The sequence below is a fragment of the Corapipo altera genome, unplaced genomic scaffold, assembly GCF_003945725.1.
Source record: "Corapipo altera isolate COAL_440 unplaced genomic scaffold, ASM394572v1 58, whole genome shotgun sequence".
Classification (NCBI taxonomy): domain Eukaryota; kingdom Metazoa; phylum Chordata; class Aves; order Passeriformes; family Pipridae; genus Corapipo; species Corapipo altera.
The window spans coordinates 3,264,242-3,332,385 of NW_020884898.1; the positions used below are offsets into that span (position 1 = coordinate 3,264,242).

General features: G+C 42.6%; 1 protein-coding gene across 2 annotated transcripts; it reads left to right on the plus strand.

The window, feature by feature from the left end:
* The first annotated feature begins 30,888 nt into the window (after window positions 1–30,888).
* On the plus strand, window positions 30,889–59,759 carry CD96 (CD96 molecule). 2 transcript variants are annotated; one of them, XM_027648819.1, is made up of 14 exons: window positions 30,889–31,106; window positions 34,056–34,481; window positions 37,989–38,098; window positions 39,555–39,777; window positions 43,861–43,916; window positions 46,171–46,261; window positions 46,618–46,794; window positions 48,003–48,056; window positions 49,843–49,887; window positions 50,769–50,843; window positions 53,529–53,606; window positions 56,474–56,563; window positions 57,641–57,764; window positions 58,817–59,759. In XM_027648819.1, the coding sequence occupies exons 1-14, from the start codon at window positions 31,049–31,051 to the stop codon at window positions 58,923–58,925; spliced, it is 1,716 nt and encodes a 571-aa protein (XP_027504620.1). In that variant the 5' UTR covers window positions 30,889–31,048; the 3' UTR covers window positions 58,926–59,759. The 2 variants fall into 2 exon arrangements, with proteins under 2 accessions (XP_027504620.1, XP_027504621.1); XM_027648820.1 differs by having other exon boundaries at window positions 53,532–53,606.
* The last annotated feature ends 8,385 nt before the right edge of the window (window positions 59,760–68,144 follow it).

A 68,144-nucleotide genomic window follows, 5' to 3' on the forward strand; every position in this document is an offset into this window, starting at 1 on the left:
TTGATGATTTTTCCTGATCCTGAAAGAAAGAGAGATTTTAGAGCTTTGTATTCCTTCTCTGCAAGGGCCAGAGCACAAAGTCTCTGGCACCACAGCATAAAGGACTAGACTTGCTTAAAATGTACTAACAAAGCAGGATTGCTTTCTAAGTAGCTGAATTCATTTTATCTATATTTTTATTGGAGGTGCTACAGGTCCCTCAACTATCACCAAAGGTCTACACTCTTCATAGTAACCAGGCTTGCATCTCTGTCTCTTTGGATCATGTTGCTCTCCCCTTCTCAGTCCACCCCAATATGACTCTGAGACTGTTTTACTGTCCATTGTCTTTACAAGAGCCCAGGTGAAGAGTGGTGAGGCTGGTAACTCACATAGCTTCTTTTTGGTTTTTTTTCTTCTTCAAGCATGCTGAGACTGAGGAAAATTAATATCACACTTCTTATAAACTTGTCCGTATGGCGGATGCAGACCCTTCTAAAAGCATGTCAAAACAACTTGTTTAAGTGTGGCAATTTGCTAAAATGTAATAGAATGGAAAACAGGACAAAATCATATGAAGGCTTGCAGGAAAGGAGCTTTGGCTATTTGCAGTCTCAAGACTTTAAATAGAATATCAGCTCAGAGGTGTGTGATAAGTTTTGATTGCAGAGAAAGCAAAGAGTGAGGTTTTAAGAATCAATCTCTGACGCATTTAAAAAATCCATCTGTGTAGTGTCTTTGCCTGTAAGAAACCTGCCTTCCATGTGATCCCTGCTATTCAAGAAAAGGTAGCAAGGATTGTTGACCTGGATGAAATAAATCACTGATCTTAATACAATATTGGAATGAAATATGCTCTAAAATTTAACCTGTATAGGCCTAAGACACTTGGCAGGTTTCACTTGTTCAAATGAGAAGCTACTGATTTGCTTGCTTATATTTCTGCTGTAATTATCCTTGTCTTTGTAAAAACACATCATTCCAGTTTTTACTCTGTAGGTTAAAGCCAGAATGGCTAATTTTAATAAATAAGGATTTTATCCTGATTATTAATCAGGGGGTTTTCTGTCTCATTGTGAAATGCTCATGGCTTCATTAGAAACAATGTGGTCTCTTTACACTCCTACTTGACTTAAGATGGATATGTAATCCAAAACAAGAACAGTGGGAAAGGCTCTCCCATTCTCACTTAATGTCTTTGATGAAAGGAAAACCCCTTCATTAAAGCACCTAATAATAAGTTTAGGTAAAAAAACAAAGGCTTAGAAAAAACAACTTTTTTTTTTTTCCATGGCTGCAAACTTTCTTGGGCCTATTGGCCAGCATTGGCAACCAGTTCTGTGTAATGTAACTCCTATTATGCAACACTTCAGTTCTGGCCTTAGAAATAAGTGGAAACATGTCCTCAATAACATTTAATCTAATTATTTGTTTTGTTAGGACTTAATCTATTTTATCTATTTTTCCGGTGGAGTCACTGCACTGCATGCTGGACCCAGATTTCCTGGTAGAAAGTGGCATTCTCCTGCAGTTTGGCACATGACTCCAACTCTATTTAAAAGCCTATGCTAACTGATGCAAACTTCAGTTCTTTGTCTCCACAACCATATCTAACCAAGGTGTGGGTGTTTGCAGTTAGTTATCTATAACAATGCAAAGACAAGAAATAAGTCCAAAATCTGAGGCATATGTGTATTTGCTATGTGGGTTTGCGGGGGGATTTTTGGGTCAGATTTCCCTTCCCTTCAGTGCTAGTAATTTAATTGCTGAACCTCTTAGTTCAGCCTTGCCAAACTGCTTGCTTCAGTGCATGATACTTGCTTGTTATAAGCATGGTTTGCACTTGTGTATCCCAAGTGCAACCATTCCAAAAGTGGAAATCTGATAAATAGAAAGTCAGAGAAAATTCAGGAATAAAGACCAAAAGAGTTTATTCAGAGGCACAGAGTCCCAGGGGAGCTTTTTAAGTATAGAACATAAATCTAGCAAGTTGTAGTTCTAGGACACATGGATGTCAAGGCTCAGGAGAAGTGTTTACCTAGACCATTAATAACATAAGCAAATTACACCCAGAAACAAAACTGCAAATAGAGTCAGAGTTCTTCCCTTAAAAAGGTTTTACATATTAGCACCATAACCTTGAAATTAATTTTTCCTCCTTTAGCATTCTCATTTCTGTTGCAAGTAAAGTTTCTATAATATCTGCTGAACTATCTTTCATGCCAGTGCTCTTTGGCAGCCATACTGTGAAGATGCTGATGAAAGAAGAGTTTATTTTACATGGAGCTGGTGTTCCGCACAAGTGTTGCTCTGATCATGTCCAAAGGCTTGATTTTATGGAAACTGCCAACAGACCTGATCGAAAAAATACAGTGTTCTGAAAAATAGCCCTGTCTTCCTCATGGTATGGCTAATTAAAAAGCTAATTGAAAATCATCTCAGTATGACTTTTCTCCCTGCAGACATGATCTTTACTCAGGCTTCAAGTGCTACTTTTGAAGCATCAGTATATGTTACAGTGGTCAGGGACTGAGACTCAGAACACACAGCACCCATGTGACGTTCCTATAGGACATACTTGAGAATGAAAGCCTGGACTAATTCAGCTTTTATTTGTCCTAAAGGCACCTAGGAAACGTAAAGCAGTTTATGGTTTTTCAATCACTAAGACAGATATGAGAGTCCTTGACATGGAAATGAAATTTCAGGTTACAATAATGAGAAATATGTCACGAGGACATGATAAGTACTCAGTAAAATGCATGAGCTTTTTAATGGGCCTCTGTAGGAAGGAAGTTGTCTTAGGCAAGCCATAAGGTCCTTAAGGCTCTGCACCAGTGAAGGTTCAGGTATCAGCCAGAGAAAGGCGAAATTGGATGGTAGAACCAACAAGTATTTTTATGATAAAAGAGTAACAGAAGAAAAGCAATAAGAGAAGCACAGTGTCACTGTTACTGTTGTTGCACAAATTCCCAAATGAATAACTGTGATGAAAACAACCCAAAATCATGTCAGACCACTTTCTGAAAATCTCCTCGGGTCAGCAGCCCGAAGCCTCCACTATTTCCTGTTAGCAAAGTACCTTTTCATTGCAAGCTGCACCTCCATGTGGGTGAAAGTCTGTTTCAGAGCTGTAAAAGGGGTTGGGTGAAGGGTGGTGTTGACCAAAACATCCTACTTTGTTAAAATGTGTTGCCTGTGCAGTAGGTCCATGTATTTTTTCTCCCTCATGTGTTATGGTCATGAATTCTTTTATTTTTACTAGCCCCAAAATGATGCTTCCATTGTTATAAATTTCCTGTTCCACTAAAGCCAACCCATTGTTTTCAGACCAGTTGTAGTGGTTTGAACCTTTTTTTCCCCCAGAGGCTAAAAAGTGGTAACCCCCAAGGGGTGGAAACCCCTGGAAGTTTTGCAGTCCTGTCCAATGGGCGCTCCTGCAGAAATGTAAACATATCACAAGCAACCAGAAGAGAAGAGTTGTAGTTTGGGTAGTAGTAGAAGTAGCCATGTTGTAGAGCCACGAGGAAAGGGGCCCGGAGTCCCTCAGGGCCTCTGGGGCCCCCCAGCCCCAGTTGGGGGCTACAGAGACTTGGAACAGTGTTAAGCTGGACTATGTGTCTGTAGCTGTGAGCCGGGAGATGTTTTCCACCGTGAGTGAGCAGAGACAGAGCAGAAGCGGCAGCAGCGTCCAGAGGTTATGGCTAAAATCCAACTGATAAGACCTGAACTGGAGTAGCAGCAGAAGCTAGCAGCAGAGTTACAGAGTTCTGGGGGTAAGAACTGATACCAGACCCCCCAAACTCCTTCGAGATGTCCTGGAGAGGAGGAAGATGATGGACTCTTACTTGAAAGAGCCTTGAAGTGCAACATGCACTGCAGAGAAGAGCTGAGAAGCTCAGAGCGTCCTGGGAAGCTGGACCGGGACGGAGAGGAATGCAGAGGGGGTGACCTTGGCTCCCCCCTCGCACTGCTGCCAAGGTGGCAGCCTGAGTCAGGGCACAGAGGCCCTGCAAGGAGCTTGAATCTCCTGGAGATACCAGACCGTCACGAAGACCCCCTGTGTCTTCGTGATATGACGTGGTGGAACGACCTTTGTCTGGGGTTACGAAGCCCACAGAAGACCCCTCGGTTGGTTGACAATGGGGCTGAGGGAGCTTGGATACCTCCCTCGTGAGTGCTGGCAGAGATCCAGCAACAGGTGCATGCATGAGAGAGAGAGATAGACTGCTTCTGCTACTCTGAAGAAGCTGCTGCCCTGAGAGACTGGAAGGGATCTGTCCTTCTTTCCCTCCTGGACTTTTATTTGGAGGGAAGAGGAGATCTGATCCATTGTAAATACTATATGTCATGGTAGAGATAGTTGTGATCGTGTGTATAATGTGTTATACTATTTATTTGTACAGCCATTGTAATATATATTCCCTTTCCCCCATTCTGAGTCTGGTTGTGTTTTGTCTGGAAAAAACCCATCTCACATTAGGTTGAGATGTGGGAGGGGGAATGGAGCTAGGGAATTGGATTTTGGGGCTATCTCAAACCATGACACCAGTCTGTGTCCCCAGATGTCAGACTTGGCCCGTGGCTCCTCTCACCTCTTCCCAGCCTAGTCTGACATATTCTTGATGACTTGGTTACACAGCAGCACTGCAGCCTCTACCTCAGGCTTTGAACCCTCTGTGCCAGACCCCACTTCAGGCAGCAGGCTGGACTGGAGACACCTGGGGTCACCTCTAGCCTGAATTATCCTGTGTCTCTGTCAGATCCCACAGGCATGATGCTGGCTTGAAGCTAGGATGGCTTTGAAATTGGCACTTTTGCTTGGTGTGACTTAAACATGCTGCCTCACTGGGATATCAATGACTGCGATAACCAGCTCTGCTAGGCTTGGTGGGTAGGATGGTGGGACCCTGTGCTGTAGGAAAATAGAGGAGAAAGAGGACTCAGATTTGCACATAGAGAGCTGAAGGACAAAGAGATGAAGCTGATTCCCCAGGCTTACAAAAGCTTGCAGAAGCTGAGAACAAAGCTGTGGTATTTGTAGCCTGAAGAGTATCTGTACGTTTCTTTTCATAGCTACATGGAAAACCAGATTTTTTTTAAGGAATAAGAGCTGTGCTGGCTTGCTTGTGGCAGGACAAACTGTTTTCTGAAGATAAGAACATGATTTGCAGCTGAACTTGGTAATGACTGAGCTTATTATTTGTTAGTTACTTTATTTAAAAATTTTTAGAAGCACTGTCGTAATGTCTATGGAGAGGATAGATGTATAACAGTCAATCTGATTTATGCAAATTAGAAGGGGGAAAATGGGCTTAGGTAATGGGGATGTCATAAATATCTCTGAGTTATGAAGTGATGTATTATCAGAAAGGTCAGGAACAGGACACAGTGATTGCTCACAACCTTGTATTCATCATGAGTCCCTTCACTAATCCCTCTGCCACTGGTCCTTTTGTACCTTTGAACAATACACTGATAAGCAGATAGCAGGAAATGGTGTCTAGAGAGGATCATACCACAAGTCAAATTAACTCTACCACAGGTGGATAATTCCACCTGCATTGGTGTTATGGTGTCAGATACAGTGTATATTCAAATGCATTTCTCCTAGGAGAAATGAGGCCCGTGAGTGATTGTTGTATCATATAATCAAATAATTGTTTTTTCAGCCTGCTATGGATTTCCAGGAGACACTCATGCAGAGAAAGCATCGGTGTGTGCATGAGAGCCACCACACAAGGCTGAGATCTTACCACAGAGGCAATAAGGGTGGGGGGCTGTATGAGCAGTCCCAGTAATAACTAAATGTTGTAGCTTGCTTTACTGGACTTTTGGGTTAGCTGTCCCGGGCTGCTGATCCGAGATTATGTTCTGCCTCTCTCAGGAAAGCCTGTGGTGATGGTTGTGTTCCCTTCACTTAGGGGCTGTGTGTTCAGGTTTGCTATTGTGAACTTGGCAAGGGTGATGTCTGCAAGGGGCCAGTTATTAAAGGAGGAACTCTCGCTTAGGTGTCTCTGAAAGGAAGGAGTTCAGACAGGGAAGGTAAAGAGCAGAGATTCTGGCTGCAGTTCACAAAAAGGAAGCTGGGTCAGCAGAGAGCATGGGTGTGTATGGATACACACATTCCTGTCTCAGGAACACATCTGGTGTGTAAGTGCATTAGATTTGGATACCCATATCACAGCTATCCAGTGATGGATGGCTATCAGGTATCTTAGAGTGACTATGCATCTCTAATGTTTATTGCACAGACTGCAGGACTGAAGAAAAAATGCAGTGATTACACACATCTAGAAATAGAAAAGGGGTATGATATTTAAGGGGCAATGTTTGGGTTTTTTTGCTGCAGAGTACAAATTAGTAGAATCTTTGTAAGTTTCTGGAAATCCTTAGATATAACAGTATCACTTCATTTTTTCTGATTTTTCCCTTTGGAGTCTGGATGGCAACAGGATTCTTCATTGTAAGAGCCTTTGTACCAGCACTGGATCCATGGTTATTGATTATCTAAACACAAAGCACCAGACTGTTCAAGAGATGGTGACCATTTCTGCACCTACAGGAAATATTTCTACTATTACCAAGAGTCTCACCTATGCAGAACTTGGTCAGTTATGTAGCAGGAGCTGTCTGGGGAGTCTGTGGGACAGCCAGATCCCCACCCAGGATGCTCATCAACACACCAAAGCATGGATATTGCTCTACCCATAGCAGGGATCTTCCTGGGGGAATCTAGCATTTTCCAAAGTTCCTTCCTGAATAGCTCCTGAGAGAGTTGTTCATGTGTGTTGCTGTGATGATAACTAGGAGGAGGTCAACACTGTACCTCATGTCCATTTTTGTCTTACTAGTCAACTGATTCTTCTGCAAAAACTACCCAGGAATCTGCTAAAATCCTGGAACCCAAGGAATTAAGTACATACAGACATTGAATGTACAAGCAGGCACGGACTTGATTACACCACAACAATAATTATAAAACAAACTTGAATTTCTTCCCACGATTCACAAATAAATTAAATGCAGTGGTTCTTGCATCATAATACACATAACAGTAATTTGCAAGGTGTGTTTTCATTCTTCCTGGTGCCCCAGGAAATGGTAGATGCTTGTCTTTAAGCTCACACATCAGGAACTCCTTCATTTCTGTCATCACTAGCTAAAATAAGTTGTTCATGTCACCAAACTGAGGCTCAGTATATCTGGATGCAAAATATTGTTGCCTGCTCAAAACACTGTTCTCATACCCTTTGTAAATTGAAACTACAGCTCCTTCTTAAGCTGTGGGTTGAATTTCAATATGAATTAAATAAAAGCAGCAACATTTTCGAGTTAAGCTTATAAAATTAATGCTAGCTACTTCACCTTTCATTTCTTGTTACTTGTGTCACTTAAACTTAGGTAACATTAGCACTTGTTTATAATGTTAACGTTGGTAAATGAAAACAAAATTAATAGGGCTGATAAGAAAATATCTGAAGAAATTATTGGAAATGTCTTGACAGCTAAAGAATCCAACCTAAGATGCTTCATAAAATGTTAGTAATCTTTCAGTACTTTTGATCTGCATCTTCATGTGGCAAAGGAGTAAAAAGCCAAGCCAATGTCAAGCAGCCTTTGGCAAACATAAATGAATGTATAGAAGCCACACAATTCAAATTGATAGTTTCTGCAAACAAAGGCAATTCTACACTGTTCAATAATTGAAAAATCCCTGTGGCATGAACATACATAATGATGGGCAGCAAAAATACTTCATCTTCCTTGCAGTGGTTGTTGTGGGTTTCATGACTGGAGCTTGTTGAATTATTCATTGGAAACAGTTAACAGTTCTTATTGAGGATGTGGCTCTTTTATGCATTCAGAAGTCAAGAGATGCTGTGGTGCAGCTAGAAGAGGCTGTGATAAGATACTTGCTGGGTCATTTCCAGTGGCCGGATCCATAGTGTTGAATGAGAGAATCAAGATGTCCTTTTGCAGAATCACAAATTCACAAATTAAAAATTCATTTTTCTCCCTAGTTGTATTTAGTCAGTAGTTTATCACACAATTAGGTGCAATACAACTTTCTTTTCATCCTCTATCCTGCACAGCTTCCTGTATGGACTTACTGCTCCCTAGATGTGCACCATATCTGGACACATATCTCTGTTCATGGATCTTCATGCATATTTAGTGATGTGAATACACAAAAAGGGCTGAAAGCAAGCTGTGAAGCTTTGCTGTCATGATGTTTTCCTAGACAGACTCCTAACCCATTCAAGACTTGCCTTGATAACCTGAAAGACAGACAAATATTTCTTTTAAGTGTATGTGAAACTTGATTTCAAGTAACAAGTCACTGTCATACCTGTTCAAACTGGTCATTGGGAGTTTTGTTTTAGCAGGCCACAAACAGTTTTGCTCAAGTCACCAGCTTTAGAATCATAACCTCATCACTAAGGTTAGAAAAGACCTCTAGGATCTTCTAGTCCAACCAGTAACCCAGCACCACTGTGTTCCCTACTAAACCATATCCTGTGTGCCACATCTAGATATTTTTTGAACACATTCAGGGATAGAAATTCCATCACATCCCTGAGCAGCCTATTCCAATGCCTGACCACAATTTCTGTGAAGAAATTTTTCCCAGTATCCAATCTAAACCTTCCTGGGTGCAACTTGAGGCCATTTACTCTTGTCCTGTCACTTGTTGCCTGGGATAACAGACCAACCCACCAACCCTCACCTGGCTACGACCTCCTTTCAGGTAGATATAGAGAGCAATAAGGTCACCCCTGAGCCTCCTCTTCTCCAGGCTGAACAACCCCAACTCCCTCAGCTGCTCCTCATAAAACTTGTGCTCTAGACCCTTCACCAGCTCCATTGCCCTTCTCTGGACACACTCCAGCACCTCAATGTCTTTCTTGTAATGAGAGGTCCAAACCTGAACACAGGATTCGAGGTGTGACCTCACCAGCACTGAGTACAGGGGAACGATCACTGCCCTGGCCCTGTTGGCCACATTATTCTTGATACAGGCCAGGATGCCATTGGCTTTCTTGGCCACCTGAGCACACTGCTGGCTCATGTACAGCCAGCTGTCGGCAGCACCCCCAGGTCTGCACTTTGGAGCAAAAGTTCCTAAAATGAACAAAGCAAGGCAAGGAAAAACTGTATATACTTCTTCAAAAAGTATTTTACTGGGCATCAGGCAAGCTACCTCCATCAATACTGCACAGTTAGTCTCCAAAGCAATGAGTCATCCAAAAGCCTTGTTCCTTGTGGCTGTCATCATCTTTGATGAAGTACAGCTACATTGTGATCATCTCATTTATGGACAGTACATATTGTCAGCGTTGTTGCAGGGAAGGAGAGGAAGGCTTGTGTATTTGATTGTGATGCCAGTAAAGAGGTTAAATATGTTCATCTCTTCCACTTTAATTTGTAAATAAATGGGCTACAAAGGCCAGATTCTTGCTTTCAGTAGGGTCTTATAAATCATAAGCAAAGCACTGATTCAAGAGGGCTTATCCAATGTTTTAATAGTTCTTGCGTGTAACTACTTTTTTTTCCTAGAAGAACATTTCTAAAAGGCCATAAAAGCTTCTGTCATGAAACTTCAGCGATCCCTCTCCGCAGCACGTCTTTTTTAAATTGAAAATGCTTGTCTATTTTCCCACATTATTGAAAGCAGGATATTTCTTTTAGTATGCGCTTGAGAATTACATCAATCTGTAATGTACCTGGATTTTCAGAAGACTTTTTATGTTATTCTCATGCAATGTCAATGATTGTTTTCAATTTTTTGGAGATGGGAAGGGAGAATTCTCTATTTTTCTCAGTATTTTTTTAGGATTTGGTAAGCCATTTGAGGATTGTTTAGTATTATAAGCCTCAAAATTTCATAGCTAAGAAGGGGAAGGAAAGGTCAACGCTAATAAATCATAAATCTACATGCTCTAAATTTGAATGACAATTATATAAAAAAAATTTTATTCTCTAGGGGTGGAGAAGAGCAAGTGCTAACAAAAAACCCCAAAACCTAAGGTATCTCTTTTTAAGCTCTAAACATTCAAACATGTTCCTTTTAAGGTTGTGTATTCATCACTGGTTGTCCTATAATTTTTTGTGCTCAGTTTTGTAGTCTCCTAAGTATGCTGTGTTGTACTATATATTCCTTGAGCCAAAAATCACAGGTAGCTGCTCAGGTACACATTTGTCAATGAAGCTGGCACATACCATGTGTAAGGACTAAAAAGAGAGAATCAAATAAAGGATAGAAAAGAAAAAGAGACTTCTAGCACTTGGGAAGTAAAAGAAGTTTGTTTTTTTTTAAATGTCATTAAATGTTAGCCAAAGATTCATGAGGAGTTTCAAATAAATGATTGAATACCCCAAGTAATTTAAAGATGACCAAAGTAATTGAGAAATCCAGCTTTTAGTTTAATCTGAGGAAGAAAAATATTTGTACAATTGAATGTTACTTTTCAATATGTGAAAAAGGAAATTACCATATAACACTTCAAGCTCCAGCTTCTTCTAATATTTAAAACCATCCTAAATGTAAAGTTTTGTTTACATGAAGCAAAATTAGTTCCTTTTTCCCCCTCCAATTTGTGGATGAGATGGATGAACAGGGGAATCGTTGTTTTCCAGACTTCACTAGCTAGCAAATAAATGGGCTATCCCAGCCTCAGTTCCGATACTTCATGGATCAAATCCAGCTGGAGCACAACTCCAGTCACAGCGGAGAAAACCTATATCTCCTCACTGGTGGTGGTGTCACCTTGTCACTGCGAGAGGAACCACCAGGGCACTGCTCTACCCCTGAAAAGCTGCTCCTTGCCATATTTTTTGTTTCCTCATCTCGCTGTCCCAGCAAGATCCCTCTGTTATAAACTCTGGGGTGTGGGGTGGCTCCTTGCTAGGGCTGTTTTCAAGAGGAGCTTAAGCTTGATGTTTTCTTGTCTCTGGAGTTTCTGCTTTTGGCATCCAGCTCTCAAATGCCTGGGATCCTTCCCTGTCTTGAGAGCATCACTGCTGGCATGCAGGGAGGTCGTGGGGCCAGCTTTCTGAAGTCAAATACCACAAAAAACCAAACAGGAAATCCCATGAGAGGGACTTGGTACCTGCAAACAGTGGTGTGGTACCCTGCTGTACCAACCAGTTCCCCACGTACCTCCTCAATCTTTTGTTCAGTGGCAAGAAATCAAAGGTAAATACCCAAGTAGCATAGTCAGTGTACACTTGTGAGCACAGCAGCTGAAGTTGCCTCATAGGGGACTGTAAATCCAACAGCCAGCTACATTTTAAAGAACAAAACTAGTAAGGTCCACTTGAAATAGCACGGTGTGCCAGTACCAATGACTCTATATATGTCAGGAATGGCATTTGAACACCATAAATCAGTCCTCTAGATTGTTAGAAGGAGAGGAGGTTTGGTCAGAAGATGTTGAAGATACCAAGCTGCAATAACTCACGAAGACACCTGCCTCAAATTCATAGGTGAAACATCTCCAGAGATAAATATCAGGATAACAGAGTCATTATCTAGGTTTTTTTGTGAAGAGGAAATCTTCAAAAACTGGTGTTAGTTGGTTGCTTGGTTTGCTTTTTTTGTTCGAGGTTTTTTTGTTTCAGTTCTTTTTTGGTTGTTTGGTTGGGGTTTTTTTGGGGGGATGTATGACTTTTGTGGGTTTTTTTTTTTTTGCTTGGTTGTTGGTTTTTTTGTCCCCAGAGCAATAAAAGAAGAAGTAGTAAAAGAGATATGCTGCCTCTAGTGCCACAGCCTGCTATAAAGGCAAATGTTTGCGTTCAATGCTTCAGTCAATGCTTTGAACAGTGAGTTTAGTTGCTACGGAAAGGAGAGTCTTCTCTCTCTTCACCACTGCCTCTCTTTTCCCCAGGAAATGAGGATAAGCAGTGAACAACAAGACTTTCTTCACCCTATTCTTGCAGTATGTTTCAGCACTGTTTTTAGGCACAAGAGGTATCAGTTCTCATTTTTGTCATCTATCAAAATGACACTGGAAGCTGTGGATGCAGATCCCAAGGTGAGGACACAGTGCAGGAGATTGTGAAGTCTAAATGCTGGCCCAAGATGCCTCTATAAGAGCTCCAGTAAAAGCCAAGGAACAAAATGCAATAAATTAGTTGACTTTTCCACCACAGAGTAAAACCTACTGAAATCTCCATGTGGTAAATCGAAGTTCTGGTGTAAAATGCCACATTTTTGAAAACAGGACTTCAAACATACTCAGTACAACCCAGAGCTAAATTAAAGTGATGACCTTTCCATGACTTAGATTTGGCTGGTATGAAATAAGCTTTTTTGGAGACGGGCACATCCCTTATAGAAAGGGACATGTTATTGAATTCTCATTGTACAGGAAATTCTATTGATCCTTTCAAGCACTCCCAGAGAGGTGTCATGAACTGGAGCAGACCCTCAAGACTGTATTTACTCTGAACAGTCTTCAGAAGTGGTTCATTCAGGGTTAGGATAAAGGCATGTTATTGCTTTTCTCCTGGTTTCTTGTAGGGTAAATAAAAATTTCTTTACTTCAAAGCTGTCAGTCTAATGACCCTCATCAGAATTAATACCACTTTTGTGGAAAATACGATTTTGTTTAACTACACCATGAGGAAAAGGGGACAGTTAAGAGGAAAACAGGATATAAAATGATGCCTTCAGAGATATAAATATAGCACATAGTGTTTCTAAAAAAAAAAAGGGGGAGGGAGGGAGGGAGAAGTGCATAAAATTTTTCCTGACTGTAGGATTAAGCCACCTGATTAAATTTATGCAAGAGACAGTTGTGATCTTTTTTTTTTTGATTGAGGCTTCAGTGTTTTCTTTAAACAAATGTTATTTAAAGAAAAAATCTTACAGCAAATGTCTCAGAAAAATGACATTTTGATTGTTTTTCCCCTAATTAGGGGAAAATTGAACTTCAGGAAAATGGTTGGAGCTGTAGCTTTCCTGCTGTGGGATAACACTACTTATTACTTTTTTTACGTTTATATCAGTATTAATTAAAGTCTTAAAAGTCTGACTTTTTGCCACAGCCATTTTTTTTTAATTATTAGTGCTTTATAAGGAGATATCAGTCTACTTTTAGGCTTTGAAACAGAAGGTGATTGGAATAAACAGGTTTTACATAGCTCTACAAATTTCATACATGTAAAGCATACATGGAACAAGATAATTAAGGTAACACATTTCTTTTCCCAGCACTACTGCAAATAAAATGACTGTTTATCAATAAATACATAATGCACTTTATGACTGCATTATAAACAGTGGGAGATGAATGAATTTCATTTACGCAGACCAACGATATTGTGCCAGTCATTATATAAATCAAACCTAGGCAGAGGTCTGTAAGCTTTTGCTGCTTCACTGATTTTTATTGCCATACAAAATGATAACTGGAAACTATATAGAACAAGGCAAATTAAGAATCTATTGGGGGGAAAATGCGATTGGAAATGAACATACTCCTGGAAGCTACATGCATGAGCCAAATGCCGTGTGAGATTTTTATCTTCCATGCACAATGTGATGATATTCCTCTGCATATATGGTTAAATTAAATTTCCCTTAGCAGCATAAAAATGTAGCTGGCCAAAATAGATTAGAACTGAATAATGTGTTGGATCACATTTTATTTAGATGGAGAAGAGGAAAATATTTAATTTCAGCCTGGAAAGATATTGAGCAGAATAAATGATTGAGTTCAAACAAAGAGATTGTGCTTCCTGGAGGTTTTTCTTTTGTTGCATGAATGAAATTATCTGTAAATTCATGACAAGATGATGATTTTCTCAGTTGCAGAGCAGTGACAAGAAAACAAAATTATTTCTCTGTGGTCAAACAGGAAATTCTCATTCTGTTGGAGTCCAGTCTCACTCTTTGAAGGATTATTTGGTTTCTTGGGGTTCAGCCAGTCAGTTTATGCAGTTTGAGGCTAAGGTGGGATGAAGTAGTTTGTGTCCTGCAGGATTTTTATTTAAATAAATTCATCTTCTAAACAACTGCAAAATGCTCCTGCCTGTTATTAAAACCCAGCTTGGTCCACAGCAAAGTGGTTGGCTTCAAACTAGCTCAGCCATTTGCTAGTAGGGTTACACCTGCCCTTTTTAGCAGTGTTTTCAGTTCACCTGTAACTACTCTGAGCAAGTGGAGTCAGGACCATCGGCCCAGGGCTGCCAGGTTTGTCCCTCTGCTAAACATATGCAGCAGCTCCTGGGGCCCTGCGGATGCTTTCCCCTGCACACAATCCCACATAAACTCATGGAATGGAAGTCCATGATTTTACAAGTTAGATAAAACAGTAGGAGAAGGGTGGTAGTTTTGCGGTTCGGGTTTTTGTGGTTGGTGGGTTTTTTGGTTTGGGTTGGGTTTTTTTTGTCTTTTTTTGTCTTTTTTTTCCTAATTCTACTCTTTTACTTCTGATATGGTTTGAAGCTGGCTCCTTGCCATGTAAGTGTTTCTTGAGGTTTGGCTGGTTTTTACTTCCCCTCCCCAACCAACATGCTGTGGAGAATTATTTGCCTTTCAGCTATTTTTTATAAAAACTTTTGAAGAAGATATCTAGTGCATGTCTTAGCTTAATGTTTCAATGACAAAACCCCCTTCAAACCCAACAGGCAAATATATGCAGTAGAAGATTTATTTTGATGGTTACTTCTAGTTTCAGGCATATAGATACATTTTAATCCAATATTCAGACATTATTGAATTGAACTGGTAATCATTTAACCGTAAGTTGAGATTTAAATGCTTTTTTTAAATGTAATTGCTTATTTTTGATGTTAGGCATTTCACTGCGCCTCTTCAGTATACCAGATTTCATTTGTACCTGTTTCTACTCAATCATTACGTAGACATTGTCTGCTGTACTAAACAATTTGGCCAATTTGCCCTTCTAATGGTAAGGACTCACTTCTCTCTATACCCTATGTGGTGGAAACATCCCAACATCAGGCTGCATTGAGTAGGTCCCTCAGAGGCTGATGGTACCCCTCTCATGTGCCTGAGCTTCCCACAGACCTGAATGGAAATCTCAGGAAGCTTGGGAGCCAATTTCTGCTCACAGCACCTCAGGAGGATGGAAAATAGCCTCTTCAAACTTCACTTAATAAGACAGGTTTATCCTGAAAATGCGCTGAACAACTCCCATGTTACTGTTCATTACTCAATAGTTCATGTAGTACTGTGGGTGAATGGAGCCTCCTGAAGAAATACGCAACCCACAATAAACACAATGGAAAAGAGATGCATTTCCTCTAGATGTTGCAATGTCATCTCCATGCAAGACCATCAAAGCAGAGGTAAGAAGTCTTCTTTGTCAGGAAAGGGCTGACCTTGTTGATGTGCAGGGAGATGGATGTTAAATGGCTTAACAAAGTGAAATGATTCCTTCAGAATGTGGGATTTTTCTGAAATCATAGAGGGAATAGATACCACTTCACTAGAAATCACTGGACTAGACTGTGTTTATTAAACAGCAGAACAATTTGACTTAATAAAACGTATAAGCTAAGAATAATGAAACTCTGGTTTGTCCATTGTAGTTTTGTTTGTACAAGTTTTGTGGATCTTAGATAAAACTGTTCATAGCTTCTTACACTCCACACCAGAAATCTCATGTGCCCAGCTGTGTGCCTGGTTGTTTGTAGTTTTTACTGTTTTATCAACTGGTTTTGTGAAAGATGTTCCCTTTCCTTGCAAATCTCACTTATATCTATGGACCACCGTGTTTCTAAGAAACAGGGGCACCTTCTTAATTCAGACAAATCCTATTTGGGCAACCAGACAAAATAAGAGACAATTTTGAAAAAAAACCCCAGTAAATAATGATAATTTGCTAGGTGTCTATCACCTGATTTTACCAGTAATAGCAATGTCTTTGGGTAAGTTTAGTGAGTTCAATCTGGTTGAAATAATTGTCAAAAGAATTTTTTTACATTTGAGTTCTTTGTGAAACAAATCAGATGTTTTAAGCAGTCAACAGCAGAATTTTAAATGTCAGTTTAAAATGCATAAACCCTTTATTTTAGGGAGGAGAAATAAGGAATAAAACTCTTCAAGGCAGCGAGGATCTAGTATATAAAAGTAGAGTTAATTTTAAAAATTATTTCTTGGAAAAAATCCCCACTGTTTCCCCTCTACCCCCTGGCCTACCCCCAAGTGGAAAGCGGAAGTGGCAGCTATTGTGGTAAAACATTCCTTGGTCTGTCTATGTTGGAGAAAATGAAAAACCATTAAACGGATAATAGAATAAAAGTGCAATGAGATGTTCAGAGAATCCATCAATAAAAGGATGGCAAGCAATTGCTAAAGACAGCCCTTTCTAAATGTAGCTTTATTGCCAGAGGATGGAAAATTGAGAGAGAATGTGCAAACAATTGAATTTATGGTAATGGCATATAAGCACATTGTACCACCAAAGCAAAGCTCAGAGCAAACATATAAGACAAAATACACCAATGTCCCATGGAAACCCTGTGTTTCACCCATTATCTCTTGGTACTGGAAACTGTAATATTCTGATATTAAAATCTAATTCATTGCAAAGTGCATTAAGAGGCAGTGAGGGTGATGTTCTGCACCGTGCCTGCTTTAAGGTGAATTGTTGGAGTAAAAGTGATTCGAGGCATGAGCAACGAGCAGCTTGCTTCTGTGTACTCCAGGCAGCTTTGTTTCCTATCTTCAGTGATACCTGGGCAGTCTGATGCTCTTACCTTGGCAGTTTATGGGTAAATTACCTCGAGATAATTAGAGTCAACTTGAATTTTAAGCCTGTTTGAAAATGCACTGTCTATTGAACCAGCAGAGGTGACTGCTAAATGTCAGGCAGGAAGAAAAAAATGAACTGATGGGCTCAGAGATGGAGCCTCCCAATAACCAAGTAAATTGGAAAGGGGAAAACCAACCTCTGCTGCAGGTTACAGATACTATTTCTGGACAAAACCACAGCCAAAGCCTTGACAGAGCTAAAACTCTGTGGCTGAAAAACCACAGACAACGGCAAACTTTAGCTTGGAGACAGGATGCACTCAGTCATCAGACCAGGGAGGGATGGGGAAGGATTTCCTGTAAGGTATCTTTTGATTTTTATGTGTAAAGAAATTGTGAGCAAATTCTTTTCAGAGAGGTTATTTATGTGTGGGTTTGGTTTGTTTTTTTTTTTTTACTCCATGTCCCCACCTCGTGGTGTCAGCAGCCTGTTTCAGGAGCCGTGCCTTCCCTGATGAACACGTGTCCCTGCATCTGCCCCATCCGCGTTGCTGCTCACATTTAACCAACCCTGCTACAGTGCTGCTGGCTGGACCAGGGAAGTGCCCCAGCCCTAAAGGAAGTCTGGGATTTATTTTTTTTTTTATGTGTAGATAACAGACATGATATGTTTGGGTGTACTGTGGATAGAGCAGTGGGCATCGATGGCATTACCTCTGTTGCTAACACTTGGTGTGTTGAGAGTCTAAAGGTAATTCTCTGCAAAGCACTGAGAGGATGGAGGGTTTGCTTGATTTGTCTGATGTGGATTTGGGGTTGAGGATAGCGCTTAGAAACAGAAAAATGGGAATAAAATATCCCATGTCTTTCAGGACACGTGCTCTCTCTGAGATGGGCATAGGCATTGCTGAGCCTAAATTCAGCTAAACTGTTTTTTCTGTAAGTCCTCTGCAAAGACCCAACCTTCAAACAAGCTTCCTTTACTAATAAGTCCTAGATTGGAGGAACAGAGCAAAACCATCTTTGAAAATAACAAAAAAACCCCAACCAACCAAAAAAAAAATAAATCTAGTTTCTAGGAGTTACTCCACAGACCTCAATAGCAAACAATCAGAATGGAAGATGAAGAGTTTTGAAAATGGTAGAAGGTTCCTATGAGGTAACTAGCAGTGAGATACCTGCTGGCTTTTAAAGCAGTAGGGGGAAGAGTCTAAAGATACTAATTGGAGAAATGAAAATATATAGCAGCAGCCTGTCTGAGCCCAGCCCCATGGAGAGCAGAGCGCGGAGAATGCTACTGAGTGTGAACAAAAACCTGAGAGTGTCCAGCTGATGGCCCTGCTGAGCTAGTGGGACAAGCTACCACCAGGTAAATAGCTCTTAAACAAGATTCTCTTTTAAAGATAAAGCCTTGACTATTAATGGCTTAGGCTGTGGCACAGCTTGTGTCTCTTTCTCTGAAAATTTACTAAAAATGTAATTAGTATGTGTTACAGTGTCACTACTATTAATGACTCTACCTTTCCCGAAGTAAAATATTTCTCATTTATGAGGTGGGTTAGGTTTTTTCTGTTGTTGTTTTACACAGTTTTTGCCTGAAGCATAACAATTGCTGTATCTCTGAAAAGCCCATAAATGACAGAGGCACGGCAATTTGAGTTCTGTTGAAAGATTTAGGCTATCGTTCCAAGAAGTGTAGTTGTCTTGGCAGCAAACAAGGATTTAAGTACCTTTGAGACATTTGCCTTTAATTGTCGAGGAATGGCATCACCAGCTGCAAAAATGTTTAACCTTCAGAAATGCTTGTCTTACTCATTAGGCTCTCGTTGGGGCACTGATTACAAATATGAGGGCTGCGAGAGGTATCTGTAACATGGCTTGGGGGGCAAGCAGAGCCGTGGGGGTTCAGCTGAGTCTGGCCCAAGAGATCTCTGGAAATAGCCTATTTCTTTGAGCAGCTAAAGGTCTGAGCATGGTAACATAATGTCACAGGCAGCAGCTCCCTGTACCTTTAGCTGGGAGGGGAAAAGTCACAAGTGATAAAACTGGGGAGCAACTACAGTGCTGTTGAGGGCTGAGATGAGGTCTGGCTGTGTCCCTTTATAGGGCACAATGATTGTGTCATGTTGTTTCCACCATTTTCATCTTAGGCATAGAGGAGTTTGATGCATCTTGTGTCTGAGAAGCAGCCCTGTAAATATGCCAGAGCAGATGGGCTATGGGGAAGAGGTATTTTAGCTTCAGTCAGAGAGCAGTTCAAGATCTGTACACTTTTTCTGTACTACCAGAACTCTTGTGATAAAAGGTATATACCTGGAAAATATTTTTTCTTTAAATTCCATTTTCCCCTATTATTTTTTTATGCTAAGAAAAAAATTCGGTAGCCCTGTCTACAGTTTTTTGAAAAGCAGCAACCAGAAATAAATATGGATAAAATCTTTACAACTGTGAAGCCTCTCTAATTATGAATGCTTCAAAACTTGTTTGTGAGGAAGCTGTGCTGGACTTTGCAAGCGCTGATAGGCAGCCACAGCTGCTGCTTTCTCCCCAGGAGCTGCCTCTCCCACGAGTCACCACCAGCACTGTGGCGGTTCAATGAGCTCTGCCAAGGCTGGCCGCATGAAATCACCAGCTAGTCATAATGAGGACTCAGCAGGCTGTCCTTGTGCCTTCTGCCCCCTCCAGTCCCTCAGCCAGCATTCCTAACTTACTCAGTTGTCTTTAAGCACAGGTCTGACTCAGTATTGTGCTTGTCCCTAACTTTCTTGATTCCAGTAGAGCGGCTGAAAAGTAGCAAACGCAGTACTGCACCTCCTGGTGTCCAACACGGTAGAAATGCCTGTCTAAAGGCTGGAGTTGGCCTTTCCTTTTACATAAATTAGATAAGCTTTTACAGAGAATCTTCTTCTTACAGAGAACCATGTGTTTCCTTGTCAGTCACTGATTTCTGCCAAGTGCTCAGTTTTCATTCTGGATCTGTTCACCATCAGCCCTATCTTCAATTTATTCCACATAAATTGAGATGCTGTAATTGAACTTCTCCAAGTCTGCACAGCCTCGTCTTAAAGTACGTCAAGTGTCTTATCCAGGCTTTGATTACTTCTCTGATGGACTACAGACATCCTGCTTGTTTGTTTATTAGGCAGCTCCTTATCTTGGTTGTAGACTTGGTTGAAAACTCCATCGTTTCAGTTGCACAAGTTCGGTAACTAGGCTTCCAGCTTTTCTGGCCTGACTGGTGCTACCTTAATCTGTATAAAGGGAGCAGAAGGAAGAGGTAGGAAAGAAAACGTTATCATGGATAACAGTCAACATTATAAGGAGAATCCTGGTCATATATATCCTATGCTGAATCCTGTAAAGCTGAGGTGTTGAGCAGTACGAAAAGATAATAAGAGAAGGCCAGAGACCAAAAAGATAAATGACGTGGATTACCATTCCACAAAAAAAAAAAAAAAAGGAGATAAATTAGAATAAAAGAATTTTTTTCAGAAATTTTTGCCTAGCAGGACAGGTTGAAGCAGTAGCAGAATGCGCCATCCCTGAAAAGTGGTCAGAGTCTGTTTGGATGGGGCTTTGAACAACCCGGCCTAGTAAAAAATATCCCTCCCCATAGCAGGAGATTGGACTAGATTATTTTTGAAAGTCCCTTGCAACCCAAACCGGTTCTGTGGTTGTATAAAAATTGCTTATTATCTTTTTCCACTGTCAACCCCTACCAATTAAATATTCACTGGAAGAAGAGCTTGTCTTGGGGTTGCAAATTTTTGTCTGAATCTTCAAATGGAAACATGCACCTAACAGGCTGCTAAAGCACAAATATTCTGATTTTTCACCTGCAATGATACCTGAACTTAAAAAAATAGGAAAGATTTATAAATGCCATCTATCCCCTGGAAAACAGAGCCTGACTTGAATGCGTTTGAAGGCACTGCAAATTAGAAATGTTTTAATCATGTATTCCCACTGGTAAGCACACATAACAGCAGCAAATACTTATCTAGATGGATGAATGCAAGAATCAGTTTTGGCCTTAAGTTGTCACTGCTCCTGGCCAGTCACATATGTCACTGGTGGGTCTTGCTGACATGTCATCTTTCCTTGCTGAGAGCATCCAGGTATCTTCAGCTGCTTGCCAGCCCTTCCCTTCCTTCACTGGGTTGCTCCCAGTCACTCTTCAGGCTGTGCCAAGTATATCAGCTGCTGGAGAAGGTCCATCTGCCAGCCTTTCACAGGGGAGCAATTTGGGGCTCTTCCTCTGGAGGTCAGCAGTACTGCCAGGATCCTGTACGATTTCAACAGACAAAAAGCCTGACAAAAAGGTTAATTCAGACAGTTGTCTGGCACAGTTTGAATTACTCTATAGGACAGTGCAAGGTACTGCCTGCCAGTGCTGCTGCTCATTTAGCTGCCCTTAAATGTTGTTCACGCAGCAAGGAGTTCTAATAAATTATTGTTGAGCAAGGAGCATGGATATAGTGCTGTATCATAGAACAGGACATCTTTAAACTAATTTCAGTCTTTCTAGGTCACAGTTCAGCTTCTTTCCTTTGAACTTCTGAAGGGGAATTCAATCTATGCTCGGTGTTAAGGTGGGGTTTCTGTGCCCTTTTGGCAGAGCCATGAATGCCTTAGTTTTTCACATAGAGAGCCTGATGCTGTAACTCAAATGAGGAAGCCTCTTAAGCCTCGCACAAATCAGCAGGGGAAACTGGCCTTTATGTGCAGGATCTGGGACCCAAAACAAGTGACTTCCACATGTAGCTTCCACCCTCCTGAAGGTATCTGCTTTCTGTAGTAAGATAAACTGTAGCAGACATCATTTTAAGGCGAAATCCTGAAAAAGTCTGGAAGACGACAGATGAAGTTCTATTGTTAAAAATGCAGTGGGATATTACAGAAGGGAATTCTGAGGATGATGATCATATTGGCAGCAAAACTGCATCAGGGCTAAGTTGTCAGAGCAACTTCAGCACAAGTTTTTGGTGCCTGCTTTCAGCAGCAAAAAAATGCCTGTGTTCTGGCAAGCTTTTTCAGGCCCAGAAAACTGGGTGCTTAAAACTGACCAAGAGTTGTGTAGTTATGAATTAAACTACACAGGCAGATTTCCTTTAACTGATTCTCCATGCAAAGGGTAGGGACCACGGATGCCCGTTGAGTTTTCTCACTAGGGAGTTGCAGGAGACTGCCAGCAAAAGGTGAAGCCAGAGATGCCACCACAGCAAGGGTGTGAGCCTTGGCCTATGAACTAGTAGCTTTAAAAAGCCCCCACAACATCAGCCGCATAATTCAGAGGTCTCTCCATTGATGATGACTCTGTAAAGCACCTCAGAAAAGGCAGGCAGGGCGCAGAGTCCCAGATGCCTGGAAACCAAGGAGATTGGGAAGAGCCCCGGCATTGCTGACCAGAGGGTATGGCTGTTTGCATGTGGCAGTGGCCAAACATGCTCCATGGAGCAGGCAGGGCAGTGGCCCTGCTCCTTAGCCTTGCTCTGGGTTTACTGTTTTGCACATGAAATTAATAAGACTTGTCATAAAAAAAAAAAAGCACATTGGCCATCCGTGTTAATAATTGACTTAACGAGGATCTGACTGCCTCTAGCCCATCCCAGAGAAGTTAATTGAGAGGATTGTGTTTATAATCTGGTTTGAGAGTCCTAATCTCCTGTTCTGATGCTGCCAAGGCACGGATTGATTGATTGATTTTGGTCTCTTGGAGCAAAATAACAACCTCTTGAGACAGACTTTGGCAGTTTCCCAAAGAGAAAGTACACAGCATGGGGAACCAGGAAAAAAAATATAGGCTTTTCTACAGTGTTTAAAAGTGGATTGCTAAAGCCTGCTTCCTAGAAAATGTGAACAGGTGAATGTCAAGCTCTTAGGTTAGCTTCGGGTCCTATGAAAAAGTTTATTGTTAGCAAGAAAGTTGTGTTGTTTTGTACAGACAATGGATGGTGAAGTTTCTTCTGAGAATTGGTGCAAGGGGTTTAAATAATAAAACAAAACTGGTAATCCCTGCCTTCTGAGGGGAGGTGGGTGAGGCCTTGCAGAGGTAACCTTCCCTTAGGTCTGGGGACCTCCTCTCCAGAGGACCTACCTGACTGCTTGAACTATTCTATAATGGAGTAGGTCAGGGGGAGGCAAAACATGATTCTGGTGAGAAAAGGAAAGGTCACCCATAGAGAAAGACTGTTGAAAACTGCAACTGAAAAATGGACATGCTAGAGAGCCTGTCAGGAGATCTAATTCTTCATTTTTTGCCAAAGTCAAACTAACTGAACCTAACGTATTTTTTGGTTAATATTTTTTATGGATAATAATTCTAATAATAAGATAGATAATATACTTGCTCTGTTCAATATTTTATCCATTTTGAAACAGCTGATTACTTCCCTGAAAAAATCCTAGTTCTTTCCTGTGGGCAACCAGCATATGATGCAGGTGCCAAACCCATAAAGCTGTGCTTTTTTTTTTCAGGAAAAGTGAGCAATCTTCTCTAGGATTCCAAGGAATACACTTGTTGCACCCAGCGTTTTCAGACCTGGGCAGCATCCACATTGGTATAATAAGACTTATCTTCTGGGTGAATATACCACATCTGCTTCTTTCCCTTTTTGTTTCATATGTGGGTTGTTAGAGGCTTATACTGTTCAAATCACTGAACTATATATGAATTTTCTTTGAACTTACATTTCTTACATTTCTTTCATTATCCAATTTGCTCTCTTCAGCTTCTTGGGAATGAGAGCCAGTGTAAAGCAGTAAGCCTGACAGGGAAGTCCAATATCTGAGGGTGTTATGAGATTACAGCCCCAATCTAATAAGGATAGATTAGTTTTATTTCCAATTTAGCCATGAGCATTGCTGGTTGAACCAGATATTAAATCAGACTTCTAAAATTGTACCTGTACTCTGAGCAGCTGGTCAGCTGTACTGATCTCCAGGCTCAGTACTTTCTCTTGCATCGTGAAAGACCACAGCCAAGACTTGGCAGAAGCACTGCAAGTCAAATGTATCTCTGGTGTATTCAGCTAAATCACTAAAATTAGCCTGAAGTGATTTTGATCCAGCCTCCTGCAAACAGATCTATGGTGCTTCTAAACTTGTGTTTTTCATGCAATTCTGTAGTGGGCGTTTTTTTTTCCTCCTTGACAAGCTTTTTGCTGCACAGCAGCCCCTGTTAGAGAAATACACCATGTGAATCAGTGCCACTTTAAAGGGAGAAAGTATGACCAGTAATGACCATGGCTGCTGTAGTTTGCATGATGTTTGGTGCTTCAGTGACCATGCAGCTGAGCAAGGCGTAGGGAGGGAAGGGTCCTCTGGAGAGTCTGATTCACATCAAGCCGACTTTGTTCAGTTCCGTAATGAGAGATATTTTTCCTTATTTTCAATTAAAATGTCAAATACACTATTTGATTTGGGTTCAGTCACAGTGCAATTCTCCAGCTTACTGACTTTCAGAAGGCTTGCAATATGCTTATTTTTTTAAAGAATCCAATTACAGTACCAGACTGAAATTAATTTACTGAATCATTGATTTTCCAAGGGACAGAAAGTGGCTTCAGCCTTTTGGGGAAACAAGACTTGGGTAACATGAGTGGCTTCCCTTGTTTACAGAGTGGTACTCTTTTTGGGACACAGTCTGGAAGCATCCAGGAGCCACCCATCGGCTTGTGCAGTTAAACACATCCAGACAATGTATATTCATTTTGAAAATGGAGGCAATCATGCAAAATAGAAGTTAACTGCTCTGCTAGAGGTCTCAAATGATTTCATTGCCGTTAGCAGCATTGCTAAGCTTAATCAGCTGTGGAGAATTTAAAGCATAACCTCATTTCAGGCTGAGGAAGAGCCTGTGTTCAGTCGAGTGGTGCCTGTGTGTCAGTGGGTCACAAGCAGGCTCCTGGGAATGGCCAGGTAACACATCAGTGACTGGGATGGAAATAGTATTGAGGACAAAGGGGCAGACTGGGAGGAGGGCTAGAGGAGATGACTACTAACCTACTTTTTGTTCACAACTAAAACTCCAGTTCAGGTAACTACTCAGGGATGCTTTTTATAACTTGATTGTCCCTCTTCCATTTTAAACAAAAAAATGTGTGAATGATGACTCTTTTAAATCCCCATTAGCTAGGATATGAAGTGTCACTGAAACAGAAAACAGCAGTGCAGGGTTTTCCTGTTTGTTCTAGGAGGTGACAGACTCATCTGGAAACTGAATATCTATTTCACACGGGCAGTGACCCTTACAAACCAACCGAAAACTGGAAGTCTTTCTTAATTTTGGTGGTTGCTGAAACTTTAGGAAGTCATACTGAATGTTGAAAGAGGTGTTTTCTGTTAAAAAGTATCTTAATTCCCCATCCCTTTCTTCAGCTACTTGCCCAGTAGCTCTCTGGAAGGAGATATGTTTTCAGTGCACATTGCAGCACTAAAAACTCCTTGCGGGCTCCTTAGGGTAGGTTCACGTTATGCCTTCAAGCACAGAGTGAACCAAAAGGTTTCACATCTGAAGTAGCTACATGTTACTCTGCTTATGGAGTGGAAAAATAACATTATGCAGAAATATCCAAGAAGTTTCTACTCTTACCTCCGACCTACTCCTGTGCTGTATTTAACTTCTAACTCTGTTGAGATACCCAGATTTAGGAAAGCACTTGTCCTCTACTGTGCTCATCTGAGGTGCACTCAGCTTTGTGTTGCCTTCTGGAGATGACTTCCCCTCTTTCCAGGACTTGGGGGAGGTGTCCTGCTCTGCAAGGCCCCAGGCTAAAGCACCTCAAGACTCCAAACTGGCCCCCCTGAGATACACTTTCTTCTCTGCAGAATCAGGCTCAACATGAGAAACCATCTCTGCTTTGCTTTTCTCATTTAAACTTCACCACCTTTTCTAAAGAGACAGGGTGTAACGGACAAGTTAATAGATGGGGGAAATATCTCACTTTCCCATGGTTGCATCAAAGGTATTTATAGGGCTACAAAGATACTGCATGCAAACAAATTTATCTGATGCTTTCAAAATATTCTGCACAAAAAAAAAAAAAAAAAAAAGGCAAAAAACCAAACCAACAAACAAAAAAAAAAGAAAATATCCAAGTTATGGTTTTCAATGTCACTGTATCTGAAGTTAACTTTCACACATTTAATCCTTTCTATTTGATGTATTTCTTTAGCGGTGAATTCTAATCAGTCTGCTGTGTTGAGCTCTGGACAGACATCTGTGTCTTCGAGAAGGTACTTGCACACAATAGTATGGAGGAATTTAAATTAATCGGGGAACCAAATCCATTGGAGATAGTCTGTACAGTAAAATGAGCTGTACAACCCATCTAGGTTTATATCACTTTGGATGTGAACTTAAGCTTTTCAGTTCTGACCAAGTAGTCTGTTGCTTGTCTTGATAACTCCCTCTGTCATGCAGACCTCAAGATGAAGCCCCCCAAGCTGTGTCTACAAAAAGGCCTTTCACAAGCAGACTCCTGTTCTCTCTTGCTGGCATGATCCACAAAAGCTGCTCCAAGCATTGTCTCTGAAAACACTGCCAAAGTGACCAGGGGATGACATGGCCCTTCTGGGAAGCTTCAGCAGAAACCTTAACCTTGTAGTCTAACATGAGGAGGTGTTTCCCAGCACTAGCAGCAGGTAACTCTTTTTTCAAAGCTATGGGTGCCATTACATTTTGTTACACAGTTTTGAACCCACCTCGAAACATTTCATCACAGAACATGGAAAATGAGATGTGCAAGTGAAAAGCCTTTAGCTGATGTTGTGCAAAACGGGGGGGAAAGCACAGCTTGTGCTGTATCTGGAAAAGAGAAAGAGACCAAAGAAAGCAGGGCTGGTCTCACATGAGCCTTCCAGTTAATTTTGAAAATAATGGCTCTGTAGTCTTTCATTTTGTTGGAAATGGCTGGCTGGCTTTCACACAGTGGTTTTGCATTGGTGGGTAGTTGCTGGGTCAATGTGCTTTATATTTCTTTTGTTTTGTTCATTGGTTGCACTTTTTATATTCTGCTTTTTCAGTAACTTGCACTTTGCACCATGAAATGCTCAACAGCTTTCATATGGTCCCTGATGGACAGTCGTTGATCAGAAATGGGATTAAATGGGAGCAGAGGACCACAGGGACCTGTGGCTGGAATGGCAGAAAAAATGAGGGAGCTCATTTATGCTCTCTTTCTCTGAAACATGACCTGTAAGTTAGGCCTTCTAATTAGAAAAACTAATTAGAAGGTGGAGCAGGGAGGCATCCAAGGCTGAGCTGTTCTTGGTTTTCTCCCATACTCTGAGCTGTCAGTGAAGAAGTAGGGAACAAAAGTCCACTCAGATCTTTTAACATCTCTCAAATTGCTGTTGAGCGGGAAGTGTGTGTGTCTCGCTGTGCTGCTTCAACAGCCCGGCTGGAACCAGGGCTGCACTGTGTCAAACACAGTGTGTAGGTGTGCAGCCATGAGGCAGGAGGAGTACGAGGAGAATGCAGAGTGAGAAACCCTCTTCCCTCTCCTCCCCCACACAGAAGAGGCAGTCCTGCAAGCTGGAGAGAGGCACCAGAGCTAAGGGTGGGAAGGGGAGACTGAGGAAGCAGGGGGTCACTGGAAAAGACCAGTGGATATCCCGCTGCAACCTCAGTGCCCTGTCCCCCGAAATGCTGCGCCCACACACCCTCCCATCCCATGCCACCCACTCATCCAACCCCCTGCGAGGTGCTGTGGTCAAAGGTGCCTGCCAGCTACAGAGTCATTAGTGCGAGTTTCAAAGAGGTTCAAAACCAAAACACAGTGATGAAGTGGGAGTTTCTGTGCCAAGTACCAAGTGAACCTGAAAGGTTAGTTTACTCTTTAATGAAATTCCTGCTTCAAAGTCTCCATCTCTTTTTCGCCAGGGACCAGCACTTTCTTTAAGCGATGTTTAGAGGACACTAGTCTGCAAGGGTAATCATCCTCGCCTCTGGCAGGAAGAGCTCGTGCACTAGCATTTCTGAAAAGGCTCTCTTTGTGAGTAATTGAATTTGTCTCTGGAGTTCAAGATTTCTTTTTCTGTGGGACTGACTGCAGCTTTGCTTCTTCCTTAGTTGCTGCTTACTGTAATTGAGGCAGAAAAATTGTATTGCAGTGGCAGGTTTTGTGAGCATGATGCATAATACAGTGATTGCCGTGGAAAGAGTCATTTGTAGTGTTCCAAATGCCTCCTCCAGTAGTGAACAGATCTGCAGAAAATAATTAGAGGATCCCCCACTGCCACCCCCTACTCCTACACAAGGGGAAAAAAATTAATGCTGCATGAAGTGTCCCTGTGCAGCGGGCAGAGGCCCGTGCTGCAGTGCACTGCTGGGCACCCATCCTGGGTCATACTCAGAGCCCATCGGTTCATGCCACTGCCTGGGACACAGGGGACTAACATCCAGGCTTGTCCAGCCCAAAAGAAAATGCTGTGGTTCACATATCCACCGATAAGGTATGTCACTTGCTTGGGCACAGCTTCTTTTCCTCTAAAACCTCCCAGCCTCGCAGTGATTTCTGGGTTTCTCTGGAACAGCAGGAAAAATCTGCACATCCCAATGCTGAGACACTCATCCCTGTAGCTGCCCCACCAAGGAAAAGCCAAATACAGAGAGATATACTTCTTCCAGCTACCAACAAAGTCTGCTGTCCCTGGGCATGTTTCAGTACCACCTCTCATCCCTGCCATCCATAACCTGGTGTGTGACATCCAGCTGTGGCATCTACAAAGCTGCCTGTGAGTAACTTTTCAGGAAAGTGGTAGTGGGGGAAGAAGCTCTTATAATAACTTGCCCTGCTGTGAGCAGGACCTCAAGTCTTGCTCCAGGGAAGAGATGTCTCCCTGCCAGCAGGCTGAGATAAGTGGTGTGTCTCAGAAGTGGTTTTTGATGTCATAGGCAGAGGCAGGGCTTAGCTCTTCATGCACATGAATGTCAGTAGCAGGGTGAATGCCTGTTTCAGAATCTGGGCTTAAGGTAGGAATTGGGGCAAAACTCAGCTCTGAACTGAACAAAAATCCATTGAGCAGAGAGGTTTCTTTCTTGTCTGTCTTTCATCACCAAGCACAGCAACGGCACTGGGTGGCTGCATTCAGCCAACACAATGTAACGCGGCAGCAGTATATTTTTAGAATATTATTGTAGGGGGTGAAAAAATTCCAAGGGCAACATACAGGGATATAGTAACTTGAAAAGGCTGCTCACGGATTTCTGTGGCTATTGAATATGCCACACAGCACTTGGGCTGTCTTGTCAAATTGGGATGCATATTTCAGATCAATAAAAAGGCTCATTTAAGGCTGTTTTTCTCTGTGTTACACAAAATATATTCTCTCATGGTACAAAGGTTACGTGACCTGATCAGCAGGAGAAGTAAAGGTAACTTCAATCATGAATGAAAGCCCAAGTTTTAGATTAAAGTCCAGTTTTCTTGGACTCCAGTATTTGCAGGAAATCTCTGGGTTCTTTGTGGTCTCTGCTCTGAACTGGAAACCAGAACATATCTCTTTAATATTTTTACTCCCTGCTGTGGCTGTCAATTGAAATGGTTTGACTATTCAGTTCATCCTCAGCTTCAGGACTTGTTAAATCCTCTGGGACAGATCCTTCTCAGGTTTCTGAATGACAAGTAGAGATTTCCTCCCTGGGGACAATTCCTTAGCAGTAACCAGGGCACCCAGTGCATTTCCTACAATTGCTTTTAGTGCATTTCCTCAGATAGAGGAAGCAAAACAAGAAACTGTGCAGAAGCATTTATCCTCCAAGAAGTGTGGAGCCCTGACTGCAGCCTCTCCAGCACTATTATCTGTTCCAGCTGGAGCTGGAAGGATAAGCCTTTCTAGCTTTATCCCATCTGAACATGCAACCAAAACGTTGTGTGTGCACAACTTAGGGAAGCGGTATTGATGTTGTTTACATCTGGTAGTGCACAAAATAGGGAAATGACTAGTGAGGACTTTCTTTTTCACTTTGTACCTTGCATCCTGGAGCAATGGGGAGCTCCATAGTGAGCAAATGTTGACAGTCAGGAAAAGACATGTCAGGACCCAGACGACTTAGGGATGGACCAGCCACCCAAGAGAGGGCACTGCTTGTAGAGAGAATAGCCTCTTTTAAGGGACTGTGACACTTGTCTTCTCTGCCCTGGTGGATGGACTGTAATCGTCTCTCTCCCAAAATCCCAAGGATGGGTTGTCCTTGGGCCCCCAAGAATGAAGCTATCAGGGGCAACAAGCCTCCTACCTGGCTATCCTGCCAAACACCCATCCCACCTCGGGAGGAGCCAGCAAATAACATATGTCTACGCTGTGTATATGAGGTGTCCTGCCCTTCTCTTTTTGGTTTTGGGGAAACCAGTACGATAAGCAGGAACTCAAACCTGTTTCTTTCTGAAAAGCTGCCAGCAGCAGATCCAGTTTGCATAAGACTTGCCTGCAATGAGGCACTTTGCTGGCAGGTGTGTGCCCAGCTCATGGAAATGCAGCGTGCTTCGAGGACAGCTCAGAAGGATGTACAGGTGACCTGCAATAAAGACAGGTGACAGGACTGGCAGGAACCGTGCTCTTCTGCCTGAGGGTGCTGCCGTTACCAAAGCTGACAGCTGAAGGACGGTGCAGGGGTTAACCACACCAAGGGATGTTGTCGTGTGTGATGCTGTAATTCTTCATCTTGCAGAAAATAATTAATGGGCTTCTCAGGAATGAAAAGGAAAAAAATGTGAATGTAGAACTCAATTCACTCTATAATAGTTTGGGGGGATTGGTTTTGTTATTTTGCTGGGGTTTTTAAAGATAGTGAGTATAAAGAGTCTAGAAATAATATATTTGAAATATTCTGGACTAACACGTGAAGAAAATGAAGCTGGGGAAAAAAAGCTTTTTTTTTTCTTTGTATGCCAGCTACCATGTAGTACACAGAAAACACAGAATCATCAACGTTGGAAGAGACCTTCAAGTCCAATCACTGACCTAGCACCATCATAGTTACCCCTAAATCATATCTCAAAGAAATTATTTATTCAACCTTAGACACTTGGCATGTTTTTGAGAGCATGTAAACCACTAAACTGCTTATTCTGAGTTTATCTGAAAAGACAAAGAGAAAAAAATTGGTCTACAACATGGGCTTGCAATGTAGACAATATTTTCAGCTTAAAGGTTTCACAAGATGTACTAATTTTATCACAGTGACAGGAAACTGAGGCTTTCACATTTAATGAAGCATTTCTTTGAAGTCATGCTAAGTGACTGCACGGGGCAGACCATTTCAACTTCCTTTTCTGAGTCCCTGACAGGAGCACCAAGAGAGATACATATTTACCAGAACTTCATCAAGTGAAGATGGAAAAAAGGTGGCTCTTCTGTCTCTTTTGTTTCCTCTGGGTGCCCAGCATCACAGGTAGGAGTATCCATGGGACACCTTGATTCATTTTATGATGGAGGGTGGGGAGGAGCAGGCTGGGCTTAGTGTGTCTCACTAGTGTGTCTCATAGCTACTGGCAATGATTTGCTGTTTCCTGACAACTTTGTAATCACCCTAGTTATAATGTGCAACTAGTAAGGAGTAAATGGCTTGTGCTGACTAGCAGATCACTTCATTCAAATTGCCTAACCTGCCAGAATAGTAAATGAGATCAGCTCATGTGGGCAACGTGTGCTCATCTCAAATGGGCCAAAAGGAAAACTGCTTCCACTGAGGAAAAAAAAAACAACCAACACCTTTCTCTCACAGACACACTTGGGTATGCAGAGAGAGGAAGAACTGAAACACTGCAAGGCAAGGGTACAGCTGCAAACCTTTAAATAGATTCTTCCCTTCTCCTTCCTCTCCCAGCTCTATGTGCTGTGTTAAAGGCTTGAGAAACAAGTTTGTCATCAGAGCAAAACTTTCAGAAAAGTAGAGTAAGGAGGGCTGCATCCCTGTCAGAGGGAGTTTAAACCAAAAACAATCAAAGGAAAACCAAGAAAAAGACTGATGTTCTCAACACCCTCCACCTACAACCCCCAAAAGTCTGATCATGCACAATGCAGGAATATTTATTATCAGCTAGGAAGAACAATTTTGTAGGATACACATTTTTCCAGTTAATAAAGGAAAAACTGCATGTATCTGACTGGCATGGTAAAATGCATCTCAGAATCTGACACAGCCTGTTCCTATTTTCTTCATCACTGAGGCAAACTGGATTTAAAAGAAAGGAAAAATAATTCATAGGTGTATTCATAGAAAATAGAAATTCTCAAATGCAAAGAAAGAAATAGAAACCTCAAGACATACACATGTAGGAGAGCAATACTAATTAGAGAAAAATAGGACTTGGGGTTTTTTCCCCCTAAGGATGAAATCCTCACTGAAGTCACTCTAAGGTGAAAGTGGACACCACCATGCCCTTTGTAGAGGTCGGACACCTAAATGTCTGTGAGTTACTCCAAGAGGTTTCAACTGGAGTACAAATATGAGCTAATGGACAGTATTTGATTTGGAAAATCAAAGTTGACATAAAATGAGAGTGCTTATATTGAAATGCTAACAAAAAGTTAAGAACACTTTTGCATGAAAGGGTTTCAGTTAGATTAACCTAACATGCTAGGCTACTAGAAATTAAAATGTTGTTTCTACTTTTTCATCTTAATATAAACTACTCAAGTGATTATTCATAGGCATTCTTTACATGATCCTTTGACCTCACACAGCACCAGCATGAATATGAGAGTAAGCTTGTTATGTGTCTTTTGCCTGGTAGTCTGATCATAAGACTGCTAATTGCTTTTTTCCTTAACTTCTACTGGTGCAAAACTTGCAGTGAAATCAGTGAGCATTTCCTAGAATAATCTCCTTGGACTGACAAAAATAGTTTTCAGTAATTTTTCTCACAACACTTGTCATTCAAGCTAGTTTTTATTTACCCTCTTACATTATCCCATCTCTTTGAACACAATTAAAAGATGAACAGAGTAAGTGCAGCAATGAAACAACAGAGATTAATGTTGGCCATGTCCATTCAGTAGCTTTGTTCTCCCCACACCTAGACTCTACATGTCCATGTCACACTTCAGTGGATAGGTACCAAATCTCAGCCACCTCTGTGGGGATGTGGCACCCTGCCCTTGTTCCTTTTCCCTGTCCAGTCAGAGCTGATGGGTCCCTGTATTGCTCCTGGCTGAGCTGGCAGGGTGTGGAGCACACCGCAGGCACCGTCAAGGTTGCCTGACCTCTGACAGGGCATGCCCTGGCTTACATGCCCCAGAGCCCTGCACCACATGGCAGAGCACATGTCAAAGCAAAGAAACAGGTACACACTTTTTTCAGGTGAAGGAGGCGCGCAGTGGGCACTTCCTGCTGTGGGGAGCCAGCAGTGTGCCTGGTGGGACTGCAGGGCAAATTCCCAAAGCAAATATACGTTGATATTATGATACACAGGGAGGATAAAATCCAATGTAGAAGGGGGGTGACAAGTCTATATCTAAGAGCAATTGTACAGTTCATTTTTTCTGTGGACCTGCATGCCTTTTTGGAAAAGGGACTTTCTGTATATGGCTCTGTGGGTGTGATTTATTACTTGTCTCGCTACGACTCCCCCCATCCATAAATTCTTCATCTCCTTGAGTTTGTCAGTATCCTGCATACAGGGGTTTGGGGACTGCAAGACTCTCACTCATAGGAGGGAGAAAGGGAGATAAATCAATTTTATTACAGCAGCAGCTAAACCAAGTAGTACAGGCTCCTGCTGAAAGCCCCTTCACTTCATTGATCCATTACTCCTTTATATGGCACACTAAGGACTGCCACCCGCTTTATGAAATTAATTGAGGAAGAAACCATACATACCAGGGCAACTCACTCTGACACTGAGACAGGCACTCGTTTAGGGCATGCAGGACATGTTTAATAACATGGAGGTAAAGGAACAGCTTTCTCTGCCAAAGCAGCAAAGGCAAAGGCAATGGACAGGAGAGCCGGTGTGGGGCAGAATTAGCCAGCAGGGATAACTCATTTGTTCTTGCAAAAAGAGCTGGGGGAATAACTGGGCCCAGCTTCTGCTTTATTTATATTACTTGAAAGATTTCTATTTTCACAGAGGCCCTCAGAGCTCCCATTTCTCTCCCACAAGTGTGACAAGAGCTCTCTGCCCTTTTCTAGACACACACGCATTTGCTTCCCCAGTTCTCTCTCTGCAGTCCGTACTGGTGGAAATTTGCTGTAAAACTCCTCCCTGGAAAGCCTGTGGTTACAGTTGTAGGATCTTCACAGTTGTCTGTGTCTAAGGCACCAAATCATGTCGAAGATGGCTTAGGGAAAGCTTTGTTTAAACATTACTCACTGAAAATGATCCTGTTTGTTTTTAAGGCCAGTCTAGAGACGTCATTACCCAAACAGAAGTGGTCTGCGCTCTGCCAGGTACTGATGTGACCCTGGTGTGCCTCTTCCCAAAATCACACACCACCCACATAATACAGACACAGTGGTCCAAGACTGAAGACACCCATTCTGCCAAAATAGCTGTTTATCATCCCACTTATGGCACTCATTACTTCAAATTTTCTGAGGCTTCTTACAATTTTTCGGTGTCCTTCAGCACAAGGAAGTGCTGCAGCCAGGATGTCACAGAATCTTTGTGTTCCACCAATCCAAACACCACATCTGAATGCAATCAATGGGCTCTGCATCTGAAAAACGTTACCGTCGCCCTTAGCGGGCAGTACCAGTGCAGTTTTGCTACTTACCCATATGGGACGAAGGCTGCAAAAATTCAACTTATTGTCAAGGCAGAAGGTAAGTGATGAATGAGATGTTGCTTTATCCTAACAGGGGTGGGGGAGAGTATCAGGATAGACAAACATTTCTTGTTCGGTGATAGTGACCTGTTTGGAGTTTGCAGTGGTGCCACTGAATGTCACTGCTACAGTTTCCTGTTTACCAGGTCCTCTTTAGTTGTTGTTATCCAGCTTGTGATTAGGAAATCTTATTTGTTTGGAGGAATATGAAGTCAAGCCAAAAAGGTATTGAGATGGGAAGTTTCCGCATTTTTATTTTGGAGAAACGTGCTGTGGAGAACACTGGATGAGCAGCTCAGGATATGGCGGGACCAAGGATGGTGCATCTCCAAACCATGCTGTGCTGCTGCTATGGGCGTGCAGCGTTGGGCACCAGAAAGAGAAAACACCATTATTCGGTTGAGACTGAGGGCTGACCTCTGCAGGGCATGCTGGATGTTAGCTCAATGTCCCTACTGTCAAAAACACACTGGAGCAAAACAGGGGATTGCTTAGGACAATCACAGGAACAGAGATTTGGCTGCTTCTGTCAGCCAAAAGAAAGCTGTAAAGCAGCATGACTGTTCTCAGTAAGTAAGCCTCAGGGGAGTGTGTGAACTCTAGGGAGGATATTTAAATTATCTCAGCAAAGGAGCAAATTGATTTAAATAGGTGGTAATGGATTTGACTGCAAATTAAACAACAGTGGCAATTGTTAGTGCAGCAACATTGGGAACAGCTATTTAGTGTCAGCAGTGAGGGCAAAAGTCCAAATTGCTGTGAAGATGGAACTGGGCAGGGACACTGAACAAGCCTGCTGTTGTGCACATGGGGGACTGGATTTGATGACCCCAGAAACCTCTCCCTGATCCAGGTTGTTAGGTTTCTGCTAACAACCCAAGCAGGATTAAAGTAAATGCAACAAACCCAGCACGGTTTCAGTTCAGAGCTGTAAGGCCAACATACTCACTCTGCTTTTGCCCAGGGCTGTAGGTGTAGCAAACATTCAAGGGTTAGGAGCAGGGTGGGTGCAGGTTATTTCAAAGGGCAGCTTCTGCTCCTCCCTTTTACCTTCATGATGAGGCCAGACTGGTGGCAGGAGGGACATTGGTTCCCATGCTGGATCACACTGGTGCTGCAGCAGGAGGAGGTTCTGTGCAAGACTCCTATACAGGAATGTTTAACCCTCACTCCCTGATGGCCCCTGCATGGCAGTGGCTCCAAGCATTTTGGTGCTGTTATCTTGGAGACACACCTCGGGCAACCCTGCAAAACCTTCCTGCCCTGATGAACTCACAGGGGCAAAATGAGAGCCAGCACCTCTGTGCAAGCCACAGAGGATGGGTGTGTTTAAACAGTACACACTGGATAACTGTGCCAAAGATAAATCTGCTGCTCCACCCGCTGTACAGGGGTGCATTATGGTAGGTTCCTCCTGGGGAATTTTCCCGTGCTTCACAGGGCAGAGTGATTGGATCAAGGGGAGTGCAGTGAGGTACAAACAGTGCTGGTAACTCTGTGAAACCCTCCTGTGTTTCTGTTCCTCACACCATGTGTTCTCCGTCTCTTTCTTAACACAATAACAGTGCTAATCGGGCATTGCTCCTTTTCTCTTGCTGGTGCCCTTGGTTGATATGGGCATGTTCAACACTGTTATTGCTATCTGTGCGTTAAGCGTGGGCAGCTCTCGTTCATATCAGCATCGTTGTGGCTTTTCTCGGTAGCTACCTGAGGTAGCAAGCTATGATACCGATAGCTGCTTGCTAGAGAGAACTAAAAAATTCAGTTTCCTACCTCTTGAAGGGTTGTATTTTAAGGTAACCAGATCTTTTGCAATGAACCACTTCCACACAAAAGAAGGCAAAACCCCCTTAATCCAGTCTAGGAGTGGAGTGGATAAGGGTGCCAGTCATTGATGAAGTAGTTTCCAACTACGTCAAACTGAAGTGAATCCAGATGGATTCAGCTTGTAGATACTGCTAAAAGCCTGCAGAGCAGCAGGCCTGCATAGGACATACAAACACAGAGGACTTAGCCAACAGGCTGTTAATGGAGATGGGAACAGAAATGGGGGAGTGGGAAACAAGCAGGTAGGATGTGACTGTGAGAACAGGCGGAAACTGTTTGCAGGCTGAACTTCTGGGGTGACTACTCATCTCTGTACTTGTTGTATGCTTCACAGCACTTTTACATGGTAAATTGTCCCAGCAAAGTCTCCTGTGCAACTTTCTTCCTGGACAAGCTATAGATTTGCTTCTTTTGTCCTTTTTATCCTTTCTGCATTATCCAGTCCCTTAGGGCTTCTGCACTCTGTGTCCTGCTGTGAGAGCTGGCTCCGCAGCTGCTTCACTCTGGTAGACTGTGCAGGAAAGCTGCTTCTGCCATTGGGTTTCCTGGTCTCAACTCTGGGCACTGCCTTTCTTCACATCCCTGTGACACAGGCTGTGCTGGCATCATCGCTCTGTGCTTGCGTGCCAGATGCAAAGGAATTTACAGTCACCGCGAAGTCCCCACTGACAAATAACGTGACAGTCTGGGACAGGTAGATATTCTCACTCCCCTCGAGATAAAAAAATAAAAGAAATACATATCTACTCCATCTCAACCTGCAAACCAGAGCTACCAGGGGAGCAAAGCTGAAGAGTTTCCCTGTGGTGTGCTCTGGTGCCTGCCTGAAGGGAAGAGGGAAGGCAGGTCACAGCAGGCAGGTAGGATGGCACAGCAGGCGGTGGCAAGGAGGATGGCACAGCAGGCTGCACCACAGTATCATCCACTGCATGGCTGGGGGTCAGAGAGCTACAGTGCTGACCACACCACTCGTGGCACCTCCAGCCCATCACCACTGCTCTTCCTGTTTGAATGCACACATACACCCCACTTCTTAGCCACAGCTGTGCTCTTTCCAGTGCACCACTCCGCCCTCCCACAGCTGGGCTGGAGCCCTGGGCTGGGAACGGGTAGGATAGGAAATGCTGAAATGCCTTTTCAAATGGATAAGAAAGAGTAACAAGTTTTCTGGTTCTGGAAGTGGGCAGATTGGAGAATAACAGGAGCAGTTAAAAAAGGGGTTACTCTTAACCTGACTGACATGCTGAATACCCTGCTTAGTGAAAAGAAGGTCTGTAGATACCTTCAGAGAAAATGAAATATGGGTGCACAAAATTGATGTGAAGGTTTATTGCCACAGGAAAAAAAATTGTTAGAGAAAAATTGAAGCTTCAAATTATTCTCAGCTCGAAAAGGAGACATCTTGATCCTGCAGTTAAGAAAAGCTTTTATAAGAATTGCCAAAAAATTCAGGTAAAACTGTGAATTGAGTCATGAAACTACATCTAGAATCAGATGTAGGGCTTTCACTTAGCAAATGTGTCTATTGGTAATGGTTGAAAATTACAGTTCCATTCTAATCAAAAAAGTGTCTGTTCATTGAACAGAAGACTAGTCAGTGTTGGTTTTCAAAGCACAATGAAAATCATGTTTCTGATTTACCTTCTTGGGCTTTTTGTTGTTGTTACAATGATAAAAGAGGAGCAGCACTACCTGAAGAAAGTGTGGTTAAACCAGACTTTAGAAATTCCATGCCTTGAGGACACGACCTCAGAAAATTTGTCCACTTATCCTTTGAAATGGCTAGTGGTAAGTATTTTTCATCTCAGGTATAAAGTTCAGAAAGGACTACAGGGTATTTCTGCAGACTGAAACAGAAATGTTCTACTCTAGTGTGTCCTGAAGAACCTGCTAAACAAAGCATATCAGTCACGTTGGACTGTGATAAAAAAAGGGAAAAAATATAAACACGGGTTTGCCACATCCACACCATAATAGCTGTTAAAGAAACAAGGAGGGAAATATTTTTTTTTATTTTATTATTTTATTTTTTTTTATTTTTCAGGACCACACACAGAGCAGGGCCACGGACAGTGGCAAATATAACAGAAGTAAAATATTTCTTGTGTTGGATTTCTCAGGGTTTTTTTCTCTAGTGAGGCTTTAGTATCTGAAAAATACATGGGTACTGTGTAGGGTAGTGAGATATCAAGCTGCTTTGAGACAAAAAAAGGTACTGACTAATATTTTTGGTTCTGTTAACCTCTGTGTCACAGATGCCCACTGAAGACACGCAAACCTAGTTGTCAAGCTAACCACATGAAAAACTACTTTAAAGCAATTTGCTGTGAGATGTAAAGCTTGCTATATTTTTGTACTTTATCTCACTCTCTGGATAAATATTTATAAGCATGTTTTAATGTAACCTTTTAACATTCATTTCAGCATATAAAGATAAGTATCAGCAAGCAGTTCCTTAAGCTTTGCCTGTTCATTTATATCCATTGTCACTGAGGAGCTGTAACTGTTGAGGGTTTTCTTAAAGGTGATTTTCAAATATTTTGGGTTTTTTAACCTTTTGTCCTGGTTCATTATCTATTTAGATCTCCCCTGTGCAGGTCATTCTTAATATTAAAATTTTAAGGGAACATCCTTGTCCTTACTAATTTTTAGTTTTGCTAGTTCACTCTACAAAGTAGCAGAAGAAAGGAGAAAAAAACCCCAAAGGTCAGCACAATGACATATGTGGATTGCCATGTGTCATGCAGAGTAAAGCTGGCAAATATGTACTGGCACATAGGTACCTCTGTCTGTAGGCTATACCTATATCTAAGGGTGGCTGCCACATAGATAATAAGAGGAGTTGACTTTTGGTTAGTATTATCAGATTCTAGCTATTTAAAATTCTAAAAGAGCAAAGTTTTCCTGAAATTTCAGTTGTATTTAATATGTATGGGATGTTCAGCATAACTTAAAGACTGGTGCAGTGAGAAAGCAGCTCTGTTGTCCTCTCTGCAGGATACAGAGATCAGGATTCATCAGACACAGCTATTTACTTCATATTTTATTGGTAAGAAGATGACCGCTCTCAGTGTTGAAATTCTGGGAGAGAATGCATTCAGGAAAAAAATAAATGTTGCAAATGTCCACACAATGCTAAGGGTGAGAGGGAAGATTTTTATAGTGGGAATAGAGTTGGCCTACAAAAATATTTTTCTCTCTGGGTGTCCAGTCTTCACAATATGATGGGTTTTTCTTTTCACAGGGTGACAATGGCAGGAAAGAGGAACTTGTGACCAAGGAGCCCTCCTGTCCTGCCGTGTACAGGAACAGCAACGCAGTGCACGGGCAAAGAGTCCGCCTGGGTTTGAATAACACTTTACAGATTTTCCCCACCAAAATCACTGATGATGGCAGGGTCTTTTCCTGCCACGTGGTGTATCACCCAGAGAGAGTCCGGAAGAGCAGCACCACTGTGAGAGTATATGGTAAGGGGCTTATGCCAACTGCCTGCTTCCTCGCACTTTGAAGGGTAATGCTCCTGTCTGGTTCTGAAGCCAGTAACTTGAAACACACCATTTGTTGGGTTTTTTTTAATATAAACATATTTACACTGTAATTTTTTCACTTGCAATGAGGTAAAATGTTAGAAAATAACCCTTTAGTTCTTAGAAGAATTTGAGGCCATTCCTTCAAGTCCTTCAGTTTCTGGCATTAAAAAATAGTAGATTCGTTGCATATATATCACCCCCACTGGCAGGCACACGGCCAGTATCTTCCCCTGATGTGTAGGTTTATGTTTGCAGGCTATGGGTCATCAAGATCTCTGTGCCCCAAATGACCATGCTGCCTGTGTTTAGGAAATCATGGCCAAAAATTAGTAAGCAGTTTGGAACTACTGTTGTTGCAAAGTCACATCCTCACATGTATGTGATATTCAACTGCTGCCAAACACTCTGGCTCTGGAAATGAGGGTCCTGGCTGGGGAGTCTCCAACTGGTCAGGAGTGGTGTAGCCTCTGTACTGCAAACATGTGGGCTGCCATTTCATGCTGGAAGCCTTCCCCATCTTTAGTTACTTGCTGTGTTCCCTTTCTAGTGGCTTAGAAACTCTACAATTGCTGAGGTACAATTGAACCAGAAAAATGCTGCCCATTTGAAAAACAGGCTTTGTTTTCTGTTTATAAATCAGTTGGTCTGGAAAACATATTTCCAAAGCTTCTAAAATGAATGGGTGTTAAACAGTGGGTCTGTCAACAGTCCCTTGACTGCAGCTAATTGTCCAAGGAAGCCCACACCTTGAGGATGGCATAGCCATGCGAGGCTGATGCTCTGAATACAAAGGAAGGTTCAACAGGGAGCAGCAAAAAAAAAAGAAAAATGTGTCTGGGGGCTGTTAGTCACTGATGTAAAAGAAATAAAAATAGAAGTTAATGATCTGAAATCTCCTCTTGCGTTTGCATGATTCAGACACGGGTCTTATTTTAAAATATTGACATTTGTCAAATAGCGACAGTGTTACCTGGGTAATTGTTCAAGTATACTAACATACTTGAACTCTCCCTCCCCTCCATCACTGCTGATGCTCTCACCTTGATTTCTGTGTCTGTTAGCCTAAGAGGTTGCTTTATTTGGATTTTCCCAGAATTACTGTGAGGTGTGTGCTTGTCTGTGCATGCTCCCACATCAGCATATTAGCACAAAGGGTAGAGAGACAAACGAGAGAAGGCAACTGTGGCCCTTGGTGGTGAACAGTCCATGTATTTCCCAGTAAGTGCTGGCTGGCTTTGAGGGTGCTGTGCTGTCAGCCTCTCCTACAGGGATCCTGAGGGCAGGGTTAGGTGCAGGGGCTCCCTGAGAGCCCTGAGGTTTGTGGTGGGCGCTAAAGGAAAGTCTCTCAGACTTCAAGCAAATAGAGTCCACATCTTGGAGGAAGTGTGTTTTTGTGCTCCAAGCCCTTCTACATCTGATATTTTGCAGGTAAAATAACTATTTTGCATCCAGTCTCACTCTTTTCTGTTACTGTTCCCTGAAGTCACACTGCTTATAATTTCATCATACCAGCCTTTCTCCATTTACCTCTTTTGTCCTGCAGCAGGATGTGAGGCCAAGAGCAGAGGGTTTAGAGCCTCCCCTGCACCATCACACATACCTGTGCACCACTGGTAGGGCAGAATAGGCAGAGACAGTGGCCAGAATAATCCAGCACTCTCGTGGTGACATCTGGGGACAAAGAGCCTTTTCAGATGAGAACACCTCTCTTGTTCCTTGTGCTTACCAGGGAATGAAGAAATGAACTTTTATGTCCTAGCGGTTAGATCCATCCTCAAATGGCTGGGACAGAATCTAGATATAGTATGTGTGTACAACATCAACAGCACATTATATTGGTTATATCTGTTGTCTTGGCCATTAGCAAGGATACAGCTAGAGAGCAAAGCCCAACTGAAACCTGGGGAGATTTTCCCATTTTGGCAATCCCCTTGTCACCCAAACACTCCTGAAATTGAACCCCACGGGCTGGGTGTTATGAAACAGGGGAGAGGGCAGGTGATGTTGCCTGCAGAAAGCTCCTTGTGCAGGATCACTCTGACAAATGCTTCAGGCAGGGTTAAACACAACAGAGATAGACCAAGTCTGAGGGGCAGTGAAGTGACACTTCCTCACAGTTAAGAGTTGGGCAGGAGAGGATGGGGAAGGCCTGAAACAGTCTCTCAATGAAGTTGAGAGTCTTCGTAAGTTGAGTAATGACAGATATTTGAACAAGAGAGCTTTTTTTAAGGGGGTACTTTTGGACTGAAATACTTTAAAATATTTCTTTTCTAAACAGAGTTCTTTTAGATACAAGTTTCTCAGAAAACATACGGCCTTTTCAAGTCTAACTTCACCAAATATTGGTTTTCCCTTTTTGTAACAGTAAAAGCTCAGCCGCAGAAACTACTGAACTAAATATTGAATTTCCACTAGATACAAAACATTGGTAAATATCCTAGCAAGACAAGTGAATGTCAAAATGTTAACAGAGGCTGAGACGTTAATTGGAAAAGATCTATTAGATTATTCAGAGCTATGCATGAGAGCTATGCATGAGAGTTACCCAGCAAATATGTCTTCTGAAAAAGCAGAAGGCAGCATCCAATACAGATGTGGAAAAGTGTGCCTGTTCTCAGCAAAAAACAAAGAGAAGAGCAGGCACTAGACTAGACGTCATTTAGTCTCCAAGGCAAATTTTTTCTGAGATTAGAAGATCCAGTTTATCAGGTTTTTTCTTACATCTGAAAAAGTATGCTTGTCTTCTGCCAGCTCCACTACCATCTGTACAGTTTTGGCAAGGCAGAAACAAGAAGGAAATCTTAATACATTCATTTTCTGATTGGAAGAATCTACCAACCTACTTCCCAAAACAAAACAAAACAAATGAGTAAAGAGCAAAACCAAGAAGGAAAAAATATGAAAAAAAAACAAAAAACAACCTTCATCCAAAAGTACCCTGAGTCCAGAAAACCATAAGCCCACAATAATTAAATACAGGTCATGACCAGGCATAATCTGTCAGTAACATTAAGCAGAAAAGTGGAAATTAAAAAAAAAAAAAAAAAGATGTCAGGAGAGTCTTTAGAGGATTAGCTATATAATACAAGAGGGAAAGTTGAGCAGTTCAGCTCAGAGGGGAATGTAAGGGAATATAACAAGGTAAGAAAAAAGAGAAAACTATCTTAATGGTAGAGAATAAGGTGAGATTTAAGTTGGAAAGAGAAAGAATTACAGATCTCCTAACTAATCCAGGGGCAGCACTTGTTTCCAGTCCAGTTTCAAGGCTCAGAAAAGGCCAGAAGTACAATTTACCTGAGGCTTTTGAGAGTTTTTTATATTTTAACACAGTTTCAACAGTCCTTACTTAACAAATCAGTTAATATTACTCCAAAGCAGGGATTCCAATGGCTACTTTAGAAATACTGACTTAGAAAGGCTTACAGTACCTGATAGCTTTAATTTGTACAGTCAACTTCACCCAGAACCAACATGCTGCAGAAACAAAAGAAAACACTTTTTCCATTTCACGTGGATGTGGTCATCCACAGCCTGCTGCTCTGAGTGAAGGTTAGCTCTGGGCTTCCTGGCAAGGCAGGAAGCATCTGTGGTGTGACACTGTCACACATCTGTCCAGGTGACAGCACGCGGGTGGCTGGTACCCAAAACCAATCAATGTTTTTGGGGATGGCTGAAGCCTTTGGAGATGACTCATCAGGCCCAGGAAGGGTGGCTCTGCTGCCGGAGCTGTGACTACAGGACGCTTTCATCTTGTTTCCCCAGCAAAGCCACCCTAGAGTAGTTTAGACAGACAGTGAAATACATCATGAATCCTGTGGCAGTAGCTGCTGCTCTGTGCTTGTAAACCACTTCCTTGACCTCAAATCGCACCTGTGTAAGCTTTTATCTTGCTACTTGTGTGGGTGGAGTTAGGATTTAATTTCAACTCTTTTTATGAAACAAGGCTGTTAAGTCTTCCTAGAAGCTGTTACTGTGATCTTCAGTGTCCATTTCACTAATACATATATGTTTGCTTTCCAGCTTACCCTGAGATCTCCGTTAGCCTTCAGGAGGGCTCAGCTGGCACCTCGCAGAAGGTGAGTAATTTTGGACCAAAGAGTGCCTGCCACCATGCCACTCCAGAAAAGCCAGGCAAGCTGAGCTGAATCAGACATGGGTGGGACATCAAAACTGACAAAGCTCACAGGGCCATGGGCACAGCAAGGAGTGAGTTAGTGTCAGCTGTTCATGCCCTTTCCTCCGAGCAATTTCCATCCTCACAGCAGTGAACTTCTTCGGTGAACACAAACTTGACCAAGCTAAGGGCTTCTCTGATGTGTGGGCAAAATCTGGTTTTATGTTAGCCCTGGAGAAGACTCCAGGACAGATCAGGAGGCTATGTGGTTTGCAGGGGGCTGCAATTCTCCCTTTCCCTCCCCATCTGCTGGCTACTACCCAACAATCTCAAGCTGCCCTCTCCACACTCCATAAAATCCCTCTCTGAAAAAGGTCACCTGCTACGCAGGATGCTGCTCCAGGGGGTCAGGCAGAGGTAGCCTCTACCTTCCCCACAGCCCCCCTTAGGACAGGGAGGAGCAGGTGCTGTGGGAGCAATGCTTGGAGCACGGACATGGCCTAACATGCTGATGAAAAGGTGGTGATTGTATTGGGCGTAATGTATCACACTGCAAGCCTATCTCATCTGGGGCAGTCAGATGCCAGTAGAGCAACTAGATCTAGGTCTGAGAGTCCCTATTTAGAGATGAGCAGTTACCCATGTGTTTTGGGGCCTCTGTTTTCTCATATGCTTGGTAATGGCAAAACCTAAAGGTCTGCAGATCTGCAGCAGCCATACCTGGCATAAAACATATTTGTGGCCCATATGACTGACTAGCAAGCCACTCTGGCTACTAGCTAGGCTGCTTTGCTTCCTGTTCCATCTCTTCATGTTGAAGCTTTTGATCTGTGAGCATCCCAAATTAAGGTTTTCCTTGGAAGCAGAGCTTGTGGGCAGGCAGAACCTTGCACTAGTCATATCCAGCTGCTTCAGACAAGCCATGAGTCAGTCGGTTCTGCAAAACTGATTGGTATAATTTTCCTGATGACCTATTTCCATGTGTAGTGTTGCATATTGCAGGCTTTTGTCTGCACTGTCCTGTTGAACAGAGCAGGGGTGCTACCATCATGGGACTGGACAATAGAAATTCCTCTGTCGGTTCTTTATCTCCAAACAAACACCAACTCCTTTATTTCTCTTTTCTTCTTTTTCTTGCAGGGCTTAAATCTAGTAAGGATATCGGATTTGTATTTCTTCATAAGGAAGCATTTATAAAAATATTATGACCTAAAAGTGCCTGAAAAATAAGGCAATAATGAAGAGAAAATAGGGGAAGGCAATACAAGTTTAGATGCTATTTACCATGGCAGGGAAAGAGTTTCAGCTGGGTAGTTTCAGTCTTTGTACTGAATGATTGACTTCTCCTGGCTGTAATACGTCAAGCTTGCTTTCATCTAAATGTGGGAGCCACTTTCTTTGAAAGTGGGAGCAAGTGGGCCTTGTGCTGCATGAGTAGCACACGCTTTTTTCTTTTTTTCTGTTTAAAAGGACAAGGCAATTTCTCTTATAACAGTGTTTAGTACTTAGCAGTGTCATAACCTGCTAAATAAATGTAATTAGGAACATCCAGGCAGTATGAGGATGAGACCTCCCACCTTGCTAGTGCCCAACCCTTCATCTAGCCTTGATTTTGAGGTTCTTCCCATCTATTGCTTGATGAGAAATTAAATGGAGCACAAAAAGAGATTTTTGGAGCAATTGGCATAGAGCCAGGACTACTGCATCTAAAGCATCAATTTCTGGAAACCTCTTGCATATTGTGCCTGCTACAAAGGTATCTAATTTTGTATATTCAATAGGCTAGGCAGTCTTTTTTGTGGGATTTGTCTCTCCATCTGCCTAATGAAGGAAGGATTCACGTGGTGATCAGAAGGTGTCTTATTCTCCATACACACACTGCCCATTACCAATATCAGTGTTTTTCCATGTGGATGTTCGTCACTGGAGGTAGGAGTGGTGAGGGTCACCCTACATCTTTCCAGCCACAGCCAGGGCTAGAGAGGGTTGGAACCTTTTCATCCGGAGCAGTGGTGTGTCCCTGGACTCTCATTCAACAGTGCCCACAACCAGAAAAATGAAGGGAGTGGGCAAGAAATACAATAAAGAGGAAGGAAGTGTATCCTTTACAGCAGGATTGTGAGTTAAAAAGCACTGTCCATAAGGGAATCTGGAAGCTGGCAGCAGGGGGAGGATGTTGGAGACTAACCTAATAACTTCCTTTTCCTGCCCTGTAGCCCAGTGTGAGCTGTGTCGTGAGGAAGGCATTTCCCAAGCCAAGCCTTGTGTGGTACGTGGACAGAGCGAACCTGTCGGAGCAGCCTGGAGGTAAAGCAACCTGTCAATAGGACAATGGCACAGCTGTAGAAGTGGTTCCCAAGAGAAGTGATGGTTGCTCATCCATTCCTGCCACAGGGAGCCTGCAGGAGTCTGTCTGGGTGAAAGGGAGAGTGTCAGACCTCCTCAAAGGGAACAGATGGCAAATGGCTGTGACCACAGATCCCTCCAATTGCTAGAGATGGGAACCATGGTTTGGTATAACCACACTGTTCTTGACAGATCTTTGGTACTGTCTCAGCAAAGAAACCTGCATCTATATGAGCCTGTTTTCAGTACCAATATTATGCACAGTTTTGATTTGTGGTCTGGAGTGAACAAGAGGGCCTTTTTCTTTTTTCCCCAAGAAATTCCTGTTGTACAAGAAGATTTGCAAGACAGTGAAGGTTTCTATCAGATGAGATCAACACTGATGCTGCAACAGACCCAAGAGACACATAAGACATTTTCATGTGCATGTCTGTTTCCTTCCCTCGGGAGTGAAACATGGAATATTTCATCGGAAGAAATATTTGTTTCATTTGGTAGGTTTTTCATAGATGAAACACATCTGAGATCTTAAGAACGCCAATCACATGTATTCACTGTTATTTAAAATACTGAAGAAAAACCAAGAGTATGGAAGCTTTATTGTACAAGTTCATCTTACAGCTTGAACTTTCTGGCAGGTTTTTTAGCTCAAGTCTTTGCTTAAGCCTCTAAATGAGCTAAGAAACTCCTGCACAAACAGAAGATGCTTGTTGTTTGTTTAGGCAGTGTCTTGCTGTACTTCCCATACCCAAAAATAGATTACCATAGCCACATGGACTAGTGAGCTATTATAATCATGTGTTTCCCACTGAGCATTTGTAGCAAAAAGTCTGCATGTGTGCAGTGCAGCTCCCTGGAAATCCAAACCCTCAGATCAGGACTGTGTTATACATCTTCTGTGAAATTTGCAAAAGGTTGATGCATTTTGGATGATGGAGAAACTTCCCTATAATCTGTACCATAAGGATAAACTACATGGTTAGGGAAGTGGGTATAAATACTGTCCTGCTTTTTTGGTGAAAGCGGGAGGCTCAACATTACAGAGGGTTTTGGCACTTCTGAGAATACAGGGGGGCTGGTGAGAAGATCTGACAGATTTCCTTTAGCACCCTCTTGTTCATGTCTCCTCTTCAGGTGCAAATGCATAGTGACACTTTTTTATTATTTTTATTATTATTATTATTATGATCCTTGCTGCACAGATAACAGGACTGAGCTGCTGACCCCTTAGCAGCATCTGCTGGTACATCATGTATCTTGGCAACTGCTTGTATCTCAGCTGTGTTCACTTGTGGCTGTGGATATGCTTATTGGTATGTTTTTCCACAAAGTAAGACTGCATCAAAAGCCAGAGCTGACTCCTCTGGAAATACAGCTTCAGAGGGAAGGGAGATAAATCATCATTTTCTCCAAAATTACTCATTTCACCCAATTTGTAGTTTTGTAGAAATATCTTCAAATTGGAGAGCTGTCAATTAAAGCAGTCTAAGTTCTTGCCTGCAGGTTATGCTAATGCTAAGATAGATCCACTCTGTATAAAAACATTAATGTATTTAGATATGACAGAAAGGAAAGAATCACACTAATTCTCAGCCATGCCTTCTGTGAAGGTGCACAGTATGACACAAGCCCAAACTAAATTTTCAGCCTTTATAACTACTTTAAAGAACTGGTTTCATCTTTCTCTTTTTTTTCTTCACAGACAATAAGTCTAATGAAGCTTCATCTGGAGCTTTTCCCACCATGGTTTCAGAAGGTAGGATAAATTAAGAATAAAATAACTGGGTTATGTTAGAGGAATCTATAAATTCCTGAAGTTGTTGTAACACTTACTACAGCAAGAAACCCCTTCCTGCAGCTATGACTTCAGAGAAAATACAATAAACAGATATTTTGGTGATGTAATCTATCATAATTAAGAACAAGCATAATTAAACTCCAGCCTTGAGGGGCACATAATGTTATTTCTGATGCTTCAGCTGGCATTTGAATAAAGCTCTTTCAGCACTGAACAAATAATTAAAAATAACAGCCCTGTTAACGGTTCTACCTTCTGCTTAAGTACCCAGCCAAGATCCTCAACACTTTTGCCTAATTAAAGAACTGATAGAATGTTTCTTAATTTGTGTAAATGTGGTAAATCTGTGCTCTGCCCCTGCAAGTTTGTCTTATTATCAGCTTATTGCAGACAGATAAATGTTCTGTCCACACCTCAGCTGAAGCCCTTTGGAGACATCTGTCCTGGAGCAGTTCTGCTCCTCGTGGGAGGCAGCTGCACTTTAGCAGTGGGTTACGTGAGTGTGTCAGAGAAATGTTGTAGACAGATGGCATGAAAAGAAGTTTCACAGTGTGGGTTTCTGTGTAAAAACTTCTTCAAGTGCAGGTTGTGGCAAGCTCTGGGGGTTCAGCTAATACCCCACTGCACACCAGAAAGTCATCCCAGTCACTGGGGGTCCCTGAGAGAGAGACTTTGTTTTCCACTGGCCTCTGCAAGGTGATCTCTCACAGGAACCCCAGCAGCTCGCATCAGGTCACCAGTTCTGCTTCATCTTGCATACTCTGCATAAAGTCACTGGGAGCTGGGCACACCTCAAGATGCCCACTGCCCTGGTTTTCAGACCTGCTGCACCTTTGCTAAGGAGTCCTTTATGTCAGCCAGCTACTGCAAAATCCCTGCTAGTGCAGGCGAGGCTAAGATGAAATGCAAATGCAAAAGCAACAGCCAAAGGAGGTACAAGTGCTTGCACAGAAAAGCAGCAGGAGAGTTGATAGTTACCTACTTACGCAAAGACCTGATCTGCAGAGGGTTGCCTGACCACACAGAGGTAGGTACCTCTGGTTGCCTTCCCATATGTGTTTTTCTAATGGGGTGTGTGAGCTTCCATAGATTATGTCCTTCATGGAGCCCTTTGGGGAGACATAATCCATCCTCCTAACCTACTCAGGGAGTACTTTGCCTCTTCTCCTGGGGGAAAAAAAATACTGAAAAAAATGAGAGATCTCTTACTTAGGACATAAATGCTGCTTGGGCAGGATGGTGTCTCTGCTACACTTGTCTGGGTGGTTAATAGTTCTTTAATTACAAGGAATAACTCCCCCTCCTCTTCTCTGAGGACTCAGTGAGCACTTTTCAGTGCAAAGGGTCTCTGAAATTTCCTGTCAGAGTTACAGCCTCCAAAGTGCCTCGTGAATGGAGCTGTGCAGGTGCCACCACCGGGTCATATTTGTTATTTCAACATCTGTGCTAATAAGGTGCATCTCTTTGAATGGAATAAACCCATGTGATTCACTTGTGCTTTTTAAGTTGAGGTGCCAGGGGCTCCAAAATTTTTCCCCAAAAACCTTTGTTTCCCTAGGGATTTCACAGCACAGTTACTCAGATGCTTCATATTTCTCTCCATACCACTTAGCTGAGTTGTGCATTGAAAGATTATTTGGAAATTAAGTGTGATGTACTTTCTCACTCTTGAACCTTTGAATCACTCACTCTCCTAAAGCAGAATAAACACCTTCCTTATGCTGTTTGCTTTGATTTGTTATAGACCTTGGTAATTCAGCACTTACATCAGCTGTCATGACTGCCTCAGGTAAGGAGGATAAAATAGAAGCCTTCATTATACAATATATGTATATTGACCACTGCTTAAATGTCATGTACACAGAGCCAGAGATGTGCCAGGGAAAGGTCAGTGTGCTCTGCTACTGACAGTACCTGTGTCCTGCTGGATGGGAATTTGTGAGCTGTGAAGTCACTCAAGCAGAGATCCAACAGAAATCTTGCTAAAACTGTCACATTAGGACAGCGTGTAAAATGGCATCCTGAATATTACATGTTATTCTTATGAATTTTTATAAAATTGAATATTATGCCTATAGAACTGTAAATAAATTTGTCCTATTATGACAGAGAGATGCATGTGATAGAAAAGTTAAAGCCACCACTTTCCCTTGACCCAAGAGTAGCACATCATTCCCCTTCATTAGTTATGTAAGATAGCTAACTCTCTTTTACCAGAGCATGCACATGGGTAACTACATAAAACTCTCTTCAACAACCGAGAGGAAAACCTGCAGGTGATCTCGGCTTATGTGGCAGTGGCATCTTGTCATGGACCATTTCTGGAAAGTCCCTGGATAAATGGGGGAGCACCACCATCAAGCGTATGATCCACCCCACAGCAGTTAAACTGTACCCTGTGTATAAAAACATAAATAAGTTATGTCCTCAGCCAGCCCACGGGAAAGGGCCAGTATTAATAACATCAGCCATCTGTGAATGCCCCCTGAATTTGTGGGATGTGTTTTGAGTATTTAGCCTTAAGTCTGACAGCAGGATTTCTGCTGCAGAGTCTGCATTTACCCAACAGCTGCCGCAAACTTTGATCTAGGCTGTTTTATGATTTATTAATATTATTTTCTAAAGAACCTATCAGCTAAATGTGATACCATGTAATCTGTTTGTCTTTAGAGCCCCAGTCGACATCTTTGGCCTCTCTGGATTTCACAAGTCAAGCAAACTTGGCTCCTGCTTCCATAACACAAGGTAATCAATTAAGCCAAAATGTTTTCTCTATTGCTTCAACAATGTAGGAAAAAAATACATAAACACAATAACCATCTTGGTTTTTTTGTAGCAAACAATTTACTGTCTCCTGAAACCCTTTTCCTAGTGCATTATACACTAGGAAGTACACTAACCACAGTCAGTATAACCACAGTTCAAAAGTAAATATATGAGAAAATGCTTTAGTGATTTTATCTTTTTTAATGTTCCATTTAGGATATATGCACTAAATTTGGCAACTGAACTGACATTGAGTATATATTAATTAGTGTTATTATATTATATTGTTTACAAAGAATACCTACTCTCTTTAATTAAATATCATACCAAAATAGAATTACATTAGAGCTAGAAAAAGTGCAACCCAAACATCGGAGCACAGAAGTCCAAATACAAAGCAACAATAAACAAAATGTTTACTACAGGTAACTCAGTAATTTCTTCTTTAGGCTGGCAACACCAAGGCCAGTGGAGGGCAGAGTAACGCTAGGAAGGGTTTAACCTCTCTTCCCCAGGGAGAGGTTAAACCAGTGGGCTGGACAGTGCAGCAGCAGCCTGAATCAAGAGCAGGTGAAGCTGAGAACCTCCTACCTTCTGATCTCAAAATACAGCGTTAATGCCCACCAGCCACAGCAGAGTGCATTTTCTTACAGCACAGCCTGTCTGCAAGCACTCTTTTCTTTAAAGTCTCTTTTGAAGCCCAGCTGTTGATCCCTGTAGGACTGGCTGGTTTTAAGCAGCAGATAGAAGGGTGCTGGGGCAGCCCTCACTGGCAGCAGAGGTGTGCTCACTGCCACAGCTTCTAACTAAACACACACATGGCACACACTCTTCATTTTAGACAAAGAAGCACATGCAAAACGGCAGTGCAGGCAGCACAAGGAGGAGGCAAAATGGCAAGTTGTTGTTCCTCTCCTTAACAGCACCATAGCTTTGGCTCAGGAATGATGCACCGCCGAGGTAGCCACCAGCAAGAGTATTTCAGAAGCCTTGTTCTCCCAGACAAAAAAAATTTGATTGCAACAGACTTTTATGAGCCTGTGGGGCATTGACTATTCTCCTTGGGCTGTGTAAATTCAGTCCTGCAACCCTCTCTTAAAGTAACCTTAAACCTTAAAGTTACTCTCTAGCAGAGATAAGAGAGCAATGTGAAGGGCAGCAGTTGGGGGTAACACTGGATGAAGACACCAAACCCAAGGCTTCCTTGCAGGAGTTGAATCACAACATAAAGCCTGGGGGCACAAAGAGGCTAGATGAGATATGCCAAGGCAGGAACACAGACTGCAGTGGCACTGAAATGAAGGTTTGCTGCTTCTCATGCTGCTGTTCCCATCCCCAAACCAGAGACACTTGCCCGGCTGAGAGCAGAACAGCAAAGTTGCTTGTCCAAGTGGACTGAAAGCCCTTCTGTGTCAACAAAAAATGTAATGACAAAGGCTATAAATATACATTGTGAATAGAGAAGACTCTCCTTCCTGAATTACACATCTTCACTGGCTGAGGAGGTATGAGGTAAAAGTCATAATATAAGGTGGAGCTGAGCCATTTGTCTTCTGTAAGTAGCCCAGGAAACAACTGTCTTTTAGTGAATGCTCCCAACATGTGGCAGTTGCAGTATGCCAACCTTGGATTGGTGCTTCTCCTCTCTGGCTCACTGCTGGTTCTCACACTGGTGCCACCATCAGCTGCTTAAGCAAATCCTCTGGGCTGCAGCTGAGTCAGGATGCCAAGTCCAGGCCTGCCGTTTTAGTCCACTGGTTTGGTTCAGTTCCTGCTATTTTGCAAGTTTTTAACGAAAATCTAAGAGACAGCTGGGAACGGATTCAAGGGAAGAGTGGACATAGAGAGGCAGGAGCAGGGAAAACAAAACCAAGGCTGTTAAAACTGCAGCCTGGACTTTGCTCAGCTTCCACAATAGCTCTATGTCTGAGCACAGAGAAGCTCAGGCTTCGAGTGATGGGTTACAGCTGCATTTCACCTTCTTGGGTTTGTTTAGATGGCTTAATGATATTTTTTTTCCAAAAATGAGACAGTTGTTAAGGAAGTTGAACTCTTTTTAGTAAATGTAAAAGAGTCCTTTTGGGAAAATAGAGGTCTATTGCTAGCCACCATCTGTGTTTAAATGTCAGATAAATAGCTAGCTGAGCTCTAGAAATCTTAGCACTTAAAAAAAAAACTTAAAGGAAAATGTTAAAGAAATTGGCTTTTGGCATCAGACATTGCAGGTTTGACTCCTGTACATTAACTTCTTCAAAACTTCCCTTTGGTAGTTGGGAAAACAGTTTTGTTTCCCTGGAGCTGGTGACATCCTGTCTAGGTTCTGATTTATGTATGTTTGTTCGTCGCTGCTCTGGCTTCAGGACGAAACAAGCCAGTGCACTCCAAGCTATAGAGCTTCATCTGAAACTAAGCTGAAATACAAAAATGCTCCAAATGTTTTGTCAAAGTTTATTCATCTATCTCAGTCAAGGTTCTAGCTTGTGATAGGCTTTCAAAGAAGACGTGGAGTTGTGTAGTGCTTGTGTGAGGCAAGCCAGAATCTCAAGTAGTGGGCTACAACTGTTTGACCTTATTAGTCAGGAAACAGTGAAGAAAGACAGGGAAAATGAAAAACAAGCATTATGGTTCCCTACGGCAATTTTTACAAGCTTGTGTGTTTTTCAGCAGGAGCACTGGCTTCTAACACAGAGACAAAAAGCTACACCAGCGCCACAGCATTAAGTGAGAGTCTGACAGCAGCACGTGAGTAGATGATGTGTCTCCTTTTCTTCGTAGGACTGTAACAGGGGAGTTATGAAGCCAACTATGGGGGCTGCAAAGTGAAAAGGTGGCACTACCTTAGCGAGCGTTGGGTTGCAAGTCCACAGTAGCCTGGAGCATCTTGCAAAAAGTAGAGCAGCAGGTACTCAGGTCCTCAGGTCGAGATACCTTTCCCGAGAGCATTAGCTCTGTGGGGCTTATTTTCAGCTGCTGGTTGATAGTCACCACATTGCCATGCAAACATTATTACTAAACATGGAGAAATTGTGTCTGAGCAGAGGCCAAAAGTCACGTGGAGTCATCTGTACCAGCTTTTCAATACTTCACAGAAACAATTTCCCTGTTGAATTCCGTTGAGTTAGAAGATAAAAGCCCGAGTTTCCAAGCTGTCAAGGATTTGCAGTGGCAAAAGAGGAATGAAAAAACGTTTGAGTATCCTGGTTTCAATAGACATATTTATTTTAACAATATTACAATTGAGAGAGTTGCTAGGCAAATGTAGTAAGTACTGAAGGTAGTTTATAGATGAAATAAATTGCCAGAGAAGCTAAATAAAATCGCAGAGTAGCAATGAAATAATGAGATAATGTGGAGCAATAAAGGCTGCCTAATAGAACATTGAAAGGCAGCCTCATTAAAGATCAATAAATCAATTAAAAAAAAAACCCTAAGGTGAACATTTTTTCAGAAGTCTTTCCCTTTAGAAAATCTCTGCTCAGCAGCAAGAAGCCCAAAGTGACTTTCTTTTTTAAAATCTTGGTTTGTCCTTGTGCTTTTGGAGCAGGCAGGAACTGTCAGTGAGCTTTTGCATTTGCATGGGAGTCGTCTTTTGGCTGAAGTGCAAATGTAGCAGCCGCTTTCCATTTTCTGAATATATTTTTGGTAACACTCCAGTGCTTATTTACCCACGTACAACCCACAACCACACATTTAGACCACAACCTCATGACAACTTCTAATGCTTCACAATTCCGTTCTTGCACAGCTTGCTGGTGGCAATCTTTGCTAAAAGCATGCTGAATTACACTAATATTTGCAGGATATACTGTGCATTGCACCAGTCATCCCCACATTGCTTCCCTACATCTGTGCCTGCCTGACCACTGGCTAAGAGATAATGGCCTTGAAGGGTCCTCAGTCCTGCAGCTGTAATTGAGGGTAATTTCAGAGCACACAGGCAACAGCAAGCCTGCTTAGGCATACCAACATGTATCCCTGTGCCCTCCCAGGGCCACTGGGCTCCTACAACAGCAATTACCATTATCATTTCAGTCCTCTGAGGCTCTAACACAAGCCATTATGTAAATAAGAATAACTAGTGCTCATCAGTGTGCTGCACAGAGCACAGTGCTAAGGAATCTCTAAGTGCATGTCTTTTTTGTTTTTAATATATATAACTTTATAAAATGCCAGAACTGTCATGCTTATTCTCATAAAATTAAACACCTAATAAGCAAGAAGAAAAGAATTGAATTAATATCCAAAAGTCTCAGTGACTTTTTAGAGTTCCCTAAATTTGGACAGATTTTCATAGGGCTTTTTACTGCATACATGCATACATACCTACATATATATATACACTACATATATATATATATATTTATATATACACATACACTTCAGTGTTCAATTTCAATCGAAGCCAGCATCTAATAAGAAAAAGATTCTCCTGGTTCTATCTAGTGTTTCATTCATATCATTTAAACAGTGTTTTGGTTTTTTTCTTGGATTTGTAAATCAGCAATTATACCAGAGACTTTCAGGTTCCTCTGTTATTTCATTTGTTGTTTGCATCAGAGAAAGGCTAAGAGTACAAAATAGCCACAGCTGAGCTAATGAAGCAGTCATAGGTGCAGGCTTAGAAGATAATTGAAGGACATTATTTTTTTTGTACAGATTTGAATGATTCCACTACAGAGTCTCCACAAAGCCTCAGGAATGCCACACACTCCTCTGAGAATACAACCCTGGCACACCATAAGTGCCGTGGCACCTCTGGAAATGTTGTGCCATTGTCTAGTTGCATGTTTTAGGTATTATTTCAGAAGCTGTGAATATGGAGGTGGCTAGGAAAAACAGAAATGTATCCTTAGGCAGCACTGATTCAGACATAGGTAGCTTAGTTCTATTAGGAAGGGCAAAATACTGCCTACAAACAGATGATAGATTATTTTTGTGGTTCAGACACAGCACTTGACAGAGGAGACTGAGGTTTTGCTTAGCTGTGACAAAGGCAGACTCTTTGTGCTGTTGCTAAGCCACTTAATATCTTTAGGTTTTTCATTACCATCAAAGACACAAAGAGCTTATCATTCTCCTAGACCACAGCACAGCTCAATGCTGGCTTGTTGTAACATTTTAAAAGGTGTTTTCTTTCTCCCTTCCTTTCTTTCTCCCTTCCTTTCTTCCTTTCTTCCTTTCTTCCTTCCTTCCTTCCTTCCTTTCTTCCTTTCTTCCTTTCTTCTTCCGTTCTTCCTTTCTTCCTTCCTTCCTTCCTTCCTTCCTTCCTTCCTTCCTTCCTTCCTTCCTTCCTTCCTCTCTTTCTCTCTCTCTTCTCTCTTTCTCTCTCTCTTCTCTCTTTCTCTCTTTCTTCTCTCTTTCTCTCCCAGCTTCCTTCCTTCCTTCCTTTTCTTCTAATATTCTTTAATTTGATAAAAGCACATTTTTTATCTAACACCAGATACTAGGTATTAGATAAAAAATGTGCTTTTATCAAATTTTGACACCCTGATCCTGGAATTTGATTTCCAGTTTTCAACAGGGTGAATAACAGTGTGTTCAAAAGACAGTCCTCATTTTAAAACACCTGAAAAAGTTACTAAAAATGTTTTGTGCCCATATGTTTTTAGGTAATCTGTCCTACAGCGTCACAGACCAGACAATTTCAGCTACCGGAGGGAAAGATTTCTTTACTACCAGCAGCCTGCTCAACAGTACTGGTGAGACATTATCCTACAAATCCTCTTCTTTCAGCATGCCATTGCAGAAGCACAAAACCTGGAGCATCATGTCCATTTGACCAGAGGATTCCAAAAAAAGGAAAAGAGATGAAAAGGAGTCTCAGCTGCCGTGTCTTCACACCGCAGCCTGTCACAGGCTTTTGGCATTCCAGCCTTCCCCCTCCAAATGCAAGCAAAAGTACAGTGCACGTTTTCTTCTAGCAGCAAAATTTGGCCAATCATGCTCTTGTGCCCTAGGGAAATCTCATGGCTCATGCAGTGTGGTAGACTTGGTGCCAGGCCACAGCACTGGCTGCCACAGTGGGTAAGACCCAGGCTGGGTGACATACCAGTACAGCCAGCCTTGCACAGGGGTGTGATGCACAGGGAGGTGACACCGAGGTGTATCACCCAGGGACCTTGTGCTCCAGCCCCCTGTGGCACCCAGATCATTGCTGCACCCTCTGCAGCAGCTGGAGGAGTACTGTGCTCCTTCTTTCTTTTCCATATCCAGGACCCTGAGGACACCTCTGTCAGCCATCAGCACCCCCAAGGGTGGCTGTGCAGCAGGGGGGGAATCCAAGCACCGTGGTGGGGAGAGGCAGCTGGAATGGAGCTGAGACAGGGATGCTGTGTCACCAAAAATGCAGCTGAGCCCTTGGCCAGACATTTTGGCAGGGTTTGGTGTCAGTGGTGTGAAAAATAAACCCCTGGGAAGGACAGCTGTGCCCAGCTGCACTGTGAATTGCTTCCTCTTCACAGAGAAGCTCACAGGGGGACAGAGAAAGCCAATGGGTTTTGGATGAAACACTTGCTGGACTGTGCCTGAATAATCTCATCATGTGAACTGATGGGTGGCTGAAACCAGCTCACAAACCCAGTAAGAACAAAAGCGGGTTAAGTCCATAAATCAGAGCTGCAACACCCAGAGTTTGGAATCCTCAGGCTGGGAATGTGACAGTGTGGTGGTAATTTTGGGGCTGTGCTTGGGGGAGCAACAAGCCGCGGGCAGCAAGCCCAGATTTTCCTGCTTTCTGAGGGTGTTGGGATGAGCTCTGATCGGTGTGTCCCCTACAGGTGATGAGAGGAACACAAACACCAGTCGCTTCCCCTGGCCAACAGTGGTGGCCGTCCTGCTCCTCTTCTGCAGTTCTCTAATAGCTGTGGGCATCAGGAAATGGTGTCAGTACCAGAAAGAGATGTAAGTACAAGTGAGGGGAGCCACAGGGGTGGGAGGCGTGGCACAATGGACAGCACAAACTCTGACCCAGCTGTTTGGATTTACACCTTTTCATTTGAGATGACTCACAGCACAGGAGGCCTTTAAGTACATGGATTGGTAATGCTATTTTTTTTCATACAGCAATATGAAAAGTGGAGTGTTTTTAGTCCTTTCATCTGTTTTGTGGGTTATCTTTAAAATAAACTTTAAGAAAAGAGCTGCAGTGCAGCTTCAGGGTGTAAGGGAAGAATAACAGTCAATTTTTGTCCCCGGAGTCCCCCACTTCTATTAGCCTCCCTGCCAGCTGCTTTTGCTCTCTCATTTTCCATGGTGACTTGAGGACATGTTTTAATGAAATTGTACTTCTAGGGCAGCTCTATTTGAGTTGTGAATAATATATGTGAAAGTAGGCTACCTGAAACTTAATCCCAGTCAAAGAAGCATTGAATTTGTAATTATTACCAAAGTTTAATTCCCTACTAACACACTCGGAGATCTACTGGTAAAAGTAGTATCTAAGAGACAATTATTTCTAATCTGACTAACATTATTAAAATGTTGGAAAATTCATGGTGAAAATGAATCACTTATAATTCTAGAAAACCCTTTCGAAACACAACTACAAATCCTGTATACGGAAGGGAAAAATAGGGTTGATTTTTTTCAGTGATTTGGGATGAGACCTTTATTTATCTTAGCTTATAAACTGACCCCCCAAAAAAAGTTAAAAGTCATTAAATATACCTTCAGAGAGTAGTGTGAGCAAAAGACCTCTGGTTTTGAATGGTTCATCAGAACCATGTTCTGTTCTTTTAAAACATGAATAAAGTAAAATTGTGAAGTGTGAGCTGAGAAAGCCAAATGAATACTAGGAGGTGTGCTGGGGTTATAAAACAGAATCAGGGAAGTTGCAGTATGTAAAAGCTAATGTCAGGTGCTCTTAGTGTCAATCTACCCCCTCCTGTGATCATTTTACATCAGTCTTTTATGCAGTTTTTGTGTGATAGTGCATTTTTTCTCCTCTATTTCAGTATGAACAGACCTCCATCTTTCAAGCCACCACCACCTCCAATAAAGTACACCTCCATGGTGGAGTCTGATGGGACTCCCCCTTCCTGCCACGAACTAGAAAACCTGTAGCACTGCCTACACCCCCTGTGTAGCCTGCAGAAGACCAACAGTTAAAAGGCTCTGTCTTTAGAACAGTGACTACAGGAGTTGGGTCTTAATGACCCACATTAAAATTCAGAGTGCCTACATGACATTACCGTTGGAAGCTGAGCATTCCTTAGGACACTTCATCCTGTCTGTCTCTATGTACGCATTACAGCTAACACCACTGTGAGTGCCACCGGGAGATTACACGTGCTTAATTTGAATTAGGTGATCAACTGGGAATTTGCTGTCTTTTTAATGGGAGCGGATTAACACATCACTCCTCCAGCCTGACTGAAGAGTGTTGAAGCTTCTCTTTTACTGAGTGTACAGAGATGACAGCTCTGCCATATGGACACCACGGTTACAGTGGCTCAACACAAGCTTTCTGATACCTACGCGAGTCATTCTTACAATTATTTTTTTTAACTGTGGACTAACATGACCAACTTAGTATTTGCTATCACTGTGAAACCAACCAAAAAATAATCAGCACCTTATGCAGAAAGAAAATATCTGCATCTCTCGGCAGAGGGTTGCACAAGGGATCACGTGGAAGGGTTGGTGAGACGAAAGGTCATGGTGCAGGCCTGGTGCAAGTGTCTGTGAAGAAGACAGTTGTCATTGGTGAAGTCACAAAAAACAGTCAACTTTGGGCTCATGCACAAGTCACCTTTGGGCCAGAGACTTAAGGACTGAAGTGAACAAGGAGCCTAAAGACAATGGAAAATTCTAGTCCTTTTAGAAGTGCTGTGCCTTTGAAACAATGCTTACACTTGAGTCTGCTTTTGTGGAATTATATTTTTGATATCCATTAAGGAAAAAAAAAGGAATATAATAATTTTCTTCTCCTTTGGTCTTAATGAGTTTCTGTCATTTGCTATCTTTCAAAACCTCAGGGGAAGTTTCCCAGGTGGCTTAAGCCTGTGAAAGAGGTGATTCAGTCTTACCCCTGTCCTGCCCAGGCTACATATTTCCTTGCACTGACACTAATGGATAAATGATGGTGCAGAGGGTGGGATTGGGTCAGCTCCTACTGTACAATTCTCAGCTAGGTCAGCAGCTGTGTGATCACTATTGCAAGGCACCAGATCTGCAGCAGGAGCACTGCTTTTGGCAGCAGTGTGGTCCTACATTACCTTCAGGCAGCCAAGAAAAAGGCTCTCTAAGCTTGTTTGAAAATGTATTGTTACCACAATGGTATTTCTGTAATTAATGCAAATCAGCTACAATTCAATCATGTCAGGCTCAAAATTGATATTCTGATTTAGGAATGGGATTGCTTTATTTACTGCTAAACGCTGGTCGATGAGTGTCAGGGTTCAGAGCACTGTATTTCCCGGGAATTTAGATTAAATTAATTACTTACTGGAAAGAATGATCTAACAGACCTTTTTCGAGTATTTTGTTGTATTATTTACCTTGTAGTACAAGCAGTCCTAAATCTGTCATCTGTGCTGAACCGAAAATGCTTTCTGTCCTAGAAAACTACAATGACCTTGCATCCGTGAAAGGCTCAATGTTAATTTGAGCATTTCTTGTCTGTGTGGGGTAGTAGAAGCAAAGTAGTTTAACTTTTGTCATACTGTCCATCACTGCAAAAGAAGGCAGCTTTTTGTCCTTAAAAAAAAAAATTGTAAAAAAACCACGAACGAACAAACAAACAAAAACCAGAAGGATAAAAATATTCCAAGGGGTGTGGAAAGCCAGGACTTTCCTCCTTGCCCTTAGATGAGGATGACTGCCCGTAGCATAGCTGTCGAAGGAGGTTATTTTACTTATCTCGGATATTTTAATCCCCATGGTTGCTTCTGGCCGCAGATGTTCCCTCCGCCCCCTAACAGCGCTCAGGGGTGCCACCGCTGCCTGCGGCGGGCGCCGCTCCCCGACCCGCCCATCCCAGAAAGGATGCTGCTGCTGCCGCTGCCTCCGCAAATGGGGGATGAGCAGAGTGACGATCCCCGCGGGACTCCGCCTGGCTGAGGAGCGCTTCCAGCCGGTCCGGGAGGTTTTCCACGGAGCCCCCCGCGCAGGGGACGCCCCGGAGGCACGGCAGCCGCGATCCCGCTGCTGAACGCGAGGCGGAGCCGCAGCGCCGCGGCCGAGGGGGAGCGGGGCACGTTCGCCCCCGCCCGGCCCGTCCCGTTCCAAACTGTCCCGCCGGGAACAGCGCGCGGGTGCAGGGATGGCCCCTGTCTGCCCGGGGGACATGCCGGCTTCAGAGAGGGAACCGGGGAGCGGGCAGCCCTCAGAGTGGGACCTGGAAGAGGAAATCCCCATCCCCAGCAGCCTCTATCGTCCCGGTTTTCTGCAGCTAAATTGGGTGTAGGGTAGTTTATATCTCTGTTTGACTGCAGGTGCTCCACACCAGGATAAGCGTGTAACATACAGTTTACTCAAGAATTGTGATTATGTTCAAAATTAAACCTTGCTTTAAAGGGGGGGGGGGGGGGGGGGAGACCAAAAAACAAACAAAACAAAACAACAAAAACCACACACAGAAAAACAAAACAAACAAACAAAAAAACCCCCACACACGCATACAAAAAAAAAATTAAACACTCGACTGCAGCAACCTTGGCTGCCTCATCCCTGGAAATGTTCAAGGCCAGGTTGGATGGGGCTTTGAGCAACCTGGTCTAGTGGAAGGTGTCCCTGTCCATAGAAGAGAGGTTGTAACTACATGATAACTTAGGGATCCCTTCCAACCCAAACCGCTCTCTGATTCTGTGATTATTTTTGGCAGCAGCTGCACCTGTATATAGGCTGGAATCATTCCACTTGGACTTGGGTTCTGTCAGCTCCGGAATAATTTGGCCCAAATCAAGTTACCAGAAGCTTGAAGGTGGCTATGGGAGTGTTAGATAAAAGCTTTTCTGTAAGAGTAAAATTTTCAAAGCTTGCTGTGTGGGTATAAAAAAGATTTTTTAAGAGAGTCTTGAATGTTTGTTGTGGTTTAACCCCAGCTGGCAACTCACTTCAACCAGTGGGATGGGGAGAGAATTAGGAGAGTAAAAGTGAGAAAACTTGTGGGCTGAGGTAAAGACAGTTTAATAGGGAAAGCAAAAGCTGCATACAAGCAAATCAAAACAAGGAATTCATTCACCACTTCCTATGGGCAGTCATCTCCGGGGAAGCCAGGATCCTTCATGTGTAATGGTAAATTGGGAAGACAAAATACTGTTGCTTTTAATGTTCCCCTCTTCCTTCTCCTTTCCTAGTTTTACGTGCCAAACATGACACCATATGGTGTAGGATATCCCTGTGGTCAGCTGGGGTCAGCTGTCCCAACTGTGTCCCCTCCCAGCTTCTTGTGCCCCCCCAGCCCACACACTGGTATGGGGGGGGTGAGAGGCAGAAAAGGCCTTGACATTGTGTAAGCACCAAAACATCTCTCTGTGTTATCAACACCGTTTCCATCATAAATCCAAAACACAGCCTCATACCAGCTACTATGAAGAGAATGAACTCTACCCCAGCCAAAACCACAGTGTCACGTTGCTAAATGCAAATCCACGACACAGTGAAATCTGTAAAGCAGAATCGAGTCAGAATCTGAGGTCATGTATAGCATGTAATGTAATGCTGTGAAATTAGCTGGGTCTGCTGTATGTGGTCTTTAACACGTGCATTACACAGCTGTAAAAGCAACACACTGGAAAACTAAGCAGCAAGGTGGTTTTATGCAAAAGTGGTTTCCATCTGCTTCTGAGGAGATGGTAAATGTTGTAGGGCAAAGGAAAAAAAGGCCAAAAGCAAGGAATTGTTTTCAGGATTTGTTTTCAGTTACTAATGTGCCTTGTGAAGTCACTGGCAGGGCCTCGGGACTTCAGTGGAGTGAGCGACTTTTCCCAGTGCTCCCTGGTTTGTATTCCTGCTGGTTGCATCCAGGTGGTGCTGGGCCCTGCTGACAGAGAGCTGGGAAAGGCTGCCAGCCCCAAGCCCACAGGGTGCGTGGGGCAGGCTGGTGTCCTCAGCCTCTGCCTGGTTTCCACCCTTCTGTCAGCGGAGGGCGCAGCTGTGACTGAGAGGATGCCCTGCTCCTGGCACACCTGAAAGCTGTCACTCCAAGCCTTAAGCCTCCTGCATTACCTTTTGCCTCACTCTGAATCACACGTCCTTTTTAAACAGCATTGCAATGGCTTCTCTTACAAGGCACCTTTTGGTCCTGGAAATTAATTAAGCTTGGCTTGTTTATTTAAGAAGCACCCCTGTAGTTTGCACGGTGTGTTCCAGTCGTTGGAATGCAGGTGGAGGTGTGGCAGTGCCAGGGAGCAGGCTGTGGGAGAACACAGGGCTGTGGGAGAGAACAGGTTGCCTGGCCATTCCAGAGCCAGACTCATTAGATAGCAATTGCTGATAATAGGCTTTGCCATCTGGGATTTCCTGGGGAAACAGCCCACCTTAATAAGGACCCACAGAGTTTTCTCTTTTAGAGAGATGTTTCCCTTATTGCAGCTGTGTTGAAAGCTGCTGAAAACCTATGGGTTTGTTTTAATGTATGTGTTTGTTTTACAAAGCTGTGCACAGAAATTATACCTGTTAACCCACACAGGGTATTAGTTACCTTGTGTAGCCTTTGCTGGATTTAAAGCCATCACTTATCAGAGCTGGCAAACCTTAGAAAGAACTGTGCACACTTTAACTCCAGAATAAACAATATACAAAGGAGAATTTTTTTTTTATTTATTTTTTATGTTTGTAAGTAATTCTTCCTGACTTGGCAATTAACTTTGAGCAATAATCCAATGGAAAGCTCCTAAAAAGCTCTGCAGGGGATAATGATTACTTAATCCTGCCTAAGGAGATTTTAGTGGAAATAATATAAATTCATATTATATTTAAAATTATTCCTTAAGGACAAGACAAAGCTCAGGGAAGTCCACAGTAAAGATTATTTGATTTCAGGGAACATCCGATTATGTCTTTAAAACTCCTCTTCCAGCTGTTTTCTAGCCTGTGATGTTTCATCTCTTTTCTTTCAGTCTCCTGTATCAGGTTGCCCTCATAAGAGTTTTAATCAGTTGAAAAATAATATATCTGTTTGCCTCTTGGTTCCTTTCCAAGCAAGAGGACTTCCAGATTGACTCTGGCATCCTACACGGCTTGAAACACCCTCATGTGGTGTAAACGAAGTATTGAATAGCTCGCTATTTTCAAACACACGACTCACAGATGCCAGGGCTTGGCTTACAGAAACCAGCAAACAAAGGCGAGAGAGAGAGAAGCAGGTAATATATTGATATAAACTGACACCGAGGCTATGAGTGGTGGACAGAAAAAGGGGGGGGAAGTCAATATTACAAAGGCTATATTATATGACAGACATCTAAGTGTTTGCAATGGACTAAGGAAATGCAAAAAGTGCTGCAATAGTGGTTTTCTGGCTTGATGTAAAATGGAAAATGAACACCACTATTTGGTCTATTGCACTTGAAGAAGCAGTGTTTTAAACGCAGTGATGTCTGCAAAGCTTTGTGATTGAGTGTGTCTGATGGTTTTAAATGTTAAATAATTCCATTACAATCAGGGTAAAAATGGTAATGAACAGCTTGGAAGAGTCTGAGTATACTTACATGAAATGTTGAGCAATTAGCTTCTCTCTGTGAGAGTGAATCCTGCAGTTTTCTTCTTATCAGTAGCAAAGCGACCTTTAAAATATGCAGATGACACAGAAGCCATTTCAATAACTTTTTTGATCTATTTCCTGCTGATAAATTGCATGTAAGGATTTGGAATTTACATGGCACAGTAGATTTTGGGCTGAAATGGAAGATTTCGAAAACAGTGACAGAAAGCTTTTTAACAATGGCAAAGCATCCTGTTTGAGACGTGTTACCAGGGTACTCAATATGGTAAGGAGAAGGAGGCAAAGCTCCCTGTAGCACTTGAAAATATCAATTTATTTTCAGTTGCTTTAAAGGTTTTAAAAATTTCATTGTTCTGGATTTATATTCTGTATATGACAACTCAAGAACCACGTGTTAAAATTGAAATAAACCACATTTGTGTGTTTGGAATTGCCTAACAGTGAAAACCATATGCCTCTTGGTGCTTAAATAGCATCAACCTGATCCGCACAGCTAATCTTTTTACTATGCATTTGAAAACAGGAGGGTTAGGAGTGTGGGAATTCGAGTTCAGCTGCTAGATTGTCCCAGCTGCCTCTGACACTGGCTTGTGCTCTGCACTCAGGCAAAAGGGAATAGCTGAGCTCTCAGTAAATCCACATAAGGCATAAATATGGCTATATAATCTGTGAGGCAAAATTGATAGTAAAGTTTTAGTCAGGCCATCCTCCCTGCTAAATGTAATTCATATGTGAATGCACAAGCAATATGGAAAAATACAACAGCCTACTGACCTTGATCTAGAATTAAAAAATGTCAATAATATGATGTTTTTCCTGCCTGCTTAGGCATTCATTTTGCAGCCACTTAAACACATGCTTGAAGTGGAGCATTTGAATGGTCTCAAGTGACAAGACCCTACATAATTTGTAGGTTTAGTCTGTGGAAAATAAAATTGTATTATTAATGCACGTTTGTTCCCTCCAGCCATGGAAATTAATAATCATAATTGCAGGGTTTCATACTGATTACAGAAGAAAATTACAGAGTTTTATGGAGATGGCAGGAGGCTGAGGTTTTGGTGGAGGGAACAGGTAATTTAATGCTCCTCTTTCCTAGAAAAGCACACAAAGGATTTTTTGGACCATAAAAAAGTTTTGCTAGTGGTTACTGGTGGCCAGTATCTGTGTATCACATGTGATGCTCACAGCTGAAGTCCCTGTGCTGGATGAATGCATCTTCTCCTTCCCTCATCATGCTGGTTTTGAGCTGGTGATGTCCCACACAGCCTAAATGTCCTTTGCAGCTTGGAGATCTAGACAGCATCTTAACCACAGGAGCCAGGGTGTACTCATGCTGCACATGGGGATGCTGAAACTAGCTGTGAACAAGGGAGAAAGTTGCTGTGCTGTGGTAGCACTGAAGCACCTCAATGCTGTCACATTCTTTGGTACTATTAAAAAGTGATGGCAAAGGGCCAGAGATTTTTGGGAGGCTGCAAAGGGAGAAGGTTTGAGACTCTCACCCCTCCAGCTTTATCCCCCCTCTTTTCTATCTGATCTGATGGCAGAGAACTGCTAAGACCTGCTGTCACAGTAAAAAAAATTCTAATCAAGAATGTCAACCATAGACACTTCATCCTTACATCTGTTGAAAGATGGGAAATGCAACATGGGGCCTGCAAGGACACCAACAGTACTGCGTCAGCAGTCAGATGTAATAGTTTTGGCTCTAAACCGCAGTTTCAGTGTTTACAGTCCCTGCCCTGAAGTCACAAAGATGTCCTCAGGAATATGTCAACCTTGGTGAAATGGCTATCCCTGCACTGCAAAGCTTTTTCGTCCTGAAAAGCTACATCATGACACAGTCATGGTCACCAACCATATTCAAGGAGTTCACACACACGCATTTGCTGAGCAGTCACAAGCTGCAATGGTGGGAGCATGAGAGAGTGAGGTAACCTACAGTAAAGTAGTCATTTAAGGGAGATAAACTTGCAGGGATATGGATTGGAGCTCCCACATAGCAGTCAGTCTGTCAGCTGAAGATATAAATTTATTTACAAGAGAAAATGTTTCTGATCTCATACATATGGCTTTGAGTAGCATGGCTTGCTGTCTCCTACACTGGGGCAAGTGTACCGGGTGGTCTTAATGGGAAGGGGGAACAGGGCTGCAGGACAGTGGAATGCATGCCAAACCTACCCTCTATGCTCTTTCTTGAGTGTGAGGGTACTAGGCTGGGAGTGCTTTGTAATAGAAATTGCACTATTTTTAAGATTCTTCAGTATCAAAGCTCTAAAAGCAAAATGTCTTTGTTCACTTCCTTGAGAAGAAAAATGCAGACTCATGGAAGGAGATGGATTCTGATTGTATTAGGTGAAAATACATAATTAACCTGTGTATTTAGAGATAAATTCATTTTATATATACTTGAAATATATAGTTCAATCAGCAGTTTTACTAGATATCAATGAAATCATTTCGTGAATAATGTGCAAAGAGTTTGTACATATTTGTAAGGAGCTTTTAAGAGAATTGGCTCACAAAGCATTATCCTTCAAAGGCACATAATAATGCAAGGGAGAAAAAGCATATTTTAGCTGATCCATCTTGTGTGTCACAGCAAATCCAGAAAGTGTTTTGGAGGATGCTTTAGCCACCAGTTAAATGAAGTGAAAGGCCCAGTGTGAGACTGCCAGCGAAAGGGAATTGCTGGAAGAGCAGGGGATTAAGCCTGCCCTCTCTTGCTCCTTAAATCTTCTGCTCCATGTTGGCTCTCGCCAGGTGCAGTGCATAAGTCGCTCCAGCTGATCCACTTACTGACCATTTGGCATCGTAAAACCAAGATGCTGGCCCTCTGCACTGGGGGCGGGTTCTCTGGTACTACAGTAGCAGGAATGAATGAATTTTAGGGACTAGTGTATCTCTCTTATGAGGAAAGCCTGAGGCAGCTAGGCCTGTTTAGCCTGGAGAAATCTGGAAGAGGACCTCATCGGTGCGCATAAATGTCTGAAGGGAGGGTGCCAAGAGGCTGGAGCTGGGCTCTGCTCGGTGTTGCTGAGCAATGGGACAGGAGGACACTGGCAGAAACTGATGCGCCAGGAAGTTCCTCCTGAACATGAGGAAGAACTTCTTTACTGTGCAGTGACCGAACACTGGAAACAGATTGTCCGGAGAGCTTGTGGGGTCTCCCTCACTGGAGATACTCAGGAACTGTCTGGACGGAATCCTGTGAGATGTGCTCTGAGATGACTCTGCTTAAGCAGAGAGGTTACATGCCCACATGCCCCACTGTGGTCTCTCCCACCCTGCCCCATCCCGGGATTCTGTGGGTACGGGATCCACGCCTGTCCAGCCCCATCCCGGGATTCTCTGGGCACGGGATCCAAGCCTGTCCTGCCCCATCCCGGGACTTTCAGGGCACGGGACCCAAGCCCGCCCCGTCCTGCCCCATCCTGGGATTATGTGGGCACGGGATCCACACCTGTCTTGCCCCATCCCGGGATTCTCTGGGCACGGGACCCAAGCCCGCCCCGTCCTGCCCCATCCCAGGATCCTGTGGGCATGGGATGCATGCCTGTCCTTCCCCATCCCGGGATTCCGTGGCTACGGGATCCACGCCTGTCCTGCCC

Bases quoted from the DNA above. Each gene is read 5' to 3' on its own strand.
- CD96 (XM_027648819.1), top strand. From the start codon at position 31,049: ATGGAAAAAAGGTGGCTCTTCTGTCTCTTTTGTTTCCTCTGGGTGCCC. The intron at 46,795-48,002 runs GTAGGTTTTTCA...TTTTCTTCACAG, and splicing joins AGAAATATTTGTTTCATTTG to ACAATAAGTCTAATGAAGCT. The intron at 53,607-56,473 runs GTGAGTAGATGA...ATATGTTTTTAG, and splicing joins TGAGAGTCTGACAGCAGCAC to GTAATCTGTCCTACAGCGTC.